This window comes from Thamnophis elegans, chromosome 10 (assembly GCF_009769535.1).
Source record: "Thamnophis elegans isolate rThaEle1 chromosome 10, rThaEle1.pri, whole genome shotgun sequence".
In the NCBI taxonomy this organism is placed as follows: domain Eukaryota; kingdom Metazoa; phylum Chordata; class Lepidosauria; order Squamata; family Colubridae; genus Thamnophis; species Thamnophis elegans.
In genome coordinates this window covers 155,763-227,851 of record NC_045550.1, presented here as the reverse complement: position 1 = coordinate 227,851, position 72,089 = coordinate 155,763, and the positions used below count along the sequence as shown (strand labels likewise).

At 41.2% G+C, this 72,089-nt stretch overlaps 1 protein-coding gene and 1 non-coding gene across 5 annotated transcripts; one reads left to right on the top strand and one right to left on the bottom strand.

The window, feature by feature from the left end:
- Positions 1–11,660: 11,660 nt before the first annotated feature.
- Positions 11,661–66,422, top strand: LRRC27 (leucine rich repeat containing 27). Of its 4 annotated transcripts, XM_032225471.1 has the most exons (12): positions 12,360–12,519; positions 15,623–15,892; positions 16,191–16,321; positions 18,934–18,992; positions 26,794–26,946; positions 31,312–31,434; positions 38,245–38,485; positions 41,389–41,520; positions 42,640–42,736; positions 56,708–56,847; positions 63,680–63,806; positions 64,906–66,422. In XM_032225471.1, exons 2-12 carry the CDS (start codon positions 15,683–15,685, stop codon positions 65,044–65,046), a joined length of 1,554 nt encoding a protein of 517 aa, XP_032081362.1. In that variant the 5' UTR covers positions 12,360–12,519; positions 15,623–15,682; the 3' UTR covers positions 65,047–66,422. The 4 variants fall into 4 exon arrangements, with proteins under 4 accessions (XP_032081361.1, XP_032081362.1, XP_032081359.1 ...); XM_032225470.1 differs by lacking the exons at positions 12,360–12,519; positions 31,312–31,434 and adding an exon at positions 11,661–11,828 and having other exon boundaries at positions 64,906–66,421; XM_032225468.1 differs by lacking the exon at positions 31,312–31,434 and having other exon boundaries at positions 12,364–12,519; positions 64,906–66,421.
- On the bottom strand, positions 52,604–52,707 carry LOC116514484. Its single transcript, XR_004256122.1, has one exon. It is a non-coding gene; the product is annotated as a U6 spliceosomal RNA (small nuclear RNA).
- Positions 66,423–72,089: the final 5,667 nt, after the last annotated feature.

Here is a 72,089-nt window from a genome sequence, read left to right as displayed (position 1 = left end):
ATTGGCTTCTTTTCCGGGGGGGGGGGGGGGGATGTTGTTTTTACACTTTGCTTTTTTTTTTCCTTACATTTTTTCCCCTTCTGGCCATTAACCTTTTCTTCTTCTATTTTAAAAAAAAAAAGGTTTTTTAAAAAAAGCACCCAAAGTCTCATATCTGCTCTGTAACTAGGCAATACTTTTTGAACTATTATCTGACGTAAGCCTACAATTAAAATGCTACACTACTCACATAAATCCAAGTAGACAATATGTATGAGGTAGGTGTGCATGTGTGTGTGTGTGTGTGTAAAAACCTCTTTATTTTGTTCTGTTGCCTTTGTGTCCTAAAGTACCTAACCAAACTGTTGGGCAGAAAAGTTTACAAAAGGAAAAAAATGTAATGATCCTTGAAGCAATGCTATATATGACATTGAGAGATGACTCGTGAAAGTTGCATTGCATTTCACTCCCCTTTGGGGACTTCCATAGATATTAAGTCTCTTTTTCAGATCCCAGCTCTAGCAAACCTTCCATCCGGCCTCAGAGCAAGGAGCAGGCTCTACGTCTCCCGTGTTAGAAAGGTCATTTTGAAAAGAGAAAGAGAAAAGTGGGTGCCTTTCACTGCATTAACTACTTTCATCCTATAATCAGAAGGCCAGGAAGTGGGCCTGCAAGCTTTCATTCTGGGGAGCAGCCCAAGAGCAAAGCAACACCTGGATCTCAAGATGTTGCCCATTTTTTCTTTCTTCAAGAGAGCAAAGTCGACTTTAGCACACGTTCTCAAAATCATTAAGTGCAAACCAGTAACCATAACACATTAATCATATGTGATCGTGGTGGAAAACCAACTGAAATATTCCTGCCCCCGCTGCCTCTGATGCATTTTACAGGGTCTGCATGTCAGGGAGGCGGCTCCAGCACAGGGGCAGAAGGCCTTATTTGGATGCAAAAGGTTGCAGCTCCAACCCATGGCAGGTAAGGCTGGAAAAGCTTCTTCTCTGACAAGCAATGCTCGCCAGTGACAGACTGAGCTAAACTAAGCATTAAATAGGATTTGCATTAAGAGGGGCTAAGTGCAGGAAGAGTTGCTGATTCTAGAATAATGGAGTACACAAATTAAATTTAAAAAGGTGTAGTTGGAACCACCTGCTGAAGGAGAGAAGGCCACAACTGAGGGGCAGGATCAAAAGACATTTCAGGTTACAGTCCATAGGAGCAAGAAAACCTTTTAGGTCAAATCTTTAGGTCTATATTTGTTATTTCCTAAGGAAGAGGCAGGCAGCCTGGCAAGATTCTTGTAAACTGATAATCAACAATAAACCAACCTGTATGACCCATTCTCAGAGATGTTCCGATTGCTTGAGACTGACAAAAACTGAGACTGTGTATCTAAAGTATTTGAGCAACTGTTGGACCTTAATTCCAGAAATGAAACATTACTCTGAAAACTATTATCTCACACACGTTAAATTAAAAAGCTGTGATTACAAAAAAGAGATTTTGAAACCAGACAAGTAAGAAAGGGACCTCAATACTAAACTGCTGGAGGCAGAAAAGTTTTTTTTTAGAGCAATATGGCTGCTAAAATCATCTGATGAGAATTTCAAACTTAATTTGTTAAAACTTTACTGATGTAGTCAATATTCTTTCTTCAACCTCTAAACTTTACGCCATATATTAGCAAGGAAATACAGTCTGGCCCCTTAATAATCCAGCAAAACATCCCAATAGTTTTATTTTAAAAAAAAAATGAAATTATCAACAAATTGGGTCAGAGGACAAAATTCTTTTTTCTAATTCTGCCTGGATCAAATACAGAAAATTCATCAACCGGTAATTCAAAATGCTATTTTGAAAAATATTTTACTAGACTTGGCAGTTGCTTGCACACAGAGGTTTTTTTTTTAATGTTCTAAATAACTATTTCTATCAAAACCCTCAGCAAGGTGGCTTCTGAGGACATCAGTGATTTATGACTGGCTTTCTCAGGGCTACTTAACAGGGAAATGGATTTACACGACTAAAGAGGTGAAGAAGAGCAAAAAGGTGGAAAAGATTCAAGACAAATCCCACTCCTGGAAAACCAGAGTAGAATTATATATGATGTAAGAAGATGTATTTTGCATGGAGGCGCCAGGAAGTCCCGATTTGGCTGGGAAACAGATTCCCAGACATTTATTTAGGGGTGTGAGGTACTCAGGATGGCAGCCCTTTCCCCAATATTCAACTCAGCTGGAACAACCAGGCAGAAATTAGCTATTAGCACCGTAAGAAGAAGAAGAAGAGGCGCCCGGGAAAGGGTCCTTTTCCTCAGCGGAGCCTGCAGCGTAAAACGGGCTCCTGGTTTCTTCCGAGCGGGCGGAGAGGGGCTAATCCCCGTTGGTAAAACGGTCTCCATAGCGCATTAGTAAACCTCGTAGCCTAATAAATCCTCATTATAAACCCTCCCCAGCTCTGCTAAGCCCCCGCTCAGCTCCAAATCCTCTTCGGGTCAAAGCCGAATCGCCCAAAGCCGGCACGTCCGAGGGAAGACCGCGCGTGTCACTTTCTCGAGCGGTGGCGAAACGGGGATCTCGGGAGGGGGGAGGGGGGTCCTCGTTCTACATCTGCGACCTCCCCTCCCCCCAAAAGTTGCTGGGAAAACCGTGAGGCCCCAAAGCGAAGCCCAGAGTTTGCTCTCCTCCCCAGAAGAAGAAGAAGAAGAAGAAGAAACGGAGTCTCCTCCTGGCCCCCCTCCTCAGCCTCTTCGCCGTCGCCCCTGATCTCCTCACTTCCAAACATCCCCCCCCCACACACACCCCCCACGCCCAGAGCAGCTACGAGAGTTTGCCCGGAGCACTTGGCTAAGTTGCGGGGAGGGTGGCGCTTCCTTCCCCGGGGGGACACAGGGGGCAGCTGGGGAAGCCGGGGACCCGCCCTCCCCTTCCCATCCCACCAACCCGACCTAGAAGGGGCCGGGGCTGCGCGGGAAGTCAGACGACCACCGCCACCGCCCCCCCGGGACGGCGCACTCACCGTCCTCCTTCTCGTCGAAGACGGGTCTTCTGGAAGCCGAGGAAGAGGCGCTGGCTCCCATCCTCTTCTTCCACTTGCCCCAGTGAAACATTGGCGGAGGAGGAGGCGGACTGGCATCCCCCAAAGAGCCCGCAAGAGAGCGGGGCGAGCCGGGCTCGGCGACCACGGCAAGCGGGAGAGCCGGAACCCCCCTTCAAGATGGATCTCGCCGCGGGTTGCGCGTGTTCGCGCGCCGGTGTGGAAGCGTGTCTGGAGCGGCTCTTTCGGGCTCCACTCGCCCGCTTTTGTCTCGCTCGCTCCGCCCGGCGCTGGAGCTGCAGCTGCCCAGGACTTGCTCCGTTGGGGACCCCCTTCTTCTCCCTCCTCCGCTCCCTGGAAAGGGGGGGGGGGCGGCGGCGCGGGAGAGCCTCCTCCGAGGAGCCCCGCCAAGAGCCTCGGCGAGCCCCGAAGCACGCTGCCTTTCTTCTCCCCTGGGATCCTCCCCTCTCTCCCCCCTTCTCTCCCCCAAGCGCCTCCCAAGCTTCGGTCTCTCCGCGCTAGGCGGGGGCGACGCCGCGGGAGACACCCGGCGCTCCCCCCGAAAGCGAGCTGGGAAAGCCGGGATTCGCAGGGGGGGGCGGCGGAGCGGAGCGGAGCGGAGCGGGGGGGGGGGGGGCGTTTCCAGCTCCTTAGGCTCCGAAGCCGGCAGCCTTAAAGTGAACGCTGCGAGTCGCAGCGCCTCCGTCCGTGGCTAGATGGCGCTCGAGGCGCGCGAACGCGGCCTTTACCTTTCACCTCCTGAGACCATCGAGGTGCCGCTTGTTGGGCAAAGGGGGGAGGAGGAGGAGGAGGAGGAGGAGCAGACGATGCTCCGCTGTGCGGAAAGACCGGCCCTCCCGGCCGCCCCTCTGGAACCTGGGTGGGGGGCTCCGGGGCGGACACTTGGCGTGACAGGTTATGCGCCTCTGATGCGATGCCATGTGTGCAGCAGGACGCAGCGGCCAAAGGAAGCGGGGGGGGGGGCGCTCTCCCCTCCTATTAATGACTCTTCGTTCTCCTTTAAGGGGACCCCCCACCCCCCCCCCCCGGTGGCTGCCTTAGGAGCCCCGTTTTATTATTTTGTGGAATGCTTTGAAATCAAGGATTTTAGAGGCGTCCGGACGCGACCTCTGATGCCTCTGGAAATCAGGTCCACCGGAGGACAATCGGAGGACCCTGCAATAGGCTTTCCCCCCCCCCCTCAACCTCCCACTGCACGTGGGGTGGCCATTGTAAAAAGAGAGACCATTGGGCGAGGGGGGGGGGGCTGATCCGGTGGTGTGCGATTCAGAACACGGGACTGGTGTCGAAACAGGCTTCTATTGTTCTTGCTGTTATTAAGAAAGAAAGCGTATTTTCTATGAAAAGGAAGACTGGCTCTGTCCTATCTTTTCCATCTACTCTTCAAATGCACAATATGAGAGCTGAGCATAGTGCATGAATCATGGTTTGATTTCCTTTTGACTCCTCCTGTTTTACTGTACGGGTCGCCCGCGACTACCTTAGTGGCCATTTGAAGTTACAGCGGCACTGAAAAAAAGTGACTTATGACTCTTTTTCACAGGACTGTTGCAACATCCCCAAAGTCATGATCAAAATTCAGGTGCTTGGCAATTGGTTCAGATTTATGACAGCTGCAATGTCCAGGGTCATGTGATCACCTTTTGCGACCTTCTGACAAGCAAAGACCACGGAGGAGCCAGATTCACTTAAGAACTGCGTTACTAATTTGACAATTGCAGTGATTTGCTTAACAAATGTGGCAAGAAAAGTCATAAAATGGGGAAAAACTCACTTAACAAATTTCTCACCAAGCAATACAAATTTCGGACTCAATTGTGGTCATAAGTCGAGGACTACCTGTATTTTAGCTTTGCCTTCAACTCAGTCTTAACTTCTTGTAATTGCCTGGCTGTTTTCTTGGCAAACTTTTCAGAAATCGCTTGTGCCTGCCTTTTCCCTGAGAGAGACGGACCGGCCGAAAGTCCCCCAGCTGGCTTCCTGCCTAAGGAAGAACCTGGACTTACAGTCTGGTCAAGCTTCTGGTCAAGAGTCCTTAAGCACTGCTGCAATTGGGCTTTTCCAGTCAACTGAACATGCCGCCCTTTCCAAAGAGCTATCGGAAGCAACAGGGAATGACAGGTAACCTGACCGGGAATGTTATCCTGATTCATTGCTCTCCAAATATAGTGTGGTGGCCTTAGACAGCATGGGCTGCCACAAGGCCTTTTGTATGCTAACTCCCTATGGCTGCCATTAGCTCCCTCTAGTTGAGCAGCATCTCTGCCTAATCTTACAGCTCTTTTCATTTCCACCCCAGAAAGTGGTATCAGACAGGGACTCCATAGTGCAGGGGTGTCAAACTCAAGGCCTGCAGGGTGGATCCGGTCCATGGGCTGCTTGGATCTAGCCTGCAGGGCTGCCCTGGAAACAGCAAAAGTCCGGCTCGTGATGCCTCTGCCAGTAAGAAAGCAGCCGGGGCCCCTCCCAAGCTCTGTTTTCACCGGCAGAGCCCTCGGGCCACCACAGGGTCCTCTGACACAAGTGACGTTGAGCTGGCCACACTCACCCAGCCCTCCCCCCCCCCCCACACACACACAACCCTGATGCGGCCCTCAATGAAGCCAAGTATGACGCCCCGCCATAGAGATATTAAAATGGCAGGCCATTGTCACTCGCTTCAGCTCAGAATATAGTAGCTCTAGCTCCCAAGGGAGCTTTCTAGAATAGCTTCCCTAATCTGGGACCCCTCCAAATTCATTGGGACTACAACTCCCAGAATCCCCTAGTAGTCAGCATGGAATTCCGAAAGTTGCAGTCTTTCAAAGTAATTCAAAGAGACAATGAGACAAGGGAATGAAGAAGTCTTATCAGAAAACGTTTTGTCCAAATTTTGAGTTTGTCCTTAACCAAAAACTTGTATTATGGATAGTCCTCATTTACTGACTGCTCATTCAGCGATCTTTGAACAATGTGACCCCTCCCCAATTCCTAATCACAGTTCATCTAATAATATTAGAGTACTCCAAACTTTATCTAGTTAAGTTCTATCATTTGTTTTAAGTATTAAAGAGTTTTTAAGTCTGTATATGACAACATGTTTCAAAGTTTAAAGTGAAAGCCAATTTTTATTTTTTTAATCTAACAATTTAATGTCACCTGAATTTCAAATTACTCTTGCAATTATTTGGGTAGTTGTGTTTTGCAAAAGGTTGTGTTATTTCTAATTAGCTCTGCTAATCAAATCACAGTCGATTTCTTCCTTTTCTCTAACTGGCTCATTAAATTGCATGCTGTTGTGGGGGGGGGGGGAATTCTGAAGGAAATTTTTATAAAGGTCTTCAGTGTAATACGTGCCCTGCCTTTCTTTACTATATATTTTTATTTAGCATTTTTTATATTCTTAAAATATGAAATTATATCAATTGATTCATAATTTCACCAAAGTTTTAGAAAGTCATATGTGATACGACCCTTTTTTTACAAAAAGATAAATGATCCTCATTTCAAATGAACAAATTATTCTGCAGGAATAAGGTTAGGAAATTAACATTTTAAGCCTCATGAGATAAGCCAAGTGGTAATATGTGGCTAAGGAAAAGTCCTTTTATGCAACATGGTGCTATCCAAGAAACAGTATGCTTTTTGTGCCAGAAAGTCATATTATTTATAGACTCTGCTAGTCTCAAAATAAATATTCAAATATTGTATACAATAATGCATATATCAATGACAATTACAAAACATTGGGCAATGTTCTTCAGATCATTTTACAGATTAAGAATAAAGAATATTGCAGAGCTGTGGTTGAAAATGCTAATGAACCTTTCTAGTGACAGATTGAATAAAAATTGATCCGTATATCTCTGTCACCAGGCTAATCCTAAATAAATTTACTGAGAAGCAATTCTCCAGACTTTAAAAGTGCAGGAGTCTGTAGCTTTGAAACATTTATTAAGTTAGGTCAACTGTTGAACCATTAGTACTTAAACAAAAGTATGGAATTATTAATACAATAAATTCTAAAAGGATAGCTATATTTCTTTGTTGCAGCGATACACCCCAAATCTATTTGGCCTCCTAAAGTAGCAACAAATTCATTGCACTGCAAGCATTAATTAATTTCATTTTTCAGATGCTTCCACTGCTGCCCTTAGTTAGATATTTATATATTTTTATAAGAATATTATGAAACTCAAAGGTCATGAAATGCAAGAATCAACAATGGGTCAAGATTTTGAAAGAGCTTCTGACTAGAACAACAGTAATTAAAGATAATGCTGTGTGTCTTACAATCCTCAAACTAACATTCACTGTATGAAAGGAAGACAAAATAGACTCATCATATCATTTGTCGAAAATGACTACAAAAAACCGCTTTTATTATAAAGACATATTGGTGTTCCTTCAGTTCAAGCATACAAAGATTATACTTCTAAAAACCTCAAATTTCTATTGAATATAAAAATAACATTTCATGAATGTATAGTTTCATTGATGAAAACTAATACGGTTGATAGATTTAGGTTATCAAGAAATGCGTTTCTTCAGTGGTTTGTGTTGTATATCAGTTGTAAAGTTATCAAGGAATTTGTTCCCATTAAAGTTAGCGAAGTTATGTTATGCATCCTTGGTTTCATTGTGAAGAGAGACATCTGGCAATCCTCTCGTGTTTGCAGATGAATTCTGGTTTGCAGAGGGAATTTAGCGGATTTAAGATATGACGACTATTCATTTCTTTGTGACCACAGAGCCCCACATTACACTTTGCTGGAGGGAATGAAATTTTATCTTGGCAGAATGAGTTGCTTTAATTGGTTGCTCCCTTGCAAGATGCCAAGAGCAGACCTATTTTTGTTCCTGAAGAGCTGCCGTATAAGATTTTGAAAAGTTTGAGATTTGAGAGCGTGAATAAAAACTGTCAGTTAAAGAAAGTAGGCAGTCCAATAATTTCCATAACAGTTACTCAATGACAGCTTTGAGTCAATCAATAAGAATACAGCTGGAAAGGACCTTGGAGATCTTCTAGTCCAACTGCTTGCTCAAGCAGGAGACCCCATACCACTTCAGACAAAGTGTCAGGGCTGCTTCTCCTAATATCCAAGAAAGAAACCACTCAACTCCATTTTGCAGAATTAAGAGTACTTTTACTGGTTATAAGTAAATAGAAGCTAAGCAAAGCTGGATCTGAGATAAAAGCAAGCATAGATATCAATGCATGACCCATTCCCCTCCCCTTGGTTTACCCCAGCCCATAGTCCAATCCAATTACTCCACAGGTGTCAGGTGGGAGACATCTTCAAAAACCATCATCAGGTTGGTATGCCGGACAGTTGGCCTTGGCGGGAAACTCCTCTCCCCGCTACATGCGCAGTGAGAACAACTCCCTTCTTACAGTCTCTCCTGTACAGAATATTTCCCACACCCAAATACCATGCCCCCCCCCTTCCCCTGCGTTTCAATGGCAGCCAAAAAGCAAGCAGCAAAACAGAGGCTGACACAAAGGGCTTGCTTCTCTTCTTAAAAATGCCCAATGATGAGGAGTCCAGAGAATGAGGAACGTGGCTTTTCATTGCTCTCTAGCCCAGGGTGGCAGAGTTAAAAGTCTCTAAATCGGTCCTACCATAATCATAGTAATAGTTATTATAATCATGATTTCACTGGGCTTCATCCTGTTTTGGTGTTCCATTCCATCTCTAACAACTGGTTTATATTGTAAAAAAATCCATGGGAATAAGATCTGTGTTGACATTTTATCCTTTTCTATAATATATATATATATATATATATATATATATATATTTGAAGTCCTATTGATAATGAATGAAAAAAGGATTATAACTGTAATGATAAAGAAATTGTGATAAAAGTAGAGATCTGTGAATCAAGGTGAACTCTGATGCCTTCATGAACACAATTACACACCAGAGGTGTTGTCACATTGAGTTCTCCTTTTCCCTCTTCCCCCTCCCTGCCCAGATGTTCCCCAATGGTTTACCTCCAAATATCAGCAAGATCCGAACCTACTGGGTCTCCAAACCGGAATCAGATTGGTTCTACCCTCCACCGCTACTTTGCCACTTGCTGAGGAAGTGACAGTCATAAACTATCAATTGTATAAAGAGGTCCTCTTTTTACCCTTGGCAATCTATTGTAGAGCAGACTGATTATTTCTGATTTTGACTTTGCCTGACTGCATTCAAAGATGGGTGGGTAATTTATGCTTTCAAAGTAAATAACAAAATTTAGCATATCCTCTGTATTTAGTTACAGTTAGCTATTTGCATTTTGCCATTTAATAGGATGGGGATGCCTAGGATGGCCTATTTCATTAACGTCTAGGTGTAACATTCAGACAATTTCAATATTATTTTTGGCAGAGAATGCCAAAAATCTATTTTCTCTGGTATACTGAATGACCCTTCAAATTACGCCTCTTCACTAAAAAGCTCATATTTTCCGTGGATGTTCATCTTACATTTAGTGATACATTTAATTCAGTGGTATCAATGTGACATTTGAAAAGAACATCTACGGTTAGGTTAATGATATGTTAGTGAAAATGAATAGATTCAAAATCTAACTGCCAGAGCCACGTCTTCTTCAGACCCTTGCAAAAGACTAAGAGCGGGGGAGGGGGGGGGGCAAATGTCACACAAGAGGGCAGCGTGTTCCAGGGCGGGCAGTGTCACAGCAGGGATTTTCCTACTAAGCCCTGCTAGCCAGAGTTCCTCCACAGACGGGCTCTGCCAGCATGAGAAGGGTGGGCTTGGTTAGCAGGAAGAGGCAGCTCGTCAAGTCATCTGAACCCAGGCCATAGAGGGGCTTTGAAAGTTTCTAACCAACCCCTTGAACTGCATCCAGAAGCAAATCAGCCGCCAGTGCACCTCACAAAGCTGTGGTGCATCGTGGCCCCTTCCAGGGGCTCCAAAAACTGCTTATGCTGCTGCACTTTGTGGTGCTTGAAGTGTCTGAATGCGTTTCACGGGTGGCCTCGTGTAAAATGCCTTGCAGTAATACGGAGGACAGATGACTTGGGCTTAGAGTGGCCGAGCATGGAGGGTCCTGATCCAGGGAAGGCTGCAGCTGGTGCACAAACCAGAGCTGTGCAAAAGGTCTCCTAGCCACACAAGCACAACCTTTAAGCAGATGGCAAGTCCAAGAGGGGCCCTCAACCGCAGACTGGACCGGGACAAGGGCTAATGTAACTCTAGATCTAGAACGACAGATGTCAAAGATACGGATCTTGAAGCTCTGTGCAGTTAAGGCCACTTGGTCTTGCCAGGGTTCAGTCGTAGCCCATTTATTACTGATTTCTTGTATTGTTCTGTCCCCCCCCCCAAAACCTCAGAGTTTATGCATGGGGTTTACATTGGAGGCTAAGGTGATGACTGCCCAAAAGAGGCAGCGGCAGATAGGTTCACCTCCAAGGACCCAACGAGAGCCTTGGCCTTCCAGAGGCCTCTGCTCTGGGCCAAAACGATGCAGAGTGCACCTTGTATCTTACGATTACAAGCTCTGCCCCTTTGGACCTGCATTCCAAGACCACCACACGGAGACTGTCAAGAGAATTTGTTTTGCAGTTCTGCAACATACATTTCATCACTTGCTCCCCCCACACCCCACCCTTAGTGGATACCCATCTTTGTATGATATAATTAGCACAAACATCCCATTTCGCATTTCAGACACAATTTATCAAGAGCAACCAGGTTGGTGGATACCTAGTTTCAGATAGTCATGTTACATTTTTTCCTCTTAAAACATGTTCTGCTTTTCGGTAGCAAAACAATGCTTATTCAATGTTGTCTGGCAGAAACAAAGAGAGTTTTAATCTCTGAGTGATCAGAAATCCATGTTACCATAGATTAGAATGTAAAACTACACATTTAGAGTTATTTGGGAGAGAGGGCTGTTTCTGTTGTCATTCTAACACAGGGGTGTCAGACTTGTGTCGTTGTGGGGGTGTCATGTGATGTATTGGGACTTCCCCCTCCCCCTTCGCTAAACAGGCAGGTGGTGGAGCCAGCACATATGACGCACCCGCCCTGTGGGCCGAAACTTTGACGCCCCTGTTCCAACACATCTGGAATATGAAAGCCATTGCCAAGCAGGAGAGAGGGAGCTATGTGCTTCACAACTGAAGTCATAAAACACATGGCAATTTGACCATTGATTGTGTTCTAAAAACATACAACTATGATCTAATATTGTCCAACTGCTTTGCTACCTGAAGGGGGAGAGTTCTTACTATTACTTTATCAGACGGCTTTAAAAAGGTATCAGATTGTGATTCTGTCCAAATACTGTGGAAACTCTGACCCTGGCGGAGGGTCCCCCGAGAGACCCAATAGGAGGGTGGGGCTCACAGGACAGTGTTCGCCCAGGACAAAGCGGTGGCCGGTTTTAGTACAGGCAGTTTCAACTTATGACCACATCTGAGCCCACAATTTTTGTTGTGAAGTGAAACATTTGTTAAGTGAGTTCTGCCCCATTTTATGACTTTTGTTGCCAGTGTTGTTAGGTGAATCACTGCAGTTGGAAAACTAATAACCCAGTTGTTAAGTGAATCTGGCTTCCCAACTGACTTCGCTTCTCAGGCTGCAAGAGCGGATCGCATGATGACTCCGGGACACTGCAACCGTCACAAATAGGAGCCAGTGGCCAAGCCTTTGGATTTCGACTGCATGGTCCCTGGGGGGATGCTGCTGCAAAGGTGGCAACTATGGAAGCCACGGTTCCCAGGGCTGTTGTAACTCAAGGGAAGGACAGGACTGCCCTTATTTCAAAACCAGGCTGGTGCCGAAACAGGCCAGGTAAGGAAGGAGAGAAGAACCTGCAGCAGAGACCCGAGGGGGGGACGGTTGCCAATTAGAAAGCACGCGGGGGGGGGGGGGCGCTAGGGAAGGGCGCGGGCTGCTTTCGGAGCTGCCAGAGACTTTGGCTTTCCGCAGATTTCCCTATTTTAAACCTGCGCCTAAAATAAAGCCGAGCGCGGGGGGGGGGGGAGGAGGAGGAGGAGGAAGGGGGCATGTGAGGTTACGGGGAGGAGGAGGAGGAGGCGGCACTGGGGGGGGGGAGCGGGGGCTGGGGGGGGGGGCCGAGGCGACAGACGGTGGGCGAGGGACGATCTGAAAGGAGGGGCAGCCCCCGCCTCTCCCCCTCCCCTCCCGCCCTGTTCTCCCCGAGAAAGCGAGCAGGCGGGGACCCCCCCCCCCCTCCGTGCAAAACGCAGAAGCCACCGAGAGCCCCCCCCGCAGAAGCAGCCCCCTCCCTCCCTCCCTCCCGGGGCCGGAGCGCGGCCTGCCCCGCCGCCCCCCAGCCGCTTGAGGAGGGTTACTATGGCGACCGGTGGGGGGGGGCAGCCTGCTCCCTCCGGGCCACGGCATAAAGAAAGGGCGGAGAGGCCGACACAGGCCGCGGCTGGGAGGCCGGTGGGTGGGGGGGGCGGCACAGAGCAGCGGAGCTCCCCAAAACAGCCGCCCCTTCCCCGCGCCGCTCGGCGGAGTAAGTGTCGAGGCGGCAGGAGGAGGAGGAGGCGGAGGAGGGACGGGGGCTGAGGGCGGCGAGGGAGCCCAAGAGGAGCCTCGGGGGGAAGCGACTCCCTGCCGCCTTATTCCACCTGGAGGCGAAGGTTCATCGACCCCGGAGGACGCCGAAGGTGGAAGAGCCGAGGGGAGAGAGAGAGAGAGAGAGGGGGACCGTCGCCTTCCTCTCCGGGGACTCTCTCAGGAGGGGGCGGGGGGGGAGAGTTACGTCCAACCTGGGGGAAGCTTCACTCCCCAGGGGGAAAGAAAAGGGATTTGCCCCACAGAAACACCGCAGGCGGTCCCACCGGGCGGCTGCGGGAGAGCCGTCGGAAGGGGGGAGCAGCAGCAGAAGCGGCCAAGAACTAGGCGGAATCGTGGAGGGGGCAGGAAGGGGGCCTCCGCGGGTGCCTGGCTGAGAGGCCGGGGAGGGAGGGAGGGAGAGGGGTTGGGGGCCCACCCGGGATCCCCAGGCGGCCCCGGGGTCGCCTTGGAGGTGAAGGAAAGGGGGGGCAGGAAGCAGGCGACACGCGGGACGGAGTCTCCTAGAAAAAAAACACACACACACTGGCTGCCGAGGAATTGTGGGTGCTAGGAGGAGGGTGCTGCGCACACACACATCCACGCAGAATAGAACACACACACACACACACACACACACGTGTTATGTATGTGTGTGCATATTTGTGCGTGCGTGTGTGTGTGTGTGTGTGTGATATGTATTTTCCTTTTTTGTCTGTGTTCTTTCAGTTCAGTGTTTTTATCCTTGGCCAAGGGCCTGAGGGACTATGTCTCACCTTGAGCTTTCAACTTCCAGAAACTTCCAGGCCGGCCCTTGTCTCCTCCTCCTCCTCCTCAGGAGGGCCGAGGGAGAATGGCTGGCTGGAGGTCACCCGCTGGTTTGTGCCTAAGGCTAGAACTTATGGCGGCGCCCAGAGTTTCAAAGCACAATAAAACCTAACTATATTCTTTCATGTTTCCCAAGGATTCTGGAAATGGGCCAGTGATGGCTTAGCCGATTGCTTTAAAGCCTGTTGGTGAAAGTTAAAAAAAACCTAAGAAACTGTTGCTCTTGTCGTCTGCTCCCAAGCCTCACGAGAAAGCTCTGAAGGAAAGATGGGGCCAGGAGAACAGAAATGGGGGATCTGATACGTAGGGTATCTTATCCTGTATATATTTTCTAGGTCCAGGGAAAAGGAAGACTGGCTCTGTCCTATCTTTTCCATCTACTCTTCAAATGCACAATATGAGAGCTGAGCATAGTGCATGAATGCACTATGGTAGCAGGAGATAGTGGGAGATAGATATCCAGCACCGAAGGTTTATTTATGTAAAATAAAAAATCATAAATAAACTTGAAGAGTATAGACTTGAGTTTTTCTTATGAGTCATTAGAAGGAGGACTGCTGTCAATTTTATCTTTTATACTCATAACATCCTATTGCTGTGAGTAAAACTAGAAAAACAAATGTAAGTTAAGTGACTGAGGTAATGAATTTTATTATAGAACATGCATGATAGAAAAAGACACTTTGAGTGGGTGGAACGAAGGAAAAAATGATGCTTCTATGATGGAAGCGCTTGAAAAACAGCAGTGCTCTGAGAGTTCAGAAGCAGAGACTAAAGGAAATAGTTTTTACATGGATGGCAAGAAGGCTATGATAGGATTGTCCTTGTTTAGTGACTGCCTTCTACATGGACTGTTCACAATTATGATGCTGATGAAAAAGTAATGTTATCAATCCTAACATTTATGACCTTGGCAGGTCTATAAAGCAAATAAAAACTGAAGTAAGACCATACTGTAAGCATAGTTTCAGTTACCAACTACTTTGCGTAACGATTGAGTTGCCAGTCCCAATTGTGGCCACTAAACAATGACTACTTTCAGTCTATATCATAAAAGATAAGCTAGAGGGGGGGAAAAAACTATTGTTTCCTTAGAAATGTAGAGTTCTGTTGAAGTTCAATGGGGTACACAATAGGGTTATTTTCTATTGAGGTTTGGAGCTGAAACTAGAACTACATTTGCAACTGTCAGTCTCCCTTTGGATACTTTTATTGGAAAAACAACGATTATTAATTTGATTAGGTGCCACCAGCTTGTTGCAAATTTTCTCCCTGGTCCTTCAGGTCTTCCAATGGTGCCTTCATTGCCACTGTAACTGAGTCCATTTATCTTGGCTATTTCTCATTTTCTCTTTCCTCCTCCTCCTTCTTCCAGCACTAGAGCCTTCTCTGGAGAGCTAGTTCTTTGCATACTGTGTTCAAAGTAGGATGATTTGACATTTGGTCACGTGTCACTCAAAAGAGACCATTTTGTATATGTTCTTGGCTGTCCGTGGTATTCTCAGGAACCTCATCCAGCACCGTTGCAGCGTTCCTGCATGAACAAAATTGCCCCGTCTGCATTGCTACTGTCCTTTGGCTGCCTGTCTACCTGCTGCTGTCAGCGGCCCCCATCACCCAGCCCACCCGCCCCATGCTGTCAGGCCATTGGGAAGTCTTCTCTCATGCCATCTAACCTTTCAGGGGTGCAGCTTCTCTTGCATGCCAGTCAGGGCCTCCACTTGTGCGATGACCAGGCCCTCCATTCAGACCCACTCTGGGCCCTTGTTCATACGCCAGCCAAGGCTTTCTTCCACATGCGGTTGCAAAAGAAGGCTTAAATTAGAAGGAGGCCCTAGGGGTTCCCTGCCCTTGGTCCACGGACTGGCACTGATCCATAGCATGCCAGAAACTGGGCCATGCAAACAAGGGAGGCCCTGTCCGCTGAATGCAGGCAACACATGAAACCACACTCCCTCCGGTCCAATTTTTTGACAACTAATTTGTAAGCTCCACAAATAATCCAAATGAGATTAGAGGGGATTTTTTTTGTCTTTTGTTTTGAAGTGCTAGTGATATTAACAATATTAGAAAGCAATTATCAGTGTTCTCCAGTATTGCAGTATTATAACTAACAATAATTGTAAAGCAAAGTAGATATTATTTAAGAAAAAGTTATTCTACTAATATTAAATTCATTTATAAACAATTATTTATATTGTTGATTTACGCATATTCTTTTTGTTATTTTTCAGTTGATTATCTTTGAATACAGAGCTGCTAGACTTTCTGGCTTTATCAAAGTTAACTAACAAATGGAAGAAAAGTGGTATTATACAGAAAACAATGGCAGTGGAGATAACCGTCAAAATACTCAAAGGCGGAGTGATTCAGTTTCTAGTTCATCAAGGCGCATCCACCGAGCTCTTGAAAAACTGGTATCTAATTCAGCGGTCTCTCTGGATCTAAGTCGAAAAGATTTACAACATCTTACTGCAGAAATGTATAGATTATTTAACCTTAGAGTAAGTCTTTCACTGTTAACATACCTAATTAAAGGATAGCTGAAAAAAATAGATGCTTTCCCACTTGAGATTCCCACTATATACAAATTACATTTTAAGATTACTATATCCTTGATAATCCTTTAAAAATTACTTAAATAATTTTAACGCTTGTTATCGTTTTGGGAGAAATCATTAGTCTCAAATAATTTGCTAAGGATAGGCTACTCATATCTCTGTCTGCGTGTCTGTCTGTCTCTCGCGCTGTCTGTCTCTCTCTCTCTCTCTCTGCCACCCTCCCTCTTGACTCTCATTTTAGTATTTACATCTGGAAGGAAATTCCCTTTGTGTAATTCCTGAAGATTTTTTTCAGAGTCTGTCAAATCTTACTTGGCTAGATCTGCGCTATAATAAGTTGAAAGAGCTTCCTTCTGGGATTGGATGCCACAAGTAAGTTTTCTGCTATATAATATGTCTATTGTTTTTTTTTTAAAGGAAGTTGTTCATGTAGATATCATGTATCTACTACTCAATACATTGAATAGTAGTACCATGTATGATTAAATATTAACCCTAATTATAATCAAAAGAACAAAATACAGGTAGCCTTCGACTTACAATAGCTACATGGTCACATGATCCAAATTTGGGTGCTTGGCAACTGGTTCGTATTTATGACAGTTAAAGTATACTGGAGTTATGCTCTGCAACCTTCTTACAAAGTCAAAGGGGAAGACAGATTCATTTAACAACCATGTTACTAACTTAACAGCTGCAGTATTCGCTTAACAACTGTGATAAAAAACATCGTAAAATGGGGCAAAATTCACCTACAAATGGCTCATTTAGCAACAGAAATGTTGGACTCAATTGTGGTGGTAAGTCAAGAACTGCCTGTATTGGAAATACTTTTGCAATGAATGGTCTTCATTCATTTAGAATTCTTAACAATGGCCATGATGGTTGAAGAATTCTGGGAGTTGAAATCCACACGTTATAAAGTTGCCCAGGAAGCACTGATATGACTACCCTTCAGCAATTCTTTGTCCTTAAAATAGCCTGGCTGAAGAGACATTAGGAAATGCTACAAAAACACACACACACACACAAACACACATTTATAAAATACAGATTAAATTAAAAAGTGCCAAAGTTTCTTCTCCATTGCTTTGACAAAATATGAAGAGATGTTATTATTTGGTGCCCTTTAGGATTGTTTCTCATTTGTAAGAGGCCATGTGTCATCAGTATCACTATTAAAGTGCGGGGCAACTAATAATAACAACCAGATTTAATTCTTAAGTAGGTGATTGATGTAGAGCCTTGATTTCATCTATTTTAAAAAAATATGCTACACGGGTGCATTTTTCCATGATAAATATATAAGCAAGCTTTTCAAAATAATGTATATACAGTAATATGTAGTTTTAAATAAATTAAGGATAGGAACAGATGTTCTGTTAGTCAAGTATATGCCAACTTCTAGAAGGAGTGAGATCTTATTTTATATCAAAAGAAATGGATAAAATGAGGAAAACTGACTCCTTTCTAAAACCTTGACATGCCTTCTTTCCATATTCAGCCAGGCAGAGATATCCTACAATGAACCATCTCCTTGAACAACCTTAAAAGTCAAACTGATTAATTTTGTGGCGGCTAATGGCTCATTACTTTATGAAATTGCTCAATTTCTGAAGCATATGTTGGTATATTCTGAAATTACTCAGTATTTAGGAAGCACCTAGCTACTATTCTGGCACTGCTAGTTTGACTTTTAACCCAAACAGGACCATTGCTGCTTTTAATATTAGGTTGACTTTAAAGAGACTTTGTTTCCCAAGTTAGAGTTCACAGCTGTGCTAAGAGCAATCCCATGACAGATATTCTGTCCCTCATCTTCAGAAGACATCTGTGGGCAATTGAAGGGAATTCTGTATGTCATGGCACTTCCCTGCAAATGCTTCATTTTTTTGGCTGATACTAGAAGCAAGCTAGATTGGGGGGGGGGGACACACCAAAATAATGGACTGCAGAAAACTAGGGTCTACAGGGAGCTTTCTTCACTGTTTCTGTTCTTTCCCAGTTGACATAATAACATGTGAAGAAAACAATATGAGTCTGTTTGCTGTGCCCTTTTTTGCATTTATTATAGTCTGCAAAGGAATGTGTTTGAAATAGCTCTTAATGCTAGAAAGAAGCTAATTTCAAAGTATGCTGTCCCTACTCACAATCACTCATGTGGCAGTCACTTCCATCTTGACCATTGCAACATGCTCTGCCCTTGAAAAGCATCCTGAAGCTCCAGTTGGTGCAAAATGCAGTGGCCCGCATGGTTTAGTGCAGACCCCAGTGTGCATATGCATCACCTCTCCGGTGGGAGCAGCGTTGGCTGCCAATATGCTTCCGGGTGCAATTCAAGGTGCTGGTTGCCATCTTTAAAGCCCTTCATGGCTTGTGACCAGGTTATCTGAGGGACCATCTCTTGCCGGTCACATCTACCCGACCCATCAAAGTGGGGACACAGGGGATGCGGTGGGTCCCGTCCCCTAGGGAGATACACCTGGTGGGACCAGAAGAAGGGCCTTCTCCATGGTGGCGCCCTCTCTCTGGAACATCATGCCACCAGAGATTAGAATGGCCAGCACTCTTAACACTTTTCCGGAAGGCTCTGTAAGGCCTGGGGAACCCAGAGTGAGATGTAGCCCATTAAATGGCTCGTGTGATCTGTGCTGGAGTGGGGTATAAGGGGGTGGGCTTGTTTTTATTATATTAATTTATTTGATTATTTTATATTAGTTTTATTGTTTTAAATGAGGTTTTATATTCTGTAAGCCACCTTGAGTCTCCATGTGCGAATAGGCAGCGATATAAATTCAATAAATAAAATAAAATAAAATGCTCTCCCAATATGTACAGCAGAGTTTGATGATGTTAAACAATATTCTACTTAATGAAAGTTCTAATTTTTCATTAAAATAATAAAAGAATATATACATTATCTCTTATTTTCATGACTGATCATATTTGTCATATATTTAAATATTTTCTGATTTATTAAAAAGGCAGCTGAAAACTCTCCTGTTAGAGAGAAATCCTATTAAAAGGCTACCAGTGGAGCTTGGTAAGTACTCTGTCCCTTTAATAATATCTAACTAAACTTAGCATACATATATTCCTTTCAAGAAACTCCTTCTGGGGTAAGCAGGATGAGGCTAAGTTCAGAAAAACAGAACAAATGGCATTAGTGACACGAGTTAAGAGAAAAGGAAAAGAAATATGCTGTAGCTTCATCTAGTTTACAACTACACTACACAATATTTTCCTATCCTTGCAAATCATTCTTGTTTTTAATCATACCCTTATACTACTTCACGTACTGCTTTTTCTTATTTAGGCCTCTCACATTTTTCTTTCTGAGGATTTCATCAGTTGCATTCAGTCACAGATTTCTTGGTCTTTTCTTTCTTCTGAACCTATTCACTATTCTTTTAAATATTTCTTTTGCATCTTTATCCTCATTCATTTTCGGTATGTGGCCAAATTGCCTCAGTGCACTTACTTTGTACTGATTATCCACTTCAATATTCAGTCGACGTAATTACTTCATTTTTGTTCCTATCTCTTTTTATTTCATTTTCTTTTTTTTAAACAAGGTTTTCCCCAAAGATGGATCATATGACTGGGGCTACTGCAGTGGCCGTAAGTGTGGAAACTGGTCATAAGTCACTTTTTTCAGTACCATTGTAACTTTGAACAGTCATTAATCAAATGGTTGTAAATTGAGGACTACCTGTAGTTATTTCTATTGATTGATTGAATATTACCTTCAAACGGAAACTGAGGTGTTTCACTTAATGGGTTATCTGACAGCCAGTTTCTTCCCACAAGAGATCATTAACGTCTTTGTTTCATCTTCTTAAGCAACCTTTTCTCACTGCACTTAACCACTTTTGTGTTTCTCCTGACGCTATTCCCATTCTCTCACTTTCATATACAGAGAAGTCATAAACAGCCATTTTGCTTCTTTTGACAAATATTTATTCATCACAAAAAGCCCTATAACTGCCTTCCGCTGCCTTCTGTCAACATTTACCTTGTCCATTTTTCTACATTTAGTAAATAAAAGGTTCAATAGTTCTACAGAAATAGTTTGCCTGGAGCCATGGTGGAGAACCCGTGGGATGTGTGCCAGAGGGGGCGGCAGCAGCGCCTCCTCTCGCCCCAGTTCAGCCCCGTCATCACACATGCGTGCGCTCCTCCCACCGGCCCAGCTGGTCTTTGGCTCTCTGCCGCGCATGCTAAGTATTTCTCATGAAATTACCAACAAGGCCTATGTGAAGTTATTTTTGTATATTATATCAGAAGTTAAAATTCCCATGAGAACAGATAAGAAGAATGGGAGAGTGGCACAGAAGATTTGAAACTGGTCATAGCACGACTACTGTTTTTATTACTGTTGAGGAGCATTCTTGAAAAGAAAAATTGTTTTACGACCTTAATAATGGGGTTTAGCTGACAGCAATTTAGAATAATATAGAAAGGTATTTGTCTTCCAGCACTGCTTTTACAGAAATAATTTATGTGCAAATATACATGTAATCATGAATAAAATATAGACTAATGCAGAATGCTAAGTACTACCCTTTTGAGAAATAAGAGCAAAACAGCAGAAATAATAATTACTCAAGCTGTGAGTGGACATTTTAAAATACTACTTTGAAGGCAGTGTGAAAAAATGTGTTATTACCTGCATTATGATCTTGGCAGTTTTCATATTGTTTCTCCCAGTTATATATTGGTTCTGTTTACCTTACATTACCCAAATGTATTTGTACTGTAACATATTTCTTAATGAAATTAAACAGGCTTCTGTAAAGGGAAAAATAAATATGTTATAACTTACGTATGTTTTACATTTTGGTATGATATAATTCAAACATTTTTCAATACACTTTTTATCCAAATGTGTTAAGTGCAATGGGAAATTAAGAACTATGGATAACAGAGTAGATTTTGGTCCTAATAGTTTAGATTTAAATTCAGTCCTAACAATAATTCTAATCAGGTTTTATCCCACTCTCATTTTTTAGAGACATTTACAGGTAGTCCTTGACTTATTACAGTTCATTTAGTGACTGTTTGAGGTTACGATGGCACTGGAAAAAAAGTGACTTATGACTGTTTTTTATACTTAAATAATTGCGGAATCCCCAAGGTCACATGATCAAAATTTGGATGGTTGCAGTGTCCCAGGGTCGTCTGATTTCCTTTAGCAACCTTCTGACAAGCGGAGCCAATGGGGAAGCCAGGTTCACTCAATACATAGCTGTGTTACTAACTTAACAACTGCAGTAATTCACCCAACAGCTGTGACAAGAACGGTCATAAAATGGAGCAAACTCAACAAATGTCTCATTTGGCAACATAAATTTTGAGCGCAGTTGTGGTCATAAGTCAAGGACCACCTACCTGTATTGCATACAGGACATTTATTATGCATATAATGACTTTATTCAGAATTTTTTCAAGATATCCAGATAATATTTTCTCTCCAGAACCTCTTATGTTTTCCCATGTCTAAAAGCTATAAGGGGCTGCCCAGATGAGAAGACCCTTCTTTCACAGTGTACGCTGTTGGTTAAAACAACATTTTAAATTTGGGATCTATAAGAAATAGCATAAACATTAAATACAGCAAAGATAAGGGGATTGCCTGCCCTCTAGTGGAGACATCCGTGAAAAACAATTTCTGGAGTTACATACCCCAAGCAGTAGGAATAGAAATATATTTTTCAGGGCCTGTTTGATATGTAGGGCAGTTGTATCAGTGGAATGTTACAAGGACCTATACAGAATTGGTACTGAATGGTGTCTCCTTCATTGCCTATTAAAAGAAATTCCTTTATATAAGGTGGAGCTCCAGGAGAAAAAGTAGGTGAATAACAGAAGTTGGAAGGGACCTTAGAGATCTTCTATGCAATCCCCAACTCAAGCAGGAAACTCTACATAATTTCATAGAAATCATTGTTCAATATCTTCTTAAAAACCTGCAGTGTTAAAGAGTACCCATAATTTCTGGAGGCAAGTCGGTCCATTGATTAATTGTTCTATTAGGAAATTTCTGCTTAGTTTTAGGATGAAGAGGCTCCTAAGACACTAAGATAATATCCATGACTTTATAGGTGTTTGGAATTAATGGTGTTTTGCTTGCTTTTAAAGATGCGGACTGTGTGCACTGATTTTTTAAATAGCTTTTTAAAAAATCTTACATCTTCCTTGCTTGGAATTGGTCCCAGCTGCAGCAGTGGTGGAATGTACAGATATATAGCAGCTATAGATGGAAGCCAGCACAGCATAGTCTTGGGAATTAGCAGCACGAGGATCAGCTTCACCAGCAGCTGTGGCTTTCTACTTTGCTGGCTCATAGATAGCCCTACAATGGAGCAAACGGCCTGGTCCTTGCACCTATGCAGAAGAACATATATGCGTGGTGTTACTTCTCACATATGAAGTTTGCTATTTCTCGCGAATATGCATGTCCCAGGATAATGTTGCAAAATGAAATCTGGGTTGGTCACCAAGACCAGAGTTTCGAGCTTGTGCTGGAGCCCATCCTCAAGGAACTTCTTTCTACTGGAATATGTATGTTGGGCTATTCTATGAGTCGTATTTATGTGGTGTCTTCCCATTGGTCGATTGGCGTGTTGATGGCCGGCAATTGGCTGTTTCCAAGCCGAGGACTTGGAAGCACAAGGAAACAACAGCCAATTGCTGGCCATCAACACACCAATCGACCAATGGGAAGACTCCACATAAATATGACTCACAGAATAACCGCAAGCACATAGGATGGGATCCAGCATGAGTCTGAAAGCTCGGAGGAGTAAAGCTATGGTCCCAGTGGCCAACCCAGACTGGATCTTGGAATAACTTCTTTTCTACCTGGATAATGGGACGGGCTGGCCAAAAGAGCACTGATAGTTGTTTTAGGCCTCAGGATTATCTGGAGAAAGCTGGAGTGGTAGAAGTAGATCACATCAAAGCTTGTTATTGACCCAAGGCCCACAGCTATTCTGGCTACTTGCCCTCTATGACCAAATGAGAAGGTTGACGTTGCATCTGTCTCACTGGGCCTTTTCTATTTTCGTTTTCCCATTTATATGGTCTGGGACTGACTTAGAGGAGACTGATTTAATGTGATTTACAACCCTATTAAACTATATGGGGGCTGGAGGAGAGAGGCTGATATTTTGGGAAGAATGGGTGGTAAAGGGAGGGGATGGTGACCTACAATTGTTTTACCACCTTTGTTGCTGAACGTCTGAGCGGGCAGGAGCGGTGAAGAGAGGTTTTATCATCTGCCATGGGTGATGAAAATGCATATGTCCTTGGGAGATTACATGCATATGGTCTTTAGCCTAAGAAGTGGAAAGTGAGGAGGTGAAATTAAGGTGAGAGAGAGTAATTCCAGCAAGGGTGTGATATATATGAGTAGGGGAACCAGTCACAGGGATGATACATTTGGGGGACTGCCACCTATCTCCCAGCCTCTTGGTATTGAAGATCAGGTCGTCAGGTTCTTGATGGGTTCCAGCTGCTGTAACTGAATACCAGACCAATATATAACAAGAACTACCTTCATCATTATAGTTGACTATAAGTGAGCCAGCCCACTTGCTGTGTGGGGGTGGGCTTGGGGGGGGGGGGCAGAAGTCCTCTCCCATAGATTTGCCACCTGCATTTTCAGCTGTGAAGCCAGGATTGAGTTGGTGATGATGGTGACGGGTGTCACCCATAAAGCCTTAATGGCTTTTGTGTGTGTGTGTGTGTGTGTGTGTGTGTGTGTCATGGCTTCAGTGTAAAAATAAAATGCTTGTGGAAGTAGACAGGCAAAGTTCTGGCGTAATGCAGGCAATTGGGGTCCAAACCTGCAGAGATATTGTACAGGAATACACACACACACACACACAGACACACATATAAAGTTTATGAACAATTATTTTGCAGCAGGTCTTGTAAAAAAACGTTAGGAAACCTGGATACCTGGACGTAGATGGCAGCAGACAGGCAGGGGAGGCAAGGGAAAGAATGTGTGTGCGCGGGCGTGACAGCTTACTTGAGAGGCTAGGGGAGAAGGTGTAATCCAAATAGACCAGTGGTGGGTTGCCAATTTTTAAAATACCAGTTTAGGTGCGTAAAGGCACATGCGTAGAAGCGTCTGGGTGGGTGGGCAGAGCCTCATGCCGCCGCTGCTATCGGTTTGCCCAATCCGGGCCAAACCGGGAGTAACCCACCTCTGAAATAGGCAGTTTGTAATCCATTACTTTAGAATACCTTGAAAAGTACAAGGGACGGGTCAGATGCTTGGCCAGAAACAACACCAAGGTCAAAACAAGCAGAAACCAAGGACGGGAATTCACAAATGAAGATACCAAAGTTGCTTCCAGTAAGAGAAGGAGTCCTGCCTGCATAGATTAAATCTTCTCCCCGCCAAGCACACTCGGCCGAAACATTTCCTGCTCAGTAATTGCCAGTAATGATGCACGGGGCTTTCTTGCAAGGTCAGCATCTTTCTGCTTGTTCATAAGGATTCTCTGAAGTTGGTGCTGCTTCTTGGCACCCGTATTAGCGAAAGAAGGATGGGCCCTGCCGTCAGTGTGTTGGCTCCGGTGGCTATTGAATCACTAGGCTCTGCAGCCACCGGGACCTGATCTTCCTGCATCTTAGAACTTGGGTCTGATGGCATTTTCAGAGTTTTTGCTGTTCAGATAATCAAGCAGAAGAAGACCTTCTGGTTGAAGGACCCTCTTGCCCCCAGGCGCTGTGGGTGTTCCATCCCTGGAAGCCTTTAAGAAGAGATTATTAGACAACCATTTTCTTGAACTGTATGGGGTTTTCTGTTGGACTAGAAGACCTCCAATGTCCCTCCCAGCTCTGTGGTCCTCTTACTCTGTTTTGTTAAGGTGAGTTCTAGAGAGCAATTGCTTCTCTACTGGCGTCCCTGCTGCACAAGGACCTTCTCCTTGAACTGCTAGATTCTGTTGCAAAACGGGCATTGGAGCCATTGGGAAGCCTGGCACATACCAGGGTTACCCATTAGACTTTTCCCTTTGGGCCATAGATTAGTTGCAACCTGATTTGAAAGTGGAGGATGATATACAGGCAGTCCTCAACCTACAACCACAGTTGATCCCAAAATGTATGTTGTTAAGAAGAGACGTTTGTTAAGTGAGCTTTGCTCTATTTTATGACCTTTTTGCTACAGTTAAGTTTTTAAGAGTGACGTTGTTGTTAAGTGAATCTGGCTTCCCGGTTGACTTTGCTCGTCAGAATGTCACAAAAGGGGATCATGTAACCCTGGGACACTGCAACCGTCATAAATATGAGCCAACGGCCAAGCACCTGAATTTTGATCATGTGACTATAGGGACGCTGCAACAGTCATAAGTGTGAAAAACAGTCATAAGTCACTTTACAGTGCCGTTGTAAGTTTGAATGGTCACTAAATTAGCTGTAAATTGAAGACTACCTTTAATTGGTCCTTTGCCCTGTCAGAGCATTTCGGCTCCCCAGTGTAAGAAAGTGGGACCCATTTAGCCAGCCCACTCCAGGCAATTAATGGACCTTGCAAGATTTCAGAAGGACTTTAGATTGTTTTCCAAGTATTTGATGGCAGTCTGGAATGAGCCTATGGTGAGGACCCTGTACTGGATTTTTCACTCATTGTCCTAAGGCGCTTCTTGGTTTTCTGAGCAAGTTGTTCATCAAAATTGAAGAGTAAATCCAAGCAAGCGTAAATAGGAGCCCATATTAGGCATTTAATTGTGGTGATGAAAGCTGCAATGCCTGGCTCTTTCTCCTGTTTCTGCATCTTTCCTAGTCCCCCATAATCTCTCAGCAGATTTTAATATCGTGGTATCCTCCTAAGAGAATTAGCAATGAGAGTGCAGTGTTGCAGTGCTGGGTTTGCAGTATTCAGTGTTTTCAGTGGCTGGGAGGAGAATTTGACCTGGAGGCATCTGACGTGTGTCTCTGGGCTCCATGCTCTTGCCCCTACTCTTTAATATCTACATGAGTCTGAGGTTTAAAGTCATCTGTTAATTGAAGTCAGGTATTATCGTTTGCCGATGACCCTCAGTTGTGAATCTATAAGGCTGCTCTTGCAAAGTATATCTGGAAGCTTTAGCTGATACAAAGCGCAGCAGCATGAGAAGTTTTGTGTTCCCCTAGAACGACATGCACTGGTTGCCATGTATGGCTTGGGAAAGTGGCGGGATTCAAAAAACTTTACTACCCTTTCTATGGGCATGGCTAGGTGGGTGTGGCAGGGGAAGGTTACAGCCAAATCCCCATTTCCTCCCAATCAGCTGGGACTTGAGAGGCAGAGAATAGATGGGGGTGGGGCCAGTCAGAGGTGCTATTGACCGGTTCTCCAAACTACTCAAACTTTCCGCTATCGGTTCTCCAGAACTGGTCAGAACCTGCCGAATACCTCCTCTGGCTTGGACCTGAGTTTCTTCAAATTGCCTATCCCGGGTAAAATCTGTGTGCTTGATATACAAAGCAGGAAGTAAGTAAGTAAGTAACTAACTAACTAACTAACTAACTAACTAACTAACTAACTAATGTTTGCTGAGGTCCTCACTTACTGGGATTAGCAGAAAACAAAAGCTGCCATTTTCTATGAAGCTTTGGCTGCTGTAGAAGAGCTTGTCCCTGAGACAAGGGGCCGTTCTTCCTTCATGCTCTTCCACAAACGTATTAAAACTTGAATGCCCTAAGTGTATTTTCTTGCAGACCCAACAGTCTCATTGTTTCTAAGTAACTTTATAATTAAGTAATCACTTAAATAATAATAACAGGAAGATCTTTTTCTCCTAAACCATTTTAACATTGCCTATTTGGCTTTCTTCTTTTGGCAGGCAACGTAGCTTCCCTGACAGCCTTAAATCTCAGGCATTGCCCTCTGGAATTTCCCCCCCTTGAAGTGATACAGAAGGGTCTGCCGTGCATTTTATGCTTCCTCCGAAAGAACTGTCATCAAAATGTTGAGTATGCCGAGTCTATTTCTCCAGGTATAGTAATATTTTAATGCACGCTTTTGAAATAACCGTATTGAACTAATTAAGTAACTGAAATGGCATCAAGTGACCGGAAAATATTTGTGGGACTGTTTTTCCCGTTGTTTCTGCTGAGCCCACCAAATCTTGCAGTGGAGGCATGTGTGATCTTTTGTGATCAAACTGGGTGTTCTCTTTGGACCCAGAGGTTGTGCTTTCTCTGTGGCTGCACTTGCTCTCTGTCCCTCTGGTGGGCCAACCTGGGTAACCTTTTGCTTTAAAGATGTCCCTGCATTTCTTGATATTTGAGGCAGGAAATTAGCTGAGATTTGCTGTTGAATTGAGTTTTGTGATTTAGAGTTTAATGGTGCAGTTCAGCTGGTTCTATCCAGCTTGGGCGAACCGGTGGCAGTGGGAGGCTCCGCCACCCACTCAGATATCATCACGCCCCATTTTTGATGCTCTGCGCATGCACGGAAGGCTCTGTGTATGTGTGTAGGTGGTGCATGTGAGTGAAGCGTGCACGCTCACATTTGTGAAGGTAAGTTGATTTCGCCCCTGGTTTAATGTTTTAATTTTGGACATCATGAGTTATAGGGTGTAATGTTCGTTTTAATCCATTGTCCAGAGTCTCTGTTATGAAATGCGTGGGCAAATAAATCATGTAAATAAATAAATAAATGAAATTATTTCCATTTAAGGCACAAAATGTTTATACCTATTTTTATTGAAGAAACTAAACAGGAGTCAATTTAATAATACATTTGACGGGCAGTGAAGGAGGAAGAGGAGATTATATTGGTGTTGTTATTTCTGTTGTTTGGTTATTTCTGTTTTTTCATTGTAGTTTTTTGTTATAGTTCACTGAGATGTATTCTCTTAAAAAGGCATAAGAACCCTGTGCGTGTGTATAGAACTTTCCAGTTGCCTTTGAGAACCATGGAGCTATTATAGAGTATATAAGGTTTTCTGTGAAATGTAGGGTTTTCGTGATCCTAGATAATAGATCTAACATATTCTGCTTTGTGCTTCATATTTTACCTATTGTGCTTGAGCTCCTAATGAGGACTCCATGCATATGGCATACAGTTAAGACTCTATGGTAATTTTGGCAACTGCTCTTGGGGTGCTAATGAATGAAATGATTAAACACAGTCCCTTTAAGTCATTCCTTATTGACTTAAAAACTATTGTTCATGACTGATTGATTAATTGGTTAGGTGCCATCAAGTCAGCATCAACTCTTAATATCAAACTTCCAGGTGAGCTCAGACAAGAAAAATACAATAAAGTTGCTTCTGCTTTACTGTAAAGCTGCAATTACAGAATCCTGCAAGTTTGAAAGTATAATTCTTGTGTTATACTTTGGGTGCGTTTATTTGATCTCCCCCTCCTCCCCACCCACCCATTTTCTTGGCTATCTCTGGTATTCTCAAAAGTCTTCTGCAACACCAAAGTTCAAAAGCCTCATTAGTCTTTCTATTGTGCTTTTTCAAAGTCCAAGACTTTCATAGAATGTTACAGGGAAAACTATTGCCAGAATCTTAATTTCATTTTTTTGGGTGCTCCTTGATTTTACTGCTACATCTTACAGATCATTTACATTTTCAGCCATCAGAATAGTGTCTTCAATATAGGTCAGGTTAGTGATATTTCTTCTTCTTCCAGTTTTAAAGAGGCACTCTTCTTCTTCCAATACAGCTTTGCTCAATATTTACTCCATATATAGGTTGTAAAACAAGGGTGAGTATGTAACCTTTTCTCGTTTCTTTGCCAGCCTGGCGTCAGTCTCTCGCTATGTCCTCTCCATACTCTGGTTTCCTGACCTATGTATAGATTTTGTATGAGGACAGTGAAATGTTCTGTGGTTCCCATATTTCCAAACAAATTCCGCCGTTTTACATGATTGAAACAATTGAAGACTGTCCTATAATCAGTGAAACATATACTGACTTCTTTTTATGATTCTTTGACTTTCTCAATTATTCAGCATGTGCTAGCAATAACTTAGCTTTCATTTATTATCTTATTAATTGAACTGTAGTTGATCATCTGAAAGAAAGCAATGTATTTTGACATCAAGGAAAAGGAATTATGTAGCCCTCAGTACAAACAAATTGTTTTTAAAAAAGTTAATTCAGGGTCAAAAATTCAGGGTGTTGTCCATACCCAACACAATCAATGTGCTGTAATCAAGACAATATTGCAATAGCCTGTCTAATATTTAGGCTTACTTTATTTTATTGGTTCATATTTTGGGTTGAATTCTTGGTTAAACTGTCAATGAATGGCTAACTGAATCCCTTTTTTAATTATATGAAAAAAAAGTCAAGCTAATCTATCATGAAAATAGTGTAATGATTTGATTTTTTGGGAGTAAATGAAAGCAAAACAGTAGATGCATTCAGAGAGGAAAATACTGCCCAACCCCTCCAGTCCATAACTTTCTGAAGCAGACTGGTTGAGAATAATAACTGTAATCTATCACAATATCTTTAAAGATCTGTTTAAATGTATTTGGATAAATAGATATAATAAATCATTTTGAATGTAACATTTGTGGAGCATCTACATTCTGTTGCCTAGTATTTTATGTACCAAATTTTCATGTAGAATTAGAATTGGAGGATTTGCAGTGGCAGCGAGCAACTTCTCCCTGATAATATTCCTCAGTCTAAAGCAGGGATGGCGAACCTTTTCTCCACTGAGTGCCCAAACCGGAATGTTCGTGCATATGCGCGTGCTAAGGTGTGCCGGAAACCCAAATATCAGCTGGCGGGCGTGCGCATGCCTGTTTTTTGGGCCGTTTTCAGGCAAAAATGAAAACGGCCTGAAAACAGTCTTGAATATGGCCTGAAAAACAGCCTGTTTCTTGGCCATTTTTGGAGCTGTTTTCAGGCCGTTTTCTGGTGCTCCAGTGCCTGCAAAGAACAGCTGGCTGACACACATGTGCCCATAGAGAAGGCTCTGCATGCCACCTCTGGCACACATGCCATAGGTTCACCATCACGGGTCTATAGTATAGTCTCTGTTCTGACCACCCCCCCTTCTCCGTTCAGGAACGAAAGCAAAAACAGACGTATGACAGAATGTTTTAATCAGTCCAGACTCTTATTGGCTGCAAGCCCAAAATAAACAAAGAGATAAGCTCTCTGGCAGCAATTAAACAAGCTTCTCTCAGCAAATCACTTATCCAAGCTGGTTTCTCTGAATCATGAACGAGAACATTGACTCCTGCAACCAGGGTGTGGCACAAACAGTCCCTTTTATAATCAGGAGAGGATCTTAATCAGCATCAGCTGCTCGTAATCACCTCCTGTGGTTACTCCCTTGTTCTTTCCGTCGAGTAGCCCTTCGCCTGCATGCATCCTGAAACAACTCCCAAATGTTTTCCTGAACATCCCCTTTGATCCAATGCTCTGCCGCCACCTGGTGGCCAACCAGTCTCTCCTCGCCCTGCTCGGAGTCGACACCCTGTCCAGGGTCCTCCACCTCCTCCAAGGCCGACTCATAAGACCCCTCGCTGTCGGAGTCTGGCGGCAGCTCCAACGGCTCCTGCCAGGCCACCACAAGTCTCTATACACTATTTGGAAAATCACTGCAACTAGGGCTTTTATGCTGCTTGGTGACTATCCCCAAAATTTTAGAACTCTAATTATCCAGGGCTTTGAAATCTTAGGGTAACTCTTATATAAACAAAGTAACTTTTCATCTGTACACAGTTGCCTGCTACATGTAAAAGACAGCAAAAATGTCATGGAATGAATTTAACAAGCACATTCCATTATCCTTTCCACGTACAGCTTAATCAGAGAGAACAGTATACAAAGGACTTATTCCAGCAGAATCATAAAGGACACAAAAATATGTATCCTGTAATACTGTGCCATATCCACCATTTTTAATATGGACCATTATACTCCGATTTTTATGTATTTATTTGCATTGGACACCACGACATGGACACTGATTATTTTCTATACTCATCCAATGCTCCTGAGTGGTATTTACAGTTGAGGTAGAGAATGTATTCATGAAACTCATACAGAGTTTTACAAATAGTGTAACATTCCATATCTTTTGAAGTTTATATAGAAAATAAATAAGCTGGTCTTTATGCTATAGTGATCTTACTTTAGAGCATCAGTAATTCTATTCTTTAAAAAATTATAGATGTGTTCTAAATAAACAACTGCCTAATATACATGTACTGTCCTTTAAAAAAAAAGGCACGTATTTTGCACAACTTTCGTTCTACATGCCTCTGGTATTTTATTGATTTTCAAAGAAGGATATTCATTAAAAAAAAATTGTAGCAAATCATCATGTGTCAGCGTAGTTGTAACATGTGCCCATACCTTGAAATTCTGTATTTCACAGACTTGCCTTCTCCGCTAGAACAAGAAGCAAAGGCCATTGTTAGAGAATACAAGAAAAAATGTGACAGACCTCCTGATCGTAGGAAAGCTTTCAACGCTTTGTGGAAACAGATGAGCCTCTTTAGTGAGTTTAGTAGAGCACTAGCATTGGAGGGCAACATCATTTTGATACTACTCCTTTGAATATACGGTATTTCTGAATCTAGATCATATAAGGATTTAGTTCAAATACTCTACTCAAAACTATGATTTAGACTACTATCACAGGTTCATTTTTTTCAAGCTCCAATTCCCTCCTAAACTTGAAACAATAAAATTTCCCATTGCCTCTAAGTAGAGAAAGTTATAGTAAACCGTTACCCAAAAACCAGAAATTAAAATTAAGCTAATTATGTGATTAATGAAAGTTGGCCCATTTGGGACTAGAAAATTATAATGAAATTGGAACATGAAGAAGGATAAAGGGCCTTGATAGCCTTGACAGCTAATGATCATAATAGCAGTGTGCCAGTTTGGTCTGGAGGTTAAGGCATCAGGCTAGAAATCAGGAAACTCTTGAGTTCCAGTCCTTTTTTAAGCATGAAAGCTGGCTGGGCCAATCATGTTCTCTCAGCCCAACTTACCTCATAGGGTGGCTGTCAGGAAAATTGGGCAGGAGGTATGTTTACTGCCTAAATCAGTTCACACGCATCCATAGCAGATCCAATACTAACATTACAGTTTAGCCCTTAAAGGCTATTCAGATTCATTTTGGGCAGTTAAAAAGCCATTTGCTGGATAATGTCCCCAAATGTCTTGCCTTGCCCTAAAGAAACAAATAATTTCTTGAAGAAATCAAATTATATTAAATTGCTAGAGAAATAGTATGTGTAGCACAAAAATACTTTGTATATTGTAATATTTCTAGTTTGATGGTGTCCTCAGCTTTGTTTCAAATATTCTTTCATTACAGTAGTTCCTTCTTTTATATTATTTTTCCCCCTACAACCCTGGATGCTATATATTTTGTTGGAATAACTATCTTCTTCTATCCTATTAAAAAGAACTAAAATTCCTGGGAGCTGAAATACTGAGGTTCCTTCCCAAGAGGTAAAAACAGCACTGAATCTCTTGATCAGAACTATTAATAATTTAACCCTGTGGTTTCAAATATTTTAGATCCCTAAAAATTCAATTTTCACAAATAACATAATTATTTTTTAATTTTGTGATTTATAGATTTAATTCGGTTTAAACCCAGAAGCGCTCGAAGAATCAGTAGTGTGTCCAGTAAAGGTAGCACTTCAGAAAATATCTTATTTTTAATTAAGTTTAAATAGTGTTCAGATTATTAAAATATACATAACTGATATTTGTGATTCTTTTTCTAAGTCAAAAGCACATAATGCCTGTTTAAAGGTTGTTTCTTTAAAAAAAGGTTCAATGTGGAATATGCCCTCTTTTGTCTGTCATATTGCTTGTTATAGAAACAACAACAAAAAGATTTAGCAGAAAACAAAGATCATTTTGACTGACTTTATTACTGTTGTATTTATACAACATGCTTTTAAAACAGTTTATGCCAGGTTGCAATATCAAATATGATTTACCAGTAGTACTGTGGCAATGTAATGCTAATAACTCTGATTAATCTGTTTGCCAATTAACTATATAGCATTGCCTCTTACAACACTTAAACAAATGTATTTGACATGGTAAAAATTAGAATGGACTGAAATGAATGCTCAAACTAGCATTTTTAACATTCTTTGTTGAATTCTTTTTGTTTGCTGTTGGATTTGTTTTGTTTTTTAAAGAATGCCTTTAAAACACATAATTCTAAAGATTTAAGCCATGACAACTGTAGAGCAAAAAATACTAACATACTCTTATATATGCTTTTTGCCACCAAAATAACATTTTTGGAAACTGGAGCTTTGAAAATGCCGTGAAAATAAGGACAAGTTATTCACTAATCTAAAAAAGTGTATCATCTTCAGATTTTTGGCCTATTGTATGTGATAGAGGTTTGCAACATTTATTGCTATCTTAACGTACATTGTAAAATATCAGAATGTAAAGAAATAGTTGGGTGTTATTTACATACTGTAATAGTAATCTTTTTATGCATATGTAACATTTGTTTTCAAAAACTGTTGCATTTTTGAAACTCTTGTATTGGATGGTTAATATGATCATAAAACACCACAAGTACAGCTTTTTATGTAAAAATAAATTGTACCTTCAAATACTCGGTAGAATTCTTCGATTGGCTAATTGTTTTATTTGATACGTACGTGGTTTGTTTGCTGTCATGTCTTTACTGAGCTTTGGATTTAGATCAAGAGAACGGCACAGACACCGGACCTCTCTTCCAACGTTACTTTTCTTAACTTCAAACTTCAACCAAGAAAATGGGAAATGCCGATTGCCAACTTTCCCCATAAATTCCATCAACGGGACTGTTTCTCAGAAGCCACATTTCCAGTATTTCCAACCAAAGAATATCGTGCAGTTTCCCCCCGTCTTTTCCTTCTTGTCTTTTTGCAGGAGGGGAAAAAATCTTGCACTAACAGTATGGGAGGATTGGGGGTGGGGGGTGGGGGGGAGGCTGTGCATATAATATTGCATATAAAAGGTAATAGAATTTTACCCAGAAAGAAGATTTGGGGGAATCTGCTGGGAATAGCTAGTTCAGTGAAGGAGGCTACTCAAGACCAAAATCACAAATAATGTTATGATGAAGAATAGGGGTTGCATAAGGTCAAATTCTTATTTTGCCTTGTATTCTAGTATATGAACAGATACTCATAAACGAATAAAGAGGAGCTACTTGTCAACCCCAGAGACTAATTAGAGGCTAATTAGAGTGAAATCAAAACTTTCAAGGACTTCATGTACAATGCATGATGAGGATTCCCAGCCTTGAGGGCATTTTATAAGCAGGAAAAATTTAACTTCAGGCCAAATGTTTTAAGGTGATATCTTCAGGCTAACAGCATTCCCTATTTTAGCTGAGCATGTTGACCTTTTATTCGATGCATATTTCCTCCTCAGGCTTTTGTTTTTCATTCTTCTGTTAATTGTTCACAGCCGTTTCTTATGTTTATACGCACCACTCTCCCAGCAATTTCTGTTGGACACAACAGGGCATAATCATGCATGTAAAATTAAGCATATGGCAATGTCATGAATGGTCTCAGGCTAGAAACTGGGAATCTGTGAGTTGTAGTTCCATATTAGGCACAAAGCCAGCTAAGTGATATTAGGTCAGTGAGTCCCTCTGAGCCTTAGGAAGGAAGCAACGGCAAACCATATCTAAAAAAAACCAAAACCGTTTCTGAAAAAACCTTGCCAAAAAAACCTGTGGTCACTTATCCAGGCCTGTTGCCACGAATCAAAAAATGACTTGAAGACACTTGTATGTGCACACACACACACACGCGCGCACACAGCGTAGCATTTGCATTTTAAGAGTAAAAAGAGTAATAAGCTTATTGTTCTAACAGGCCTGTCTGCACAGCTTCGTACCAGAAAGTAGAGACCATAGCAAACCTTACCTTTAATCACTTACCTTACTAGACTGTGTTCTAGAAAGGCAAAGAAAAGCGCAGTTAGCATATTCTTTAAGATCCACTGTGCAATTACCTCTTTTTATTTCTTTCCAAACCTTTTCTAATACCCCAATGCCAGAAATTGGCAATCAGAGGTATAGGGCTGTGATTTCTTAGTATATATCCTTATTGGTATCTCCTAACAGGCTTTTGAGCCCTGTTTCAGATTCTTGTTTTTTTTGTTTTCCATAGCTTGGATGTATGCATGTTTATGTATATAAAGTTTATGTATTTAAAGGCTAATATAGCAGAAACACATCTCTTTTGGTCTATTCTCAAGCGACATGGGGAATCTGCTGTGTCTTATATGCATCTTGTAGAATCCAAATTGTAGTCCAATGTTTCTTCATATGGGTTATATGATTTATTAATTAGTACAGTATTTATTAAAGAAAACATATGTTTCCTCTGAGTCAGGCAGGGAGATCCCAAGTCTGTGAAAGGAAATGCACATTATTTTATAAAAAGCACTAATATAATTATCTGAGTCAAGTGGCTAAATGAAGATTTGGAAGAAGCTATGCATCCCTGAAAAGATGAAGCTATTTCATAATTACCAGCTCTGCTTCGATAATTACGAACTTAGGCTTTATTTTCCATACAAGTATTTCCTTGAATCTGTCTGTAAAAACAACAACAACAAAAACCCCTACAGATAGTGCTCAATTTATGACCACAGCTGGAACCAAAATTTCCTTTGCTAAACAAGGCAGTTAAGTGAGTCATGGCCAATTTTTTTTTTGCCATGGTTGTTAAGCAAATCATGGTAGTTGTTAAGTGAATCACGGGGTTGTTAAGCAAATCCTGCTTTTCCCATTGATTTTGCTTCTTGGAGGCTTACTGGGTAACTGCAACTACTGTAAATACATGGTGTTGAATTTTGATCACTTGACTGTAGTGATTTGACATTCATAAGTTCAAGGACTGGTTGTAAGTCACTTTTTTTAATGCTATTGTAACTTCAAACAGTTGCTAAACAAATAGACTTATATACACTGCTTCACAGTGATTTAACTGGTTTACAGAGTCAGCACATTGCCCCCAATCCTGATTTTACTGACCTCAGAAGGATGGAAGGCTTCCCAGAGCCTACCTACAATACCATAAACCACTTTGCAGTTGTATCTAATGATTTATGATGAATATATTTTTAGGATGACTATGACCATGATTTGTCATTTATAGCTTTTATTACATTGGGAGCTTATGCACTGAAGACAAATTACTTGTATGTCCAATTACACTTGGCCAATAAAGAATAGTCTACTCTACTCCACTCGACTCTACTCTGTTCTATTCAGTGGACCTCTAGACCCCCAGACCACTTATAGCAATGTGCACATTGCATTCAGTCCAGCGTTTGCTGGCTGTGCGGCTTCAATGGATGACGTATTTTACATAATATAAACCAAAACTAAGATACGAAATGGCCACTCGAAAGCAGAGTTTCGGTAGAGCCGAGGTTCCCTTGGCTGCGTTGTATTGACTTTCAGTGCAACAATTTACCTAGGACGGAAATAGTGTATCAACTTGGTCTGTGAATCTGTCAACTCCAGAGCATCCAGGGTTACTCCAGGAGGGCAACCTGAGCACATTTGGTCAGTTAGCCAACAGGGACAGCAGGGATTCAAAACAGGCATAAAATATATAACTCTGCATCCAGAGTTTTCCAGCTTCAGTTAAATACCCAGACTTTAATCCTCAACAAAACACACACCCTGTTTCTTCTACACAACACCATTTCTTGCCAGTGCCCTACATTAACAAAAGTACGTGATGGATAGGAAACATTTCCCAACATTCTAACATTCCTATGAAAACTTCAAAAAAGCATATTAGGAAATCAGGGATTCTCTTTTGCGTCCAATCAAATTAGCTGCATAACATACATGTAGTCCTCAACTTAGCAGCAGCTCATTGAGTGACTATTCAAAGTTACAACAGCCCTGAAAAATGTGACTTATGACTGTTTTTCATAGTTACAACCTTTGCAGCATTTCCATGGTCACGTGATCAAAATCCAGCCACTTGGCAACTGACTCATATTTATGACCGTTGCCGTGTCATGAGGGGTCACGTGAGCACCTTTTGCGACCTTCTGGCAAGCAAAGTCAATGGGGAAGCCAGATTCACTTAACGGCTGTTTTAGTAACTTAACATCTGCAGTGATTCACTTAACTGTGGCAGGAAAGGTTGTAAAATGAGGCAAAACTCACTTAGCAACTGTCTCACTTGCCAACATAAATTTTGGGCGTAGTTCTGGTCGTACATTAAGAACCACCTGCATAAGAAGAGGGTGTCACAATATGTTTCAACAGAATTTAAGATTTGTTAGATCAGGGGTGTCAAACTGGCGGCTGATGGGCCGGATGCGACTCACACAGACCACGCCCACCACAGCTCCGCAAAGGGGGAAAACGTAATGAAATGTCAGGGCGGCAACGAGACGCGGCAAGTTTGACACCCGTGCTTTAGATGTATAATCCTTACTCCAACTATAGTGGCGGAAGATATATTTGCTAATAATAGGGCAGTATTTGAAATCCCTCTCAAGGTTAGATAAGATATATTACATATGTAGGGGCCTTCTGCTGGATCCCCGACAGATTCTGAAATCTAAGCAGAGAACATTAGAAATCATATCTACCTTATTGGTTGTAATCCAAATTTATAGGATGCAGAGTAGTACCCAATTGGATAGTCCTACTTTTAAGAAGTAGAATAAGAGGAGTGGGATTTTTTTTTTAGAATTTCCATTATTTCATTAATAGAATTACTGGAAGCAAAAGAACGGGGCAAATTGGACCATTAAACGTTAAAGTGTGTGTGTTGGGGGTGTGTGTGTGTGTGAAAATAAACTGTCAGTACTTGGAGGTTGCTATTTTAATGTTCATATTTTGGGACGCAGTCAAAGATATGTTATTCAGTGACATAAAATAATTGGTCAGGAATGAGGACTTTGAAGTTTGGTTTATTTAATTTAATTTTGTTTAAAAATGCTTAAATATAATCAAAATCTGACAATTCAGTTTTTTTCACTGGGGTAGAGATTCTGAGCACATTTGCATCACATGATCACACCCTTGCCGATGCATAAACCAAAGTGATTGAGTCAAGAAAAATGCATATTTTATTTTCATTCTCTGCACTATTGAACTGAGGGTTTAGTGAGGCTCCTGTTTTCTTTTCTTTTTTTATGCTTATTACATTACAGTAAGGAAGGGAGAGGGTGTAAATATGTATTTCTAAACCAAAAAGAACAAAAAATAACTTTCTTGCTATTTTCCCTTCCCAGTTGGTTCCATCTATGAGTATAAAGCATTTTTTTTTTATTTCAATAGAAATGCCTCCTGTTGAAAAATTAAATTTGGCAGACATCATGAAATCCAGTTTGGATTTGTCCGACGGATGGCCCAATGAGGAGGAGATGATACGATTTAAGAAGCTACGGGATGAACTTATCCAAGATGAAAGACAAGATTATCCTGAAGACAAAATAGCAACCAATGACTCTCTGCTTACATTAAGGAGAACCAGGACAAAGGAAAGCCTTTCTCGCAAATCATCCATACTTTCATCAAGGTAATAAAACACATAAGCCAGTTTATGTTTTTATATTTATGGTAACTCACAGTTTGCATTCTAATGTAAATTATATATTACTGTAGTATGTTAAATTCAAAAAATGCATGATAAGTAGTAAAAATCTAGAAAACCCAGAGGGAAATTAGGAGCTTTTCTTTTTAAAGCCACAATAACAAGAATGGAATTTTAAAATTTCCACAACCATTATGATATTATTGTATCAGTCTAAGGAAAAATAATAATTTTAAAAGGGTAGCAATCTTCCAGGTATCATCGTTCCTCCTCTGAATCAATCGTTAAAATTATCTGTGGGTGGGTTTTTCCTGTTTTTTCAGAGACTTTTAATATCTTCATGCAACGCTTCTGCCAACGATTCTAGTGATAAACCTTATAATTGGTTCCAAAAATAGATGGCCATACATCTCTATCAACAACTATATGAATAGCAGGAATTGGTAGAAAGTTCTTGGCGAAAACAGGACCAGTTACAGGGTTCCATGGTCATGTGACCACAATTTGCAATAATTTCAAGTTTCCAGCAAAAAAAAATAATGTATATCCAGGAAAATGAATTCATTTAACAACCACATAGTTTGATTCATTTTATGACCCTTGTTCGAACAGCCATAAAATTGAGTCCAGTCTTGTGCTGCCTTGACACAATGACTTATGATCCCAATTCCAGGCTCCATTGTAACCATATGTCAACTACCAGCATTTAGGAAGAGCAAAGGGACAATTGACATTGCCTGTACAATTTCACATTCGGGGAATCTGTGAATTATACCTCTCCCTCTCTCTCTCTCTCTCTCTCTCTCTCTCTCTCTCTCTCTCTCTCTCTCTCTATCTATCTATCTATCTATCTATCTATCTCTATATCTATCTATCTATCTATCTATCTATCTATCTATCTATCTATCTATCTATCTATCTATCTATCTATCAACTCCAAAATAGATAAGTCATTTTCAGAAACTAATACTTTCTACAACAAATATAACCAATTAGCAGTATATTTTTTAAAGGTAAATGAAAAAAAGATTACAGAAATGGCCAGTTGTCACCTAGAACAGGGGTGTCAAACTCAAGGCCTAGGGGCTGGATCCAGCCCACGGGCTATTTAGAAATGGCCTGCGGGCTGCCCTAAAAAACAGCCAAGGACCAGCCTGCGGTGCCCCTTCCCAGTGAAAGCAGAGCTCGGGAGGGCCGCACACAGCCCTCTCGGGCTGCCTTTAAACTGGCAGAGGGCGGCAGGAGGCTGAGAACAGAGCCAGGGGCCTGTTTTTGCTGGCAGAGCCCTCGGGCTGCCACAGGTGCCCCGACACAAGTGATGTCAAGTTGGCCACGCCCACCCTGGCCACGCCCACCCTGGCCCCCGAGGTCAAACACAACCCTGATGCGGCCCTCAATGAAATTGACACCCCTGATCTAGATAGTTCCCGATTCGTATCCCTATCTGCTTTGCAGTAAAACTGATGAAATACATTGGTGCTTCTTAAAGACTCACAGATGTATTTTCTCATAATAAGATTTAGTGGACCATGAACTATAAAAGCTTACATGATAATAAATCACATAGTTACATAGAACATGAGAATTGAAATCTAAAGCCAGGAACAAATGAAGCCCATAATATGTACTTGGACAATTAATTCCTCAAAGCAGTTCCCATTGTAAAGTCTTTCATTTAGATAGCTACCAGCTGTTAATGCTGGGTTTGAAACATGACCCTGATGAGAATAGAAATTTGCAACTAATTTTTCAATAGACACTCATATCTTATACATAAGGTATTTTTGAAAATGCTGAAAATAGAATAATTTTCTAAGTCCTTGTTTTAGCATTTAAATCTAAACAAATCCCAAAACAATCTTTAAAATGTTATGAAATTTCAATTAACTCACTCTTTTTGCAAAGCAAATGAGAAACGGCATCCCCTTGGTTGAAGCATGCAATCTTCTGGGCTTTTTTTTTTTTTTAAAAGCAACAGAGCTAACCTGAAATTGTGATTTTGATGGTTAGAGGCAGAGAGAACATAGCAACAGATTTTTCTTCAAAGATTCAGGAGGTGGAGGATTGGATTTAATGTTTTGTGTTACCGGAAATGGAATACATATTTTTGAATAAATGACCATATACAGTACCCAAGATCTAATGTGAATTAAAGAATTTCCATGTTAAGTTTGAAGGCATCAAGAAGAACTCACCAACACCCACTTCCTAATGCCTTCCTGTATTTTCTGCTGTCTTCATAAGAATCTAATTCTTAATTCCAATAAAAACATAACAGTTCAGTTCCAAGAAAGAGATGGTTTGGGCCCAAAGTTAGTCATTGTTCAGTCCCTCTGAAGCTGATAAAGAATTCCCTTGTAAAATAATGACTAACTGTAGTTGAATTGAACCTGCGCATGCTTTCTTAATTCTGTCAACAGCCCCCCCCCCAAAAAAAAATCCGGATATGGTTTATACAAAACTGGGCAAAAAACAAATGTTTACGAGTAAATTACCTAAAGAACAAACAAACAAACTCCACATTATGCTCAAACCAATTTTATTGTTTTAATATTTATAATTCATGTACAGTTTATTTCAATTTAACACAATCATGCTAAGAAACTATGACCTTAAATTTCTGGGGGGGAAATGCAAGGAACAAATGTAAATTAGATGAGAACCAAACAGAAAAAGGATTATGGGAATGATATAATTCTCAAGTCTGCTTTGTTAAACTGGTGTCTATCTGGAACAGTAGTAACTCTGAAGTAGACTTTTTAAAAAAATAAATAAAGCCTGAAGAAAGTAGAGATGACTATAGAGATTTTTTGTTCAATTACTGTGATGTTCTGCATAGCTTTTGATGACAAATATAATTGACTGAAGTTAAGAAGTCTGTTTTAAAGGGATAAAAAGAATCTGTTTCCTGCTGCTTCATCATATGATTTCATAATCCAGAGTAAGATGGCAGAGGAGTGCAGATTGGCAGCATTAAAAGAAATGAGGGGAAAACAAGCTTTAATTGAACAGCGGAGAAAGTAAGTGTTATAATTATTTTCAACAAAATTAGCATAAATAAGTTTACTAAATATGGGTTGCAGAAATCTAGATCGCTAGATGGTGGCAGAGGTTTTTTTTCTGTATTATCTTTCTGCCATCTGACAATCATCAGAATTTTTGCAGCCTAAATATATGAAAGCCCTAATATAGACGATGTTACTACTTGACAGAAAAACAAGCTGGCTTTTCATTTTAAAAATGAGTATCCATCCAGCTTTGATTTGCTTTTGCTACTTGCAGAGTGAAAGATTTATGCCACTGATAACAGGAGCAGATCCCTGATTTTAAATCAATAAGGAAGATTATTTCTAGTGCAGGAAAGCAGTAAACAGAAGGAAGATTGTTATGCACCTCTCCTGTTTTTCATTGCCATATTCAATATTCAGTTCCTTCATACTGTTACTTTTCCCCTTATTATTCCAAGTCTGCATTTTCACAGGATGAAAATAGGATCAGTGAAAATCTAACATGTTAAACAAACCTTTGAACCAGATCATACTCACTTAAGAAATGATAGCTAGGGTGTGTAGACAGTAATATTTCTATTCCTACTGTTTCTCACCATAGCCTCTCAGCAATATTTCCACAACTTCTGTCCAGCATCTTTTTCACAGTTGCAGAATTTTAACTAAATTCATCCTGACTTTGAATGCGCAGGAAAATATTAGACTTGCATAAACTGACATCTTTGCTTGCTTGTTTCATATTCAGTTTTGAAAGTTTAAACCAGATATATACTTAATTTCACTATTTTTGTGATTGCCAAAAAGCACTGGCTTCTTTGAACAGCACTGAAGCTTGAATAAGGGAGATTTAGCCATTTCAGCTGTGTGAATAACCCAAAGCTGCTCTTAAATCCATATGTGTATGAATGTCCATGTATACACACAACATATGATGGGTTATATTTAGTATCTAGAAATAGAATCATTGTTCTTTATTGTGATTGTTCATCTTCAAAAATATTATGTACACTTGCTCAAGAATAAAATTCCAGTATGATTTTCAAAGTGTGGTGTTTTTCTGGAAAGTTAATTCCAATATTGACTATGTGACTTAGTGGTGAAATGTTAAATACCTTTAAAATGTTTTTGAAGAGATAAAGAAGTTCTTCAGAAATGGAGAAAACAGTCCAGAAAGATAAGAGAAAAGAAAGGAATATATACATATTCACCCCAAAAAGGAAATACAATGGTATGTATCATCATATGATTTTGTTCTGCAAAAATATGTTGCTGGCTTTCATAGTGAAATATGGATGTTGGGGTTCTCCGTACTCCTGGCCTAAATGCTTTGTACTGTACTTCATGGCAGTTATTTCCCCACAGCTGAATTATGTATTTAGGACAGGGGTGTCAAGCTCAAGGCCTGGGGGCCGGATCCAGCCCAGAGGGTGCTTAGATCCGACCCAGAGGGCCACCCTGGAAACAGCTCATTTTTACTGGCAGAGCTCTTGGGCCACCACAGGCACCCCTGACACGAGTGACGTATAGCTGGCCACCCCCACGCCGCCTCCCGAGGTCAAACACAACGCCGATGCGGCTTTCAATGAAATCGAGTTTGACCCCCCTGTTTTAGGAGAAGACCTCTGGTGACCCAAATTATAAGGACCTTCAATAATCCTATGCTATGATGTGCCAGACCATTCTGAACAACTATAGTCTCTTATTTAACTTATTCTTCCTTAATTATGTAAACAATCATCAGTTGTAGAATAGCTGGTCATCTGATTTGGTCTTCACATAGAAAATGGAAAAGATGCATTCTTGATTTTGATGATTAGATGTGGAGAACGTCTTGAAAATAGCTGAAAGCACAAAAATTAGGACTTTGGCAAAATTCTCGGAGAGTAAGGCATCTCAGGATAATCTAATCATCTCATCAAGGCCCTAGCTATCTTTCTGTCCTTAATTTGTTGAATCTTTGCCTCCAGAATGAATTATTTGTATTTCTGTGAAAATATCTGGATCAATTTAATTTGATAGATCTTGTTTTAGAGCCTCTTGGGCTGACTAGTGTGGTTTGGTTAGATCTTGAGATCCATAACCAGAGTTTTCACCCAAGGACACACACACTCAAGAGAGAAAGAAGTAGGGGATGGAGGCAATGGTAAATATCAGCATCTGATAAGAGCAATATGTTAGCCCAATATATATTCACAGGTGTTATATGTATTTGAAAAAGGTAGTGATATTCCTCAGAAAAATAAAATTTTAAACGTGTTTAATGTGTTAAAATGTGAAAATGCAAATGTTCAGAATACACATTTAAAATTGCAGCTGAATCTGGTTCTAATATAACAGTAATAATAAAATATGGACCAGTAGAACAAATATGCTACAGCAGTGATAGCAGCATAAAATACATTTTCAGATCCTGCCCTCTCTTTTTTTCCTATCTGAATTAATCATGTCTCCTCCCTCCCTCCCTCAAGATGGTGCCCTATGTAGATCAGTCCCCAGTAAATTAACCTACACAGCAAACTTTTTCTTCAACTTTATTTTAATTTATGACTACCCACCCCCAGAACTTTGGAGGAAGCGTGCAAATGTAAGTAAATACTTACATCAGCTCTTCACCCTCATCAGCAAGAACCCATGTGTGCAGTAGGTGTCAAAACATCCTGCACATAGCTGTTCAAAAGCTGTGGCTGCCCAAGCTGTTTGGAGGCGTTGAAACAGAAGGGCTTTAATTTAAAATAGGATTGTTGATGGATGTCTCCTGAGATTTTACTTATGCCAAATTGAAGTAAATGTAGGCTGGATGTTATAGTTAATCCAGAGAGAAAAATCTGTCATCGTGCTCCCAAGAGAGAAACTCTTTGTTTTGTAACCCTGTAAATAGAGCCTCAGTCCCTCAGTTCATGGAAAGAAGTCAAGTCTTCCTCTACTCCTGGTGATCAGGTGAGGAGGGGCCACTTTGACAGCAGCGAAATTGAAGTGGAATAATGCATAGCTACATTTCTCCCCCCCCCCCCAGTTTTCCTCTGTGGTCCGGCTTATGCTACTGTGATTTTCAGGTGGTCGTCTATCCAAGTAACAAAGCCCCAGCAGAGGAGAATAGGTGCTGCTTGAGGTTGAACTGTCGGATGCGTGATGCTCTCTTAGCTCAGTAGCTTGTTTGCAGATGTTTTATTACCCAACTAGGTAACATCATCATCATCATCAGTGTTACCGACTGTTAGGTTTGCTCCCCATGGAAGGTTAACACTGATGATGATGTCACCTAGTTGGGTTCTGAAATGTCTGCAAGCAAAGAACCAAGTTCAGAGAGCACAAGAACTTAACAAACCACAATACGGTCCAACTCTGCCTAGCTTTACGGATGTAGTTAGGCAATGCCACTTGCTGTAACTCTGTTTATTATAATTTAACAAAACAACTAATGAGCAGTCATTGGAACAGGCAAAGCTTATGAATGGTGCTTCTAGACTCAAAAGCAGGGCATGTATCTGGCTTTTATTTTTATTTGTTTAAAATATTTTATGGCCATGAGATTGGGCCAAGTGTTTGATGATCATTTTATTGATTTTATTATAACTTTTTTGCAGTACAGTATAGTATTTTTCCCCAAGTCATTGGGCATTTATTATTTAAATGAAGCTATTTAAGTGAAGTTAAAATGAAAACTGTGTAGGCTTAACCTATTCTAAAAAATCAGGGCTCTCAATCACAATTGTTTATTTGTGATCGTGCTTTCAGACACTTAATTTGACATCCCTTTCTTAGCTATCCATCAGAACCTGTTTACACTTCATGCTCAGCTGTGGCTTCCTTATCCATAACTTGTCAACTAAGCTGCAGTTAGATACACATAGTGCCATAAGTCTTACCATAAACAATTGTGTTGACCTCATCAAATTTGCTAAGTCTAAACCTAATAAATTGTGTTATGGTTTAGCATAGTGTACAAACCCAATCTAATTAAGGATGTTGATGTGGAGAAAAGAGTTTCTTCTGCTTCCAGGTTCAATGAAAGTCCAATTTTCAGACCCTCCTTATAGAGATCATAGGGATATCAGTTGATAATGGAACTTTCTTCCATTGATTTCTAGAGCCTTGAATTTTGAAGAATTGGTTGGGATACTAAATCCTTATGTCTTTGATCTTCACATTTTAGTTTTAAAAATAAGAGGGACTAATCAAGGGAAGGATTAAGAAGGATTAATAGTTACACCAAATTTAGTCTTTTATAACGCCATGAGTTTGGCTATTTTGTATGAATAATTTGAAAATTATTCTCTTAGTTTCTTCCCTGAATGAATATGTAGGAAACACAAGAGGGCACTACGCCACCATAGTATTTAATTGCAGTGAGGCTGCAGGCTTAAACAATATCAAATTAATAATGCAAATCATAAAGGAACAAGCATGAACTGTATTTCCTCTATTTCTGTCAGTCAATTAGAGGGTAGTTCTAAACATGATTTGTAGGTGAAATGTCGCAAAGTCATGGTATAAGCAGAGCAGAAGAAAAGGCTGCTTGGTGTATATCATTGCTAAATCTTATTGGATAGGATGTAAAATGGTTGCCTTGATTATATGGCTGACCTGGCTGACTTTGTCTGATTAAAAAAACAAAAAAAACAAGGCTACATAAACTAAACTTAGGACGAGAGATCATTAAGAATTCCTAGGCTGTAGTTTGGTAAATTGAAAAAAATCTTAGAAGAAACAATTGCAGAAGAAACAATAACAAACCACTTCTGCATTGTTAAGAAAGCAACGATGACCTTGTTTGTGACAACATGAAGAATCAAACTTCTGAAGGAGACTTTAACTTCACCCGTGATTGATTGCTGTGTCAAACCACTGAATTCATTTATCTGAATGGCTTGGTTGGAAGATAAATTCAAATATATACACAAAGAGGCACGCATGGGCACAGTGAGTGTCCCATGCCCTTTGTCACTGCAAAGCATACTTTAGTATCTTCCTTTAGTCATCCTTAAGGTGTGTGAGAAGAGGCTAAGTTACTATCTATTGGTAGGTCTCTGGATGGTTTGCAGTAAATTAGCTAGCCTTTCTGACTCTCAATGGCTTTAACAGTGACAATTTAAAAATCTTTTTCCTCAGACAAAAAAATAGAAAATTGAAAACAAGTTATTGAATGACTGGCAGAGACAAGTAACAAATTTTACATGGCCTAATAAAAGATTGAGGATTAAATGTAAGAAACTGCAGCTCTCGGAAGACCAAGGGAATCTGGCAGCCCTGAACTTCAAACAGGATAGCTGTTTAATTTGGATTACATATTGGATTTTATCACTCTGTGGTTGTGTTACCTTCTTTGAGGGAACAGGACTCCCAGATGGACAAATTATCTTTAGATTGATACAAACAGAAATGAACAGTTATAAGATAATTTGTATTATGTACAATAATAAACAATGTATTAAAGTTGGGAATAAATATAAGAAGCTTTCCAAATTCTTGCCCCATTGTTGTTTTTTTCATGAAGATAAACACATGGAGAATTTTGTTCAGTAGACAGACACAAATCATATATACATCAAAATGTGATAATGCAAATAGGCAAAACCATCTGATCTGTTTCAATATCTTCAAATAACAGTATATTTAAAAGAACTACAAAGAAGAGGGAACAATTAGGGATCTGAATGAATCTGAAAACCTTATATTTCTTTCAGCATTTGCCAGGTCTTGCTTATAAACCGCTGATGAATATGTAATTCAGAAACTGATATAAAAATAAAAACCTTTCTTCCCTAATTTGGTGACTTAAAATTGAGAGCAGAGGTGGAACATGAGTGAAATTTAGGATTTGTAAATTCAGTTTTTCTGTTAAATCCTAACCCCAACCTTTAAGACAATAGTATGGAAGTTAATGTGGTGTGTAAGGACAATCCTGTTGAAGGCCACTACATTCCTTACCCCAACTTTGTATTTTAATTCTTTTAGTTAAAGAGAAGTAAACCAAATCTCCGAATTTCAACATTATTTTTGTTTCCAGAAATTTCTCTGGACCCCAAATTAGTGGACTATACTTTCTTTAAAAGTTTTTTTAAAAATGGAGGTGCTCATTGAAGGAAATTCACTTATCCTAATTTTGTGTACTATATTCTTTAAAATGGAAGATTAATAAACTGGAAAAAATGTGCTTATATGTATCACTTTCAGCCACAAATTTAGGATTTGGTAACTTACCAGCTGCTTGATTTTTTAAATATTTTTCATAAGTCAAGCATGCTAAATCATGGCCATTTGTGGGCAGAAATGAATCTTATTCAAAGCGTTTAGGAGCTGGGATTTTCACATCTCATGGGCTTTACCAGTCTTAACTGTGAAGAAACACTCATTATCTTAATTTGCAGCTGCTTGTTTCAGAGACTTTCACAACATATTCTCTGCAACTCTAAAGATCTACAGAATGGGGAAAAACATAAAATCAAAAATAAATTCATGTTTTTATTTGTAGTAAGCAAAAAAAATCATAGGGAGCTAGGCAAAAATATTTTAAGTGGTTTTCTTTTCATAATGATTGTTCCTATATTTTTAAGTGCAAACATCTTTACTCTTTCAATCATTAGTTATTTGATTGATCTAACCAGAAACTTGAGGATTACAGAAAGAAAGTAATGAGGGGGAAGGAATCCAATGGCTTTGAAAACCCAAGTATCCCTCAGGTGGGCCTTTTATACCTTTCCAGGACTCTGGTTGGTTCTGCCTTCCTCACTTCTGATTGTAGACTTGAGATATATATAGTCTATTTTCCTGACCTTGGTTTCTGAATAATCGGCCTCCTTAGTCCATCTACTTTCCATTACACAGTTTGGTCCACCCTGAAAAGATGATGATTCCACCTCTTCTAAGCAGGAAAAACCCCAAAGGAAAAGTAAATTAAGTGAAAGCATGACTAAGCTGTTGTAGAAATGCTTCCAAACAAGCAGTTTTTGATGCTACCAATCATAAGACATTGTGGAATCAGCCGGCCTTTTTCTTGCAACTGAGTGATTTCCTAGTAGGCAATGTTACAAAGGAAACTTTGGGATTACAAATGGAAGATGGTAACATCTGGACCTCATCTTGCACTGGTTAAATTCCTTGCATGTAGTAAGGCAATTGCACAATAAAAGCCTTGGGAGGAAGCAGTGTTCCTAAACAAAAAATGTTACTGTTTAGTTGGCAGGAAGGAGAGAGAAGTGCCTAAAAAGTTTTTAGATTTGTTTCCAGAAAAGATATAATTCTCGTCTAGCCAAGTTTGATTTTCTTTACTGTTAGAAACTTCCATTACAACAATTAATAATGGGGAAATTCAGATGAACAACTTATTCTCTAACACATATGGCATTTCCCTGCAAAATGCAGAATGAGAATCTATTTATTTATATATAATCATTCACCGGCATATTTACAACATCTAATGTGGTTACTGAAGTAATCCATCTTCTGGGCTTGCTCAAAATATTGCACCATAAACTAGTTAAACACTACCAGAAAAATTAAAAACCCGTTGATATTAGAGTAGCCAAGCTTTGCATGGTGCGTGAATACAGTTGCTAAGCCTCAACGTTTGATTGCCTCATTTAAGATTCTTGTGTGAATCCGTCCAGAGGCAGAACAGTCTCGAAGGAGAGCTACAAACTAAGAAAATGCCTCCAGTTGGTTCCTTTCCCTATTTATTTTTTGCAAAAAGGTCATCTCATTTGTTTAAGTTGTTGCAGAGAGATTGCACAGCTATGGCCAACCAGTCCATCACATCTTTTTGCCTCTCCATCAACCACCCTAATAATTGTAGCCCTTGGATTGTGAGGATGCAGAAAGCCTGTTCTCCATTGGAATTCGACATCTCACAGCTTGGTGCAGAAACCCTGTAGAGTTGCATAAATTGGTAGCTTCCTTAGACAGTAGTAGATGCCTCCCAGATTGACCATTGGGGTCTTGATGGACTCTGAAAGTTTCTGGCCTCTAATTATTTCAAGTTTAACAACTGAAGTCAGAGAATATAATAGTTATTGAGCAATCTAGTCTTCTCTGGGGAGAATCAGCACCCTAGATAACAGAACAATTTTGAAATATTTATTTACAAAGGAGATAAAAGGAATGGTGCTGTAGATAACTCCGAAACTGTGCCAGACATTTCTATACACACCCCACCATCCCTGCACAACTGATTTACTTTTTGAAAAGTGCATTGTAGTTAAGCACCCTGAAATCAATATGCATAGGATGAAATTATATCATTCTACCTTGAGTCACATGAGCAAAGAAAAGAAGAAATACAGTTTAGAATGGAGCAATCCACAGCATTCTGAACAACTTTTCACAAGAATGCCCTGGGGGGGGGGGGGGGGGGTTCTTAATTTTTTTTGCTGGAAGTTCTCAGCGTAAGCCAAATCTTCTTTGAACAACTCTTTTCTTGTGTTGGTTTCTATCATCATAGCAAACGTATCCCTGTTGCAGGAGACCTTTCCTGTTCTCAGTGTTCTGAGCCTCTTCGTGAAATTTCTTTCCAACACCCCATTGCTTTGGAAAGAATAAAAAAGATTGACTTTTGATCCCCTCAATCGCCTCCAACCTCGTGCCGTCCACCTGTCTTGGGCTGCAAATTCTGGGAGTTGTGATCCAAAATATTGGATCAACAAAAGTTAATTTTATATCTTCATGTTTTATTTATGTAACTCACATTGAATATGCCTGAAACTGTCTAAGGTGGGAAATCTGTAATAAACTCAGTGGTCTGATTCTTTGGGACACTCATGCTGTTTTTTTTCCTGCGAAGGTACACGTAGTCTTGTTTGAGTTATATACCCCCTCAAGCCCTTTCAGATATCTCACACATATATACGTGGGTAATGCATTTCGCATAGGTTACTTATTTTGTAACTATTTACTAGCAAGACATGAGAGGTTTGGAGACCTCGGTGCTTTCTGAGGTTGGGGTTTCTTTGTTTTTCCAGAGTCTGGTCAGGAATCATCTGCCAGCAAACGAACCAGCTCAGAGAGCACCCAGCGAGCCACATTTCATCCCTGAGCTGCAGCCATCCTTTCCCCTTGGTCTATATGGGGAAGCATCAGACCAGAGGTAGCAGGCAGGCAGGCAGGCAGGCAGGTTTCGCCTTATTTTAGTTAGCATGAAAAAGACCTTCATTTTCCAGTCTCATTTAAAAGAGCGAAAACACAAAAGCAGATGTGTTTATACTGTTCATTTCGAATGTTTTCTAACAGCCATAAAAAGACTGTTTAACATTTACCACTTTATTAAAACAGGTAGACCTTGCCAGAATGCTAGGACTGAAGGCATATACAAAGCTGTAAACAAAATTCAAACCTCTTAACTTATTTACTTGAGAAGATTTTCTTGCTGAAATGTTGTCATACCGTTTTTATCCTACAACATGTATCTCTAAAAAATAAACATGAATATTTTGAAGAGTCGTGATCTGATGAGAGCTGATAAAATCTGGATTCTACATGGAATGTCATTGACATTATCTTTAAGGCTGCTTTGCAAACAGCGATGTGATTTATTTTACAACAAATTAGGGAGAGCAAGGACTTTAGAAATTATTTGGAGGTCAAAGTCATATCTGAAGTTTCTACTTCGTTGTTGTGACATTATATAAACAAGTAAATTCTTTAGCTATGCGCCTTGTGATTATCCCTTACCCCCAGCTCCTGTACTAAACGTTGTATTACAAAGAATAAGATGTAATATGAAAGTAGCATCTTTACCACGAGGTACAATAAAACAGCTCACCCAAATGTAGGGAAATCTGCTTCTTGTATATCTACTATTAAAAAGTCAAGTATAGGATAAAAGCAGGCTGCCCCTCCTCCACACAGGGTCATTCCTCTCTCCAAAATTAAAAAGGGCAATCCTCCGGGATTGGGCGGCCTATAAATCGATTTAATAAATAAATAATAAAATATATGTGTGCCAATTTGCATATGTGCATGCAATTTTTTGGGGGGGAGAATAAATAGATATGTAACAAATTTTGCAATAAGGAGAAGTATGCTAACAGATGAAATATATAACTGCTTAGTTTGGATGATCCCTTAGCAGTAAAATAGGTCTGGTTTTTCTAAATCACCTTGCTTTCTATCAACTTTAAAAAGGTTTTTTTTTAAATCTAGTGAATTGACATGTTCTTCAGACAGAGTGTGCTTTGAAGTGCAGATCTGTTCTCTGTAAAGATGACCACACGAGGTGTTTTATTGTCTGATTTTAATAGCAACCCCAGGCCTCATCAGAGAGACAATGAGATAAGAGTTTAGCTTCTGGGTTTAGCATCATTAGCCTTCCTCCTTGGATAATCCCTTTCCTTCTAATACTGAGAATTGGTTTTTCTTCTTTTAAAAATGACTGGACTTCTTATTAATATATTTTCATAAGAATAGAGTGATTAGAATAAAAGGAAATTTTGGGAATGAGGGGGTTTGTTCATTTGCTATTTGTGTTTATAATTGCAGTTTATAGAGTTTTCTGATTTTTGCAAGTAATGGCTTCTATATAATTTTTTAATTTAATTACTTATTTCAAGGTTGAGCAACTGGATAAGAGGAGAGGCAGGCAGCTGTTATAGTTCCTCTTACTGGTAAAATGCCTATTATCTTATTGGCTTTCCATAAGCTTTTAAAAACTGAATTGTTTCAGGGTGCCTGAGGAAGATTAAAAATACTATTGTTTTTTATATTACTATTAATGATTTTTATTTCATTGCAATTTTTAACTTTATATTTTGGGTGTTTTCTTGTATTATTCTTGTAGTTTTATTGTACTATCAATCCATGAAATCTTTATTACGATCATAGACCAGCCTAAAAAAAAGTAGAGTGCAAACAATTAATAATTTTAAAAACTTAAAAGTGTAAAATACACAAAGATAAAAAACATTTAAAAAACCTAAATTATACATAAACATCAAAAATCCATAAATGGGATAAAAAATATTAAGCAAATATAAAATAACAAGAGTTAATCCATGGCTAACTAAATCTATCATAATACAAAGCACTTAGCTAAGAAGTCAAATATTCAGCCACAGGTCACATCGCATCTCAGGGAGCTATAAATTTGTCCTCTGCATCCTGGGACAAAATAATGGAAGGCTGCATGGATTTGCATGTCATTTTTGGGCAAGGGCCAAATGCTAATCTCTATCATTCCAGTTTTAGTTTATGTGCTGCTGAAGTGAACACTTATTATACTGTTGATTCCCATACATCTCTGGTAAACAGCCAAGATTCCATGTAGAGTGCCAGGTATAATTTAATAAACAAATAAAATACAATAGGCACTTATAAGTTTCACACTGATTTTACATTGTGATATCTCATAATTCTTGAATGTTATTAGCAATTCAGCCGCCAAAGGGTATATCATGAGTTGTTTCCCAACAGCTTTCAGAGCAAATTCCAGTGGATCATGCCATCTTTCCACAGCTGCATGCATGGATGTCACTCATACAAGCCATCATGCTGCTCTCCATGCATGCTTCTTTATGTCATACAGCTGTCAAAGATGCTACGTAATTCAGAAAAATGGGAAATTGGATATAATTAACTTTAGGATTTAGAAAGGAGAGCATAGGCGAATGTCATTTCATTAAAACTGACACTCTTCGTAAGAGGATTCGGAATAGAAGACTTGTCTGGGATAGTTTTCACACAACTTGAGATGGGATCTGTTGAGGAAGTTATAGAAATCATGTTCTGAACTATGTAGAAACTCAAGAAACAGGAACATGAAGCCTGTGCACTTCCCACATCAGTGATCCATCCAAGAGATCCAATCATCTTTCATTTACACACAATTTGGGATCAAATAATAAAGACTAGTTTTAATAAAAGAAGATATTTTATTAATTGGCATTCTTAACAAATGATTTTTGTTCCCCTTCGGGAGGGGAACTTCCCCGCCACACTGAAAGCGGCGGTGGTGAGACCCCTCCTGAAGAAACCATCCTTGGATCCAGCTGTTCTTAATAGCTATCGTCCAGTCTCCAACCTTCCATTTCTGGGGAAGGTTGTTGAGAAGGTGGTGGCCTTCCAGCTCCAACGGTCCTTGGAGGAAGCAAACTACCTAGACCCCTTCCAGTCAGGCTTCAGGCCCGGTTACAGCACAGAAACCGCTTTGGTCGCATTGATGGATGATCTCTGGAGAGCCAGAGATGAAGGACGTTCCTCCATCCTGGTCCTCCTTGACCTCTCAGCGGCTTTCGATACCATCGACCATGGTATCCTTCTGCGACGACTGCGGGAGGTGGGAGTGGGAGGCACCGTGCTACGGTGGTTCTCCTCCTACCTCTCGGACAGGTCGCAGTCGGTGTTAGTGGGGGGGCAGAGATCGTCCCCTAGGCCCCTAAATTATGGGGTGCCTCAGGGCTCGGTCTTATCCCCCCTACTATTCAACATCTACATGAAACCGCTGGGAGAGATCATCCGCAGGCACGGGATTAGATACCATCAATATGCGGACGATACTCAATTGTATCTGTCCGCCCCGTGCCAACTCAATGAAGCGGTGGACGTGATGTGCCGGGGCCTTGAGGCCGTCATGGACTGGATGAGGGTTAACAAGCTTGTGCTCAACCCAGAAAAGACCGAGTGGCTGTTGTGTTTCCCTCCCAAAGATTTGGCTACTGTTCCACCACTCAGGCTGGGGGGTCAAATTTTATACCCCTCAGAGAGGGTGCGCAACTTGGGAGTCCTCCTGGATCCACAGCTGTCATTTGACCACCACTTAACGGCTGTGACCAGGGGGGCGTTCGCCCAGGTTCGCCTGGTGCGCCAGTTGCGACCCTACCTGAATCGGGAGGCTCTCACAACAGTCACTCGGGCCCTTGTGACCTCTAGGCTGGAATACTGCAATGTGCTCTACATGGGGCTGCCCTTGAAGAGCATCCGGCGACTTCAGCTAGTGCAGAATGCAGCCGCGCGAGTGATTGCGGGTGCACCCCGATTCACCCGCATTACACCTATCCTCCGCGAGCTGCGCTGGCTACCTGTTGATCTCCGGATGCGCTTCAAGGTGCTATTAATCACCCATAAAGCCCTACATGGCAGTGGATCTGGATACTTGAGAGACCGCCTTCTGCCAATTACATCCCTGCGACCGATAAGATCCCATAGATTAGGCCTCCTCCGCATTCCATCGGCCAGCCAGTGTCGGCTGGCAACTACAAGGAGGAGGGCCTTTTCAGCAGTAGCCCCGACCCTTTGGAACGAGCTCCCCGTGGAGATTCGCACCCTCTCCACCGTCCAGGCCTTCCGCATAGCCTTGAAGAACTGGCTCGCCCGTCAGGCCTGGGGATAAGGATAGTTGCCCCTCCCGAATGATGAATGTATGTTGTTTGCTATTTTATTACATGTTGTCCTACTGTCTGTATTCCCCCCCTTCCCAGTTTTTGTGTGAGCCGCCCTGAGTCCCCTCAGGGAAAAGGGCGGCCTACAAATTCTAATAAAATTCTAAAAAAAAAATTCTAAATTTTTTTAAAAACGTTTTGCTCTACAGTAAAATGTCAAGGACAATAGTTACATTGATTCAGTGCTCCAAGGAGTTTGTTTCCATTCTTACATGATTTTTATGTGAGAAATGAAGCAGTGATTGACATATCCCTGAAGAGTATGATTTTTAAACACCATTAATACTTTATACTCCTTGCAAAACTATGAGCATGTCCTTCACTTTTCTCTCTCTCTCTCTCTCTCCCACTGTCTCCCCCCCCCCCCATCTCTTCTCTCTCAGTCCCTCTTTTATATCCCATGATGATTAAATGAGTCTCAGCAGTTTTCCTCCCATTTAACTCTCATCCAGGGAGTTTCTGAGCCTGCCTTTCTACTGCTAAACATAGTATGCGCTTCTCCCCTCGGCTGGGTTAGAATTATTATCTTTGATAGATCAGCTGAAATTCTGACTGGATAATAATTTAACATGGAGGGAGACGGGGGGGGGGGACCATCTCTGGAATGACTTTGAGGACATCTGGTAATAGTTTCTCAGGGCCACAGTCGCTGGCAATGCTAATTTCTGCTATTAGATTTCAGACCTACATTTGGAACAGGCTGAAATTAGGGTTTGTTCTTGACAAAATACGTAGGGGTTAAATAGGCCACATGTAGAAGATGGAGGCACAGGCAGAGAAGGATAGGAAACATGGATGTAATCAGTAAATAACTAAGGGTCAAGTATTGTCTGATCAAATGAGAATCTAATGGTTCAAAACACGAATGTATAAAAAAAGGAACCCAAATGCTCACAACAATACTAGCATGTGCTTCTTGAGAAAACCGGCTCATGCTGGGAAACCTGTTGAAAGAGGATGAAGATTCTCAGTCATCCGGGTAGAGTTGTCTGGAAGCTGAATCGTGGCAACAGGTTTTCTTTTCTTGTTGGTTCAAACTAGCAAGGGAAAAAAAACCACAATTGATTGAATTGTGATAGGAGTTCTGGCTCTAGATATGAGAAAGGTGATGCTGTATCCTATAGAAATTAAGCCAGTCATTTCTCAGTTTGATTCCCCAGGATCTCACTAAGAACCAACGGTATTTGATGAAAAACAAACACCGTAAGTTCCCATTAGCTCCCATGTTTTGTTTTCTTCTCTTTCAAATATAACTGGCCTTTCTAGTAGGGAATGGCAACATACATAATGGTTCCTTTTCTAGGCAGCAGAACACTTGAAGGTCTCCTGCTGCATTTGTACATCTTTTGAGAGATGTGCTGATTGCCTTTAACCTCTAGATGTGTTTTAAAAATGTAGTTTGCCTTCCCTTTATATGAAGAGAAAAAGTAAGTTGCTACCTATGTATATAATACACCCACGTTCTTCCTCAGGGTGTGATTAGAAAATAGCTGCTGTGATATTTGAAATGATTACATTTGATTAAATGAGTCGTAAAAAAGGGGATTAATAGTTGGGAAATTTAAACAACAAATTTCATACCTTAAGTATTTATTTGATTATATTCGACCTATCCTCCATAAACTCAAGGTAGCATAAGGAGGAGTATCTCTCCTTCCATCCCTGAGTTGAGACCAAGGGAACTCTCGTGGCCATTGCTAGACTTGACTCTTGGCTTCCTAGTCTCATTCCAATACTTTAACCATATTGCTATCCTGCATTAAATCCAACTAGCACAACGAGTTGATCTTTTTCCCCAAGTTGCTCTAATGCCACCATATGTCACATTTTTTTAGGTATCCCAAAACGCACCTTATGCTACCGATAATATTAAGAGCAATGACAAGCTAGACAGTTGGAGAGAACCATCTGACCTGGATGAGCACATAGAAACAGCGCAAAATATAAATTCAATAAAAGCCACTGATACCTTCAGGTAAGAACTAAGGGGTCAGCCTCACATCCCCCTAACGGTAACAAAAACATGTTCAGGTAATCAACCTGTATGCCATGTCCTCACAAATTTGCCTTCCTCACGCTCTTCACCTAGGGTGAATTCATTTAAAGTTGCTTTGGGCTGTTCCAATTTTAAAGTATTGTTTTCCCTCTTACCTCAATTCAATTTTTGCCATCCACACAATCTATTATACTTCCCTGATGATGTAGTTTATGATGTAACTGAGTTGGCATTTGCCAAGCTCCTATGTATAGTTTTAGGCTGTTGCAAGCACCACCCTTCATGGACATTGTGGTTGACGTTCAGGAAAGATAGGAGATCTGGATTACACATCTGTACTTATGTAGAGCCTGACCTGAGCTTATCATAGAGTTTGCCAAGTTCTGCATGGGATCCTTATGTACATGAATTTTCCCCTATTTCAAAACAATAATACATCTACACCTGTAACTTGTAAGTTGGGCAATCTGACAGGTAGTTAAATCAACTGCTCTATCATACACCTAAACCTGTCCGTCTTTCTTCATCTCAAGAAAGCAACTTGTTTCTCAAGCCAGAGGCTGGCACTCGATAGGAGTAGAACTGAAACCAGAGTCCCTTTTTTCTATTGAATTATTTAAAGACAATGCTCCTTACCAGGCTTATTACTGGAGCAGAAGAGGGCTCAACCAAGGGTAGTTTATGCTGGCATACTTTTCTGTTGGCTCATTGATTGGAAGAGGATGCTTTAACATGGCTATAGAGTGCACTAAAAGAGATGCGGCTCTTTGGAGTTACTCCAATAACAAGGCCTTGTATTGGGAGAAATACAATGCCATTTTTCTTTTCTTTCTGTTTCTGTATATTGTCCAATATTCCCATATCCCAACTCCAGTTGAACAATATGTTAATTGACCTTCTCTCTACTCTCCCCCCCCCCAAAAAAAATATTCCTATCATACCTGGCTGAACAGTAGTAACCGTGAGAGGAATCTTAGAGTCCTAGTGGACAATCACTTAAATGTGAGTCAGCAGTCTTCTACAGCTGCCAAAAAGGCCAACACACTTCTAGGCTACACTAACAGAGGGACAGAATCAAGATCACATGGAGTGTTAATGCCATTTTATAATGACTTGATAAGGCCACACTTGGAATGCTACATCCAGTTTTGGTCAACACAATATAAAAAAGATGTTCAGATTCTAGAAAGAGTGCAGAGAAGAGCAACAAAGTGGAGTGGAGACTAAAACATATAAAGAGCAGTTGCTGGAATTGGGAAGGTCTAGTTTAATAGAAAGAAGGACTAAGGGAGACATGATAGCAGCCTTCCAATATCTCAGGAGTTGCCAGAAAGAAGAGGGAGTCAAGCTATTCTCCAAAAAGCACCTGAGGGCAGGACAATAAACAATAGGTAGAAACTAATCAAGGAGAGAAGCAACCTAGAGCTAAGAGGAATTTCCCGACAGAACAATTAACGTAATCAGTGGAACAACTTGCCTCCAGAAGTTATGAATGCTCCAACACTGGAAGTTTTTAAGAAGAAATTGGAGGACCATTTGGTTCCCTGTGTAAGCGGGGGATGGAGTAGAAGACCTTCAAGGTCCCTTCCAACTCTCTTTCATTCTGTCCCCTTTACAGATAGTCCTCGACTTACAGGCATTCATTTAATACCCATGCAAAGTTACAACAGCACTGAAAAAAAGTGATTTACAACCAGTCTTTGCACTTAACAAGTGTCACAGCAACCCCTCGGTCTCTTGATCAGAATTCAAGCACTTAACAATTGGCATGTATTTATGACGGTTGCAGTGTCCCAATGTCACGTGATCGCCATTTGCAACTCCCCCCCCTTCTTCTGACAAGCAAAGTCAATGGTGGAAGCCAGATTTGCTTAATGGCCACATGATTTATTTAACAACTGCAATGATTTGCTTCGCAACCATGGCAAAAAATGTCATAAAATTAGATGTGACTAACTTGACAATTGCCTTTCTTAGCAACATAAATTCCTGTCCCAACTATGATTGTTAAGACTAATTATATACAGGTAATCCTCAACTTATGATCACAATTGAGCCCCAAATCCATGTTGTTAAGTGAGAAATTTGTTAAGTGAGTTTTGCCCCATTTTGTGACTTTCCTTGCCACATTTGTTAAGTGAATCATTGCAGTTGTTAATTAGTAATATAGAATACTTTATTGTCATTGTACATATATACACAGTAAACACATACAGTGAAATTCACATAACACCCAGAGACCAGGCCCAACACACATGACAATCCCCAAACACACCCCCACCCACCAGAAATTCCCCGCCTTTTATGGTTAAGTGAATCTGGCTTCCCCATTGCCTTTGCTTGTCAGAAGGTCACAAAAGGGGATCACGTGAGTCTGGGACTCTGCACCTGTCATAAATGTGAGTCAGTTGTCAAACATCTGAATGTAAATCATGTGGCCATGGGGATGCTATAACAGTCATAAGTGTTAAAAATGGCCGTAAGTCATTTTTTTCAGTGTCATTATAACTTTGAACAATCACTAAATGAACTGTTGTAAGTTGAGGACTACCTGTATCTGCTTGGCCTATTATCATAGATACAAGCTGTTTTATGAAATGGAAGCATTTATGTAATATTTAATTGAGATATATATATATACAGCATATTATTATAAATAAAATCCTAATTGATAGACTGCAAATACTTTCTCATTCAGAAACTGGCTGTCAGCGTTCCAAATATCATGCAGAATTAAATCAGAGTCCAAGGCAGAGCTATCCTTAAAGTTCCAATTTAATAAGACAGACATGTTGGCATCATGCTATGGAATCTCAATTCTGGAAATGACATCAGAATTCCACCCAGTTAAAAGTCCATGATCTTGTCCCCACACCCACAATTCATCACATGGTCCAATCTTCTTCTTCCACGCTGGCATCCACACCCAGCTGCTTCTGGTCAGGTGTGAAAGTGCGGAGACAAAAGATGATCTTGGCTTCTGGTAAAGAATAAAAACAATACATTCCACAATCTCACTCCTGTCTATTCCCCCCTCCCATCAACTATACTAAAGAAACAACATAATGAAATAAGAGAAAGTGGGCAGGCCAAAATTCTAAAAGGAATATAAATGCAGGCCTGACACGGGCACTACAGTTTTCTAACGTTCCAGGTCCTCCTTTCCAATTTAGCAACACAAATTAACAACTAGGTACAGCTGCTTCTTCCTCTTCCTCCTCCTTTTCATCTTCTTCTTCCATCTCCTTCTCCTCTTCCCTGTTCTTCTATAATTTCATAATGTGCATTGCATCAGCTCCCGTAATCCGATTCAAATTCTGTAGCAGCAGAAATGCCAGTAGCATTTTAAAAGAAAAAGTACTTTGAGCCTGAAGATGTTCATTATACCAATACGTCGCTATCAATATCATATCACGAATGACTGTCATAAAAGGGTAGTGCAGCTGTTTGCTACTTTTATTAATCAAAAGACACTTATTCATCTCAGAAATGAGAGCCTATACAGACATTTAGAGGCACTGTGCTGCCCCAGCAGTATACAGCTAGTGTAGGAATTAAGAACTGTCTCCTTTAAGAAACTACCTCATGGGAAATGTAGGCAGAGACTGCCTTATGAAAAATGTAGTTCCATGACATGTGATCACGTGTCACTGGGGCATTCTGATTGGCCACTGGGGCATTCTGCCTGCCTGCAGACTTTATAGTCGGACAGTTTAAATACCTTTGTGAACCAGAATAGTAGTGTTTTGTATCTCCGCTCAGCATGGGAGTGAAATCATCATCTTTTTACACCACGCAATGGGACAGATTATGGAAAGTCAGAAGTATCTTAACATTGAACTGTAACTTTTGCTATTAAGAATGCCTGATAATAAACTTGATCTGAATGAGATTCCTAAGCGTGGAATTAACTGCATGCCCCGAGCAAGCCTACAAGGCTCGAGGCAGAACAGGCACGGTGGCTCAGTGGTTAGAATGCAGTACTGCAGGCTAACTGCCCACAGCAGGAGTTCAATCCTGACTGGCTCAAGGTTGACTGAGCTTTTCATTCTTCCAAGGTTGGTAAAATGAGGACCCAGATTGTTGGGTGATATATGCCGACTTTGTAAACCACTTAGAGAGGGCTTTAAAGCACTGTGAAGTGGTATATAAGTCTAAGTGTTATTGGCGGAGACAAAATTCCACATGTTCTAAGCTGCCATTCTTGCAAATTATGGTCTATTGTTGCTGTTGCTTTCCTTTTCCTTTTCTTGTGTACTTGTTCATTAAACAATCTATAAAATTATTGTTTAATGTTTAAATATGATCCTGCCACACCAGTCTAATATAACTTTTTTCTTCTTCCTGGATTCTGCTCTATAAGTTGCTTTGTGGAAACTTCTTGTTCATAACTAGGGACTTCAGAAGAAAAACATTTTTAATTGCTTTAAAGCTTGAAGACAGGAGACAGATGCTTAATCAGTTTAAAGATTTTTTTTCCTTAGCTGATAGCAATTGATAACACAGTGATGAAAGAGAACAAGCAATGCACTGATATTCTATTGTTCTCCAAAATAATAGCATATGCCTTTTTTGCATACAGCTAGAATAGATATTACTCCTGCATTTTCAGAAGTTTCAGGGTTTGAAATATTTTGCATGTTTTTTTTTCCAATAGTCATATCTGAATGGAGAAGCATTACTATAATAAACCAAACTCTGATTTCTGAAAAAGTCTTCAGATCGTATGTTTGCATGCAATGTTTGTTTCTCATTTGAAGATACATTCAAGAAAAAGAGCATGGAAACATTGCATGCTTCCTAGTGGCAAATAAGATGTGCTGTCTTGAATTGTGCAATAAAAGTGATAATGTAATTTTTTAAACTTAATATAAAGAGAAAGCCCATGTGGAATGTGTCATAAAGAGGTTAAAATATTAGACGCGTAATGGAAACAATGTCTTAATCATGGAAGCTCAGGGGTGACTTCAGACAGCTCCCAGCTCACAAAACTCACACCAGTAGATTATACTTCTAACAAAAATCTTCAAAGAATTAAATAAAGTTATAATCCAATTACTTTAAATATAGGATAGGAAACAGAATAGTACTTGCTGGATCATCCTGCCCTCATTATCATTATGAGTTTTTAAGTCAAAATCAAAACCAAAGGTTGACAGTACAAGTATGTAGAGACAGCTCTGGTGGCCCTATGCCTCAGTGTAGTAGTAAGATTTGTTTTGTTCTCAGAAAAATTAGGAAGAGCAGTTGGCTTTAAGATTGCCAAGGACAAGCGAGGCCCAGATGGTGGTGGGAGCCATGGCCCTGTTGCCTAATTACCTCTGTGTGTCCTCTAGAGATTACGTCCACATGAATCATTACCACAAGGACTCTGGATACATGAAAAGCTCTCCAAGTCATCCTCCCGGCCAGAAAAGGGTATTGGTGGACACATGCCTCATTTGGAAACATTAGCATTTCAAATTATATCATTTTCTTTTTAATTGCTTTAATGTATAAAAAAATTAAGAGAGCAGGTAAACATAGCAAAAAAAATGAAGGGGAGGGAAGATCTCTTTTCTAAGTACTAAATGTAGAATTAAACCATAGCCTTGTGGAATAATATTGGTCAGGATTTCTATTATTTTTATAGCGAACATAAGCAGAACCATCAGTTCAAAACCACGCTGTAACATGATTTTTTAAAAAATAGAAAGAAATTCATACCAGCCAAAAGTTACTGGAAAAATTGGACCTACTCTTGTTCCATATCCAGCAAAGCCACTGCTCCTGTTAGCTGTTTTCCTGGATATTTATCTAAAATATGAATTAATATTTTGGAACTCCTTGCCCTTCTATAAAGACAGATGCAGAGAATGGATAATCAAAAGCATTACTTTCTATGACCCAAGGTAGTGGTCAAAATGATGTCATCACTATTGAATAAGGAAATTCTTCTACCCTATCGCATGTACCCGAGATATTTATTCTATCGGACTCTGTTTTGAAAACTGCTCTCAAAGCCAGCCCGGTCATTAAGCTGAATGAGGCAGTTCCCTCTAAGGCTGCTGATTTGAAGACTAATAAGAAAAGTCTCAAAATTGAACATTAATTAATCATATCGCAATAGTATTTTTACTGCTAGGGTGTGGCCAAGATGTTCAGCAGATTTTCTGCTTCTAGTGTTAAGAAATTTTACCAACTATAGGTATTATGTACCTCCTCAAGGCTATGACTATAATTTGCCGTTTGTCAAATATTTAGGACCAAACTTGAATACAGATGGGCTCATCTATATAAATGCATGGTGTTTTACAGTGTTTATTGTCCATGTTGTAGGCTGATTTTTATTCTGTTGTGAGAGATGTGTAATTTTTTCAAAGATTAGGTAAGAATCAAGGTCCATTTTTATTTCTATCTTTCCCTGATGGGCCATGGGAAAGGATACAAGGATTGGGGGGGAAAAAGGTAGGAAGGTGACTAGTAGAAAACTGTATAATTCTGTGTTTACTAAATTCTAACTGACTTTATTAAAGATTATTAAAGTTTATTTCTAAGCAAGATTGCATCCTAATTTTTTTGTAGGCTAGGACAAGCAGATTAAAAATTCCAGTTTATTCAATTCTGTAGTTTTAGAAGCTTAAACATATATCCCAAATATCCACACATTCAGAAGCTTCAGGCCTTTTAAAATGTTACTCTTTCTACATTTCCATATGGCTTTTTAATTGCCATGTAAGAGTACTTATTAAATATGTAATTCCTAAGTAGATCTATACATGAAAACGAGACAAATTTGGGGGGAAAGCATTGATTCTGCTTCTTCTTTCAGGGCTGCAAAATACAAGGAAGTAGAAAATCGCATTAAACAGCACACACAATTAATGAAAGAAAAAAGAAAAAAGTTAAGAGGATTACCCAAAGAAGATATGGAAAAAGCAAATCAAGACCTTGAAACTGTAGGTTTGCATTTAGAAATCAAATCAAAGATGTTGACATTGTAGGTTGCATTTATTCCCTTTGAAATATACCATTATGTACCATTCCTAAATGCTGGGATGGAATGTGATTTGTGCTCTTGTCACTCTCACCCCCTTGAAGTTTTCCAGTCTCCCCTCCTCTTGACTGCAAATCCTACCATAAACTATGTTGACAGAAGTTGGGTTTGCATATGAATCAAGATTCCAAAGCAGTTCCTAACTCACTCTAGTAAATGCAATCAATTTGTAAGATGGGAAGATAGGTTGAGCAACATGAATGAAAAATAAAGGAAGGAACATTATTTCTTCATTTAGGAAAACGAGTTGAAATAAGACAAAGAATTTTGATTATGGTGCTTTGCAAATGAATGAATGAAAAAACATTTCAAGCAGGATTTAATAAAATATCAACAGAAAATATGTATACTATTATATATTATATTAACCTTATATGTTATAAAACCTGTACGGGGGTGGGATCCTACTGGTTTAACAACTGGTTCACTTCGTGTATCCAACTGAAAAGGAAATCAATTGGTGGCTAGAGGCATAGGATGCGGGTACATCTGAGTTGGTGTGCAACAGAGAAGTGGAAATACGTTATAATTAAAGCTGAAAGAGAAATAACAGGTGGAGGCTACATTTGTGGTGGGTCAGGATGGGTTGGGCACATCATCGTGTATTCATGTTCTCGACATTTAGCGGTTATCTTCATGTCGGGGCAAGTAGGAAGTGTGGGGCAGCTCTTAATTTTTGCATTTCATTATTTCTTCATCCTAGACTAGAGACACACTGCATTCCACTCGATGAGATCCAGATACCCAGTAGGTTCAGCATGTAGAAGAATAGATATTAGCAACAATACTGAGCAGAATTCATAATTGAAGCTTTCTTGGCCAAAGGGAATTATTTCACATTGACATGAGAATGGCAGAGAGCCAGGTTTATCTATCCACGTTTTCAACTGCGTAGTATTGTTTGAGGCACAACCGTAAATAAGACGGTCATGTTATGTTAATTTGGTCATTAGGTGTTGTGTGCGGGTTGTTTATTCATATCTGAATCTTTGCCACCACAGGTTGAACATTTGGAGGGGGAGCTTACTGAATTGAAGAAGGACCTTCACAAGGAGTATCGTTTCACCGCTTTTACAGGCGAGCTGCTCCCCACAGCAGATAATCTCCTACCCACAAATATATTTTCTAAAATGACATTTTAAGTGGATGAAAGACTGTCTCTCACGCAGCAGCCTCTCACTGGCTGTTTTTCTGGGGAATCTGTTTTTTAAAGAAACTTTATAAAACTACGTATTCCCTCTCTATTGTTGTTTATGTTTCTACTTCATAAAGTTAGAATTTATGCCCTAAGCCTTTGGAAAACCTTATGATGTAGTTGTAGTGTAGGTTTAAAGATAGTGTGGTTGCATTTTGTTCCTTCTATCTTCTCAGAATTATTTTGTGAAGGTATGTTTCATAATTTAATCTGTATTAAGTATCAAAGTTTTTTATGTAATTGCATATTGTGCTAATTCTGGTATAGTAACCTCAAATAGGTTTTTTGAGAATGGGAGATGATCAACTTGACATTTCATCACTCTTAAACCAGTGGATCTCTTCTCCCCCTCCCCCACCAAAAAACCCTCATTGAGAAGATTTAGAGTGATATTTAGCTCATTAGCATCTGCGTGGCTTAGCTGAGAGGCCTATTTTCCAGATTAAGATAATATTTGGCTTCAAAGTTTCTAACCATATATCAGATTTTATTTTTGTGCCCTCAAAAGGGATAAAGCTTGTCACTGAACTTGGATCCTCAAGGATTTTGTTATTACGGAAATGTCAAGGCTGATGGAAAGCTACACATTGAACTTGAGAGGTATGGCTAGCAAACAAATCTCACGGATAAAATGCATTTTATCATATTAAGCAAATAACTTCTACCGAGACCCATTGCTCTTGTCTCCATGTGTGATGTTTGGAGTCATTTAAGGAATGCAGATATTTTGCTTAAATACCAAGAAATCAGTGGCAAAGTGTCAAGAGTAAAGAGGCTGCTCTGATCTTTCTGTATTTCTTTCAATGATTTATGTAACCGCCCACTCGGCATATAACTCAGCCTCCTTAGATTTAAACAATCAAAGACAGGATGCGACTGTAGCAGCTGTATTGCTCTTGATACAATAAACAGCTGGTGTTTCTTCTCTGTTTCCGAGTCCTGCCTCTGATTAGTGCTTGGCTTGGGGCGAAATAACATTTTCAGGTGAAATATACTTTCTAGCAGGCTTGCATTATGGTGGCTACTAATACTAGCCGTCTGTGATTGTATCCTATTCCACATAATGAAAGGGAGTGATAACGCTGAACTTCCAGGAGGGAAGAACTTTTTTTTTAATGTTCAGAACAGCTGGAAGCAGCAGGAATGGGAATTACCCTTTATTTACAACTCCATAAAAAATGTACGATTAGCGCTGACTAGCCATCTTCAGAATGGAGCTAAGGTGGCTTGTTCAGTTTCATTGGTTTATTGCAAAGCTTTCCTAGACTGAGCTTTCCTACTTGAGAGGCCGCCTGCTGCCAATCACCCCCCCCCAAAGACCCCATCAGATCCCACAGACTTGGCCTCCTCCGAATTCCATCCGCCGGCCAATGCCGGTTGTCGACCACCCGGAGGAGGGCCTTCTCTGTGGCTGCTCCGGCCCTTTGGAACGAGCTCCCCGCGGAGATCCGGACCCTCACCACCCTCCAGGCCTTCCGGACAGCCCTTAAAACCTGGCTGTTCTGACAGGCCGGGGGCTGACGAGTTCCCTTCCCCGCTCAAATTGGGTGACTGTTGATCGTTTCTAAACCCTCTTTGTATCTTGTCTGTTGGTTGCTGTTTTTGTTTTGTATTACTCCCTCCCCTGGGTTTGTTAGCCGCCCTGAGTCCCTCCGGGGAATAGGCAGCATATAAATGTAAAAAGCCTATAACCTATAACCTCCCTGTACTGGAAACTTGTTTGTACTTAAATGGTGCTGTTTCCCAAAATACACCTCATCTCTCAACACACACGAGAGTTGCTGATTTCATCCATCATCTGCTGTTTCATTCTTCTCTCCTGTGTGAGCACTGTTGTTGTTGTTGTTGTTGTTGTCAGTGTTGTTGAAACAGAAATTTTATAGAATGACACTTCTGTTCAAAACGCACCCCCAAAATGCAGCATGGCTGGCTTACCTCAATTTGGAGCAGCTTACATAATCAGTATAACTGATACAGGATACCAACGATGTAAAATTACTTAATTACTCAACTGATTATAAAACGTTTCCCAGGTCATTTAAAGCATATGGGGGGGGGGGGGGCTGCAGTAGAAGAGGCGATAATGTTAAGCCCGGCCTCATTTCTGTGAATTGGGTTGAATGTTTAATTTTTGTCTAGATTTTAGGGAAATCTTTCTTCCTTGCTTTAAAAATGCCACCACTGATTTTGGCAGTCATGATTATAGGATGAGGAGGTTACCAAAAATGCATGTGGTACCACCATGTGGTTTGGGAACCCAGGTTGATCATCCCATCTCCATGTCTCGTCAGAAGGTAAAGTACCAGATCCTTCGATAGAAGCGCAGAGCATAAATTGATGAGAGACTCTCAGCATTAAGACCTGACTTGGTTTAGCAATGCCAAAATCCTTATCATGTATGTCCAGCCTCCAACTTATTTAAAGGAAATACTATACAAAATAGGGACCGTCCCCTCCATCCTCGGAGGCTCAGAATCCTCTGGTATACAGAAGTCAGAGCAATTCTGCGACAACGGAAATGGGGATTGCTGTAGCTCCTTCATTTTGGGCTTATGAGTGCCGGTCTGAGACTTTTCCTCATGCATTTAATGGCAGGAAGTTTATTTATTTAGAAATTTTAACTTTCCCACAGCATCCCTAGGCGCTTACAAACAATAAAAACACAGTATAGAAAAAATGAAAATAAAAAAAACAATTAGCCAGTCAAATACGCCATTTGATGGGCTCCATCCCACTCTGGGTTCCTCAGGTCTGCTGCCTTACAACAGGGTGTCCGTGGGGACCAGACGGATTCCTGGAGGGATGATATGACGAAGGGAGGGAGCTACCACAGAGAAGGCTCTTCTTCTGAATCCCACCAGATGTACCTTCCTAGGGGATGGGGCCCTCAACTTTCATTGCCTCCTCGCTCTGGTGGGCTGGTTGGGTGTAACCAGCAAGAGGCGACGGTCCCTTAGATCAGTGGTCCCCAACCTTTTTATCGCCGCGGACCAGTCAGACGAGCCTCCCTCGGCCTTCCGGACCGGCGGGTGGGAAGGCGGCCATCCTGGGCGCGCGTTCCGCAGGGGGGGGGGCTTCCTTCACGCCAAGGCTGACAGCCCGCGAGGCCGCCCCGCCTCCTCCTCCTCGGCCGCCGGGGGAAGGGAGGGGGAACCGACCCCGCGATCCGCTCGCTCGGGCAGCCCTTTTTCCTCGCTGCAGTTCGGCGGGGGAAAAAGATGGCCCTGTGTCCTACTTCGGGCGGGCGGGCGGCTGGCGCGGCGGAGGCCGGCTGCTTCCGAGGGGGTGGGCCTCCGCGCCGCGCTCCATGAAGGGAAGAGGGGGAGAAGGCGGGCTGCGGCCGAAGGGTCCCCGAGAGCCCCGCCGGCCTGACACAAAAAGCGCTTCGGCGGAGCGGCGGGGGGGAGGGGCGGGAGGCAGGTGACACTCCAGGAGGGGGGGCAGAGCTGCGCCGCGAGTCTTACGTAAAGCCCCCCCTCCCCGCCTCGGTGGAGGAAAACATCTCCCACCTGGGTGGGGCTGCGCGCGAAGCGCCTCTCGGAACGGCGAAGCTCCCCAAGTTCCCCCGAAACGGCCGCGCTGCGCCCCTCCCCCCCGCAACCTTAGTTTCTCCTTGGGAGGAAAATGCAGCGCCGCCGCCCGCTCCTGCCACCCCCCTCGTCATTCCACGGGGCAGGCGGGCCGGGTGAGTCCGCGGACAAAGTTTCGTCTCCCAGGCAGCCTCCGCCAGCAGCATCCCAAGTTCGGGCCGAGGCCGCCGCCGCCGCCCCCTCCCTCCCGGGGCGAGCAGAGCAAGAGGGCGGGGGGGAGATCGGGCCTCCCCTCGCCCCCCCAGCCCCGCACATCTGGGGCGGCGGGGGGGGGGCAGAGAAAGGGCGCGTTCATGAGGACTACAAAGTTGCAAATATGGCCCCCGGCGCTGCAGCGATCATGGCCCCCGGCCGCTGCGCGGCCCGGTGCCAGGTACTCCACGGCCCGGCACCGGTCCGCGGACCGGGGGTTGGGGACCACTGCCTTAGATGACCTGGTCCTGGAAGCAAATCGGCAATCAATGCAGCTCCCGCATGAGCCCACTAAATGGGCTGCACAAATCCATGCCGGCTGCTGTATTTTGAACTAACTGGCACTTCCAGATTCCCGCTTTTCAAGGGCAGCCCCCACGTAGAGCGCATGGCCATGGCCAAACCTGCAGATGATAACATAGAATCTACTAGAGGGTTAATTCTATCTTAACTCTGCTATGGAAATCCCACAGTTCTGTTTTTTACTTATATTTATATGCCACTACTATCCCAAGGGGCTCCTGGCAGTCTGTATTAAGTGCAATAATTAAAGCATCCACAATTAGTTTAAAATTATACACATTTAAACATAATAAAAGCCCAAGCTGGGATATATTTATGACAATTGTCTCAAAATCATGTAATTACCATTTGTAACCTTCCTAGCCAGCTTCTGACAAGCAAAGTTAATGGTGGAAGTCAGATTCACTTAACAACTGAATGATTCATGTAACAGCTGCAATGATTCACTTAACAATTGTGGCAAAAAATGTTGTAAAATGGGACACAACTTACCACTGCCTTGCTTAACAATGGAAATTTGGAGCTTAATTGTGGTCATAAGTCAAGGACTACATTCTTGTGTAATACATTGTAAGAGACCGGAGGAAGAATTGCAGGCAAGAGAAAGTCCAGAGCTTCAGTCGGAGTTCCAAGCATCCTGGAGTTGACCCTCTCTAATTCTCCGAGAGGTAAGGCAGAAGAGGTGGAAGTGATTTTAGACTTGCGAGATTCGATAACTGCAACCTTACAATAAAAGTAATATTAATATTCTTGCTTTTGGTTTCCTTGTCTGGACTACCATGACAATATACCAACAGCCATCAATTTATGAAACCCCATCCAAGAAAGCTTTGTGCCCCTTATGCCTTCCAGAATAATTCTACTTCTCAGCTGTTTCCAGAAAGCAATTGAAGAGCAGCGAGGCCAGTGATGGCGAACCTTCTTGGCACCGAGTGCCCAAACCGGAACATGAGCACATGTGCAAGCGTTGGAGCGTCAGAATCCTGAAGACTAGCTGCCCGGTACGCATGCGCATGCTTTAAACCAGAAGAGCAGCTAGCGATGGAGCATGTGCCCACAGAGAGGACTCCTTGTGCCACCTCTGGCACGTGTTCCATAGGTTCGCCATCATGGAGCTAGGCTAATTTTTACTGGGAGGCTGTTTCAAAAACCTGGCATTACTATAGAAACATCTCTTGAGCATCACACACACACACACACACACACACACACACAGAGCCTTGAGTTTTCCCAGCAAGATTGGCCAGGTTGATTCAGTGGGAGAATGTGGTGGTGAAGATAATTGCCAAGCATTTGTATTTCTGTCCCACTTTCTGGTATTCCTAACAAAGCCGCCCCAAATCTGGTTGAGTTTAATTCCCACGTCCATATTGACTGGAAAATTAGGGGACTTGAAATGCTCCAATTGGGAGAGGACAAGGTTGATGAAAACTGCCTTAAGAGTTAGGAGCAAATGTAAAGATCTAGGCCTATTCTTCATCATCAACATTAGAACCATTTCTCAGTTGTTTGGTCTTCTATCCATCCTTCAGCTGATTCATGTCAACCATACAGTAAACTGGAAAATAATAACAAACTGAAGATTGAGAATTTGAAAATATGAGCCGTCTTGAGCCATTTATAGGAACAAGACTTAAATACTCCCTGGGAGAACACAAACTAGTAGTAAAGCTGGAATAAACCAATGCATCCGGGAAAGAGCTGTGAAGGTCTAAATGATATATGTATCGTTTAAAAATGATGCAGATGGAATATTCCATATTACGTCGCTTGCTTTCTTCTCTCTCCATGGATTTTTTTCTGATGAGATAGGGAATTTCCCCAAATAATTAGCTAGATCATAGGAATTGTTCCAAAATGAGCAAAAGTTCTTTAGAAAATATCGATATGGCGCTCTTCAGATATATTGCATTGCCAATCCACTAATTTCTTGACCTGGTGGCTGAGATTTGAGGTGAGATGCAGGCCAATATATCTGAAAGTCGTACAATTGCCACATTTCAATAGAGGCCCTTTTTTCCCTTCCACTGCCATTTTGTTCCCTTGACAACATTTTCACACGGCCCGTTCAATTAAATCTGTAATTATTCATTTCAAATGATCTTTTGGTAGCCTTTGACAATTATTTGTCATTTTTCTTGCTCTTTTAGACCTTTTCCCACACGGGATTACCAAATTTTGAGGTCTCACATTTATTTAGAAGAACTATGGTGGCGTAATGGATAGAATGCAGTATTGCAGGCTAATTCTGCCGACTGCCAGTAGTTCGATCCTGACCGGCTCAAGGTTGACTCAGCCTTCCATCCTTCCGAGATCAGTACAATGAGGACCCAGATTGTTGGGAAAAATATGCTGACTCTGTAAATGACTTAGAGAGGGCTGTAAAAGTACCATGAAGCAGGATATAAATCTAAGTGCTACTGCTGTTTATTCAATTTGTATGCTCTACCCAACCCTGCCCAGCTCAAGACCAACTCAAGGACAAAAATAACTACCAAATAGCGTGCCCTTGGTACCAGTGCCACAGCACTTCCCTGATTTCAGTCTTATCTCTTGAGTCTGCTTTTTTGCTGATTGGAGTTTCTATTCCTTCTTTGTTACCTGTTGGTGCTCCTCAGGATTTCATTCACCCTTTCACTCTTTATACTAACCCCCTTGGCTCTCGAATTTCAACTTTTCCGTTTCAGTATAAAATTTATGCCAACAACACCATGGTGCATGCTTTGTCTGTAGCTCTTTGTCAGATTGGCTTGCAGGGATCTCGATTTCAACATTATCACACCACCAAGTTCACCATGGATCAAGGAGAAATTGCTTTTTCATCCGGCTTCTCCCGCCTCTTCATTGGCTATTTCTCCCTTTTATTTCCAAAATATCAGCTGTTTGCATCTTAAGTGGTAACCGG

What these genes read in the sequence shown, in the direction of transcription:
- LRRC27 (XM_032225471.1), top strand. Translation starts at nt 15,683, where the DNA reads ATGGAAGAAAAGTGGTATTATACAGAAAACAATGGCAGTGGAGATAAC. An exon ending in ATAGATTATTTAACCTTAGA is followed by an intron (nt 15,893 to 16,190) that starts GTAAGTCTTTCA and finishes CTCTCATTTTAG; the next exon opens with TATTTACATCTGGAAGGAAA. An exon ending in AAAGCCACTGATACCTTCAG is followed by an intron (nt 56,848 to 63,679) that starts GTAAGAACTAAG and finishes TTCTTCTTTCAG; the next exon opens with GGCTGCAAAATACAAGGAAG.